A 72,089-nucleotide genomic window follows, 5' to 3' on the forward strand; every position below is an offset into this window, starting at 1 on the left:
GCTGGGTTCATTGCTTTTCATACTGTCTATAAATGATATTGTTAATGAAATTACAACTGGTGTGCAAATTCGGTTGTTCGCGGATGATGCAGTCTTGTTTCGGGATGTTTCGTGCTGTGCTGATCAGTGTGAACTTAATACCAATCTTACTAATATACTTGAATGGTGCAAGAACTGGGGAATGGTGCTGAACGCCGACAAAACACTGTATCTTCGCATAACACGAAAGAAAGTTTCGTACGACTATCAATATACACTAGGAACATCGCCGTTGAAACAAGTCACCAGTCATAAATACCTCGGTGTCACACTAACCAGCAATCTCTCGTGGAATTTACACATTGAGAATATTTGCTCATCTGCCTTTCGTAAGCTATGCTTCTTAAATCACAAACTCAGAAATTCCCCTTCTAACGTCAAGCTCCTCAGCTACTTTACTTTTATTCGACCTAAGCTCGAATATGCCTGTATAGTCTGGGACCCCTACACTAATCACAACATCCGTAAAATTGAAAGAATTCAGAGAAAAGCTGTAAAGTTTATTTACTCTAAATACTCACGTACTGACTCTCCCTCACAAATAATGCTTGCTAACAAAATCCCCAGCCTTGAATCCAGGAGAAAGTGCTTCCGTCTTGATTTCCTTTCTTCACTAAGTAAAGGTGCACTGTCCATTGACCCATCTCCGTTCTTGTCACCGTTACAAACAAGACCTACTTGGCACCACAACCCGAATGCTTTCGCCCCATATTTTGCTGCTACTGACACCTTCAAGTACTCTTTTTTACCGCGTACGATACAAAAGTGGAATGAATTACCCCCTGTATAAGTGCCTTGTTTGCTTGTATTGTTTGTATCTTTGCATTTTTTCTTCTTGTGCCCCCCCTGCTTGGACCTAACCATGGTCTGCAGTATGTATTAAATAAATAAGTAAATAAATAAATAATCAGTAGCAAATCTTTACTGGGTGGACGAAAACTAAATGTGGGCAAAGAAAATGCGACATGTTCTATGGTGAGTTCTCCACTTTTTTAAATCAATCCGATACTCAAATAATTGCACTGACAGCATTGTGATTGGTGAGTAGATGTTTCTTCAAGAGTGCGCACTATGCAATATTTAAAATTCTAGGATTTGATTGATTCCCGTTTGATGGGAGAAAGTGCTGCCAAGAAAAAGGTCGACCAAATAGCGATTCGTGATTTATTCGGACTGTACAACTGCTGAAGAGAACAACGCCTCTCGTTAGGTAATAGTGCACTAGAGGTTGTAAAAGACAATGACTGTTTAAGACAGGTAATAATCGCGGAGCGAAACCACGAGACTGAAGTAACAAGAAGAATAAGAATGGGGTGGAGAACATTGCGCAAGCACTCTCAAATCATGACGTATAAATTGCCACATTCCCTCAAAAAGAATGTATATCAAAGCTGCATCTTGCTGGTACTTAGCTGCGAAGAAGAAAACTGCAGACTTACAAAGAGGGTTCAGCTTAAATTGAGGACGACGCAGCGAGCGATAGAAAAGAAAATGATAGGTGCAACTTTAGGAGACATGAAGAGAGCACAGTGGATCAGGGAACAAATCGGGATTAAGGATATCATAGTTGGTATCAAGAAGAGCAAATGTACATGAGCCGGGCATGTAGCGCGTAGACAGGATGGCCGCTGGCCATTAGGAGAACTATCTGGATTCCCAGAAAAAGCTAAATGGTTACGGAGAGACAGAAAGTTAGGTGGGCAGATGAGTTCAAGAAGTTCGCGGGCATAAATTGGCAGCAGCAAACACAAGACCAGTTTGACTGGTAGAACATCGGAGAGGCCTTTGTCCTGCAGTGGAAGTAGTCAGGCTGAATATGATGATGTCGATGATGATGATGATCATAATCGGCCCAGCTCCCTCGTTAACAATGATATCTGTGCGCCGGCCGGCAATGCGACACGCGTGCTACCGTAGCAGACGACGCTGTTCAATCCCACTGTCTCAAAGCGTCTGCGTACGCGTGAGCTGCTTCCTGTGTGCCATTGCAGCGGTAGTCGCAGCACTATGCCAGGCCCTCCGAAATTTCCTCCAAGTACAAAACAGCCTGTACTTTGTAACACAGGGAATTAACCAAACGTTCCGTTATATACAACGGCTAGAATGGAATAATGCTACTCTCGTTTCTCAATATCTGTTATCGTCCCTCCAGACATTTAGGTGCGGCCTCGCACACATGCGCTTACTGACTAAGGACCTTCCTGATAATTGTTGAGCCTTTCGGCAGTATCGTGCGCACAACGCAAATATTTCAGATTCTTCTGGAACCAAAAAGACAGCTAGCAACAACTTGCAATATTTGACGGCACAGGCCGACGTGCGCCACCCACTTGCCAGTTGATTAATGGTTGAAGCTTTGTTCATCCGCGTAAGCGTGTATTGCCTTGACCCGCCGCGGTGGTCTAGTGGCTAAGGTACTCGGCTGCTGACCCGCAGGTCGCGGGTTCAATTCCCGGCTGCGGCGGCTGCATTTCCGATGGAGGCGGAAATGGCGCAGGCCCGTGTGCTTAGATTTGGGTGCACGTTAAAGAACCCCAGGTGGTCGAAATTTCCGGAGCCGTCCACTACGGCGTCTCTCATAATCATATGGTGGTTTTCGGACGTTAAACTCGCATATCAATCAAGCGTGTATTGTCTTAGTCTCACTTTCACTTCCCGCGCCACAAATTCGGACAATTAGAAAGTTTCTTTGACAGGCCGACTATTGCTTTCGTTGACGTCATGACCACGGGACACGTGGTAGAGTTGCTTCCCGGTTCATGTACCAAGCGGTCCCATGAAGTCGCAAACCAAGCCCACATCGTCAAGGGGCATTGACAACAACGCTACGCAGCAAGCCAGTCGTCGGCAATAAGGTCTCTCACCAGAGTACAGTTCGGGACCTTAAGCTATGCCGAATACGAAGGCCATGGCCTCGACAGCAGCAAAGATGACAGCCGCTGCGTCCCAGCACGCGGTTGTGATCTAGTAGCTAAGACAGCCACCAAGCTTTTGGGCATCAACGTGTGAGGAAGCACAAACGTAGTTTGAGTCGTAATGAGGCTGCGGCCTTCAAAACTGGGACATGAACCACAAGTTACGTTTCGCATACTTCACGCTGGAAGCCAGCGCTAGAATCTGGTTAGAGAACAGTGACTACACCCCAACAACCTGGGACATCGTCCACACCAGACTTGTCACAGCCTTCACATGCATCAGGTAAACGAATTGGCCACTGCTTTACTAGAAACCCGGGTCCAGCTCTAAAACAAAAATGTCGCAATTTTCAGCGAGATGGCACGACTCTTTGGTCACGTCAACCCCGACATGTCCCAGGAAAGAAAACTGGGGTTTCCCACGTGAGGACTAAAGGAGGACCTCTTTTCAGGGCTTATGCAAAACCAAATGGCGATCATTCGTGAACTTTTTTCAGAAGCAATGGCTATAGAGAATTCCCTGGGTATGTGCCCACGATATGTCAGCCCCTGCGATACGCAAGGCTAGGCTCAAATGCACCTACTATACTCGGACGATCTTCCCGAGACCACAACAACAGCAGTGTGCGAAGAGCTTCTTATTTTTATAAATGATATCTCCGACAATCTCTCTAGCCGTGTTCGATTGTATGCTGTCGATTGCTGCATTTACATTAACATTACCTCTGAAGCGGACAACGTTCAATTGCAGAATGACTTGAACTCCATAGTTTCTTGGTGTGATTCATGGAGAATGACACTAAATCTGTCGAAGTGTAAATTGGTGAGGTTTACGAACAAAAAACAGCCTCGGATTTCAAATTACGTCATGGCCGGGGCTACCTTGCCGGTTGAAACAGAATACAAATACCTAGGGGTCATTTTTTCTGCCAACCTATCTTGGAACGCTCATATTAATTACTTAATATTAAAGGCTAGTCGAGTGCTAAATTTTTTGAGGCGCAATTTCAGACAGGCACCAACTAAGTTGAAAGAAACACTATACATATTCAATATGCGTCCCATATTAGAATATGCCTGGAGTGCCTCGGACCCCTCAACAAAATCAAATATAGAAGCCCTGGAGCGCGTACAGGCACGCGCAGCACGCTTTGTGGCAAGCAATTATAACTTTACCATAAGATCAGCTGACATTCGTTCAGGATTGCAATGGCCTCTGTTAGCTGACCGGCGAAAATACCTACGACTGTCACTATTTTACAGCATATTCATGAACAAAACAGGCATCGACAAGGATCAGTATATAAGGCCACCTACCTATGTGTCACCCCGTACTGACCATTCTTTAAAACTGCGTGAATACACTTCCAGGATCAACGCATTCAAATACGCCTTTTTTCCAAGAACCACGCATGAGTGGAACGGCTTGCCAGAGGAAATTGTCTCTGCGCCCCCCTTATCTTTTGTTAAAAATTTGCACAATTTTTTGTTGAACTAATCATTACTGTACATTTCTGATGCGTTCCGTACTAATTATTTTCTTTTGTTTTTATTGCCCTGTGTTACCAATAGCACTCTTCTCCTTCAACGTTTGCTTTGTATTTGCAATTTTATGCCTTATTTATGACAGTGTTGTTTCACTTTGTTGTTTCACTTTGTTATGACCATGTTCTTTCAAACGATACAGCCTTTTATCCGCAACCATCTTTTTCGGTATATCGACTGTACTGTATTCTTTTGCTTGTTCTCCCCCCTGCAATAATGCCCGTAAGAGCAATTTAGGTACATGTATAAATAAATAAATAAAATCGAATGTTTCTCTCATGGCAACCGCAAGTTTCTTTCATCGCAGACATTGTCCGAGGAAAAATCCAGCTCCCTAGAGTCAGAGTAGCACCGCCCCGAAGTTATGAGATAAGCTGCTGCTGTCCGCTGTCCCATACCCACTTGTGGTCTTCGTCAAAATGCCACTCTCCCACATTTTTACCACCACGCACCACGTTTGACCTCATACCACTCACCAGCACGCCAACGGTATATGCTGAGAAAGACCGACGTATGGCGTGCACCTGACCACCGTCCACTATGCTATTATTGTGAAGAAGCCAGCCAAACGTACTGCCACCGTCATTACTCCGAGATCGGACAGCATGTCTGCGCCGTGAACACGCTGCGTCCACGACCATGTGAAGAGCCTTGTGACATTGTTCACTACGTAGCAGGAGCAAAACAGACACACCAAACTCCTGCTCAATCGCCGTCACCGGGGCTCTACGTCTCTCCTCAACCCCGCCTATGCGCTAGCCTGAGCTGGCGCCGGTCCCCTAGCACGTATCCGGAAAGCTAAGGGCAGCAATCGCTAGATGTGCGGTTGCTGAATGACGAAATACCGATGACCTTCTGCCACTGATGACGATGCCACAACGAAGTGTTTAGAGCAAGCCCAAGGCCACCCATACGACGAGGTATAGCCGCCAAAAGAAGACGTGACGACAACACCTAGATATAGCGGAGCAGGCCGACGAAGCCGTGGTTCAACGTCCCTACCTAACTGCAACGCAAGGCGACGAACAAGAGACGTGGATATTATCACCAATGGCACAGCGCCACCACTCTTGTAGACAATAGAACCAACGTTTGTGTCATCACTGGCCCCTGTTCAGTGGCAAGTAGAAGTAAAGCTGGACCACTTCGAATGTAGTAAAAGTACCCCCGACTACCTCAACAAATCGAGCGTCTTGTAAGGAGCGTCTGGACGCGATAGTGAACTCAAGGAGACTGGTTTATTATTCACAAACAAAACTATACCGTACAGCGTGGCCGGTAGTGCCATGATGACCATCGAGCGTTTCTGTGCCAAGCCAGGGCAGGCACAGAGGAGGTGCTCGAGGGTCTCATGATCGCCGTGACGGCTGCAGGCAGGGGAGGCACAGACACTCTTGCAATGGCGGTGGGAAGCAGTCCATACAAAGGCAGTCCATAGGCGCAGCTCGGTGGCACGGTCACTTCTGGTGAGGTGCGTCTCGGGAAATGGTTTAGATTTTCGTCTGTTGACAATCCTGGAGTCTGGATCAACCGTGAGGAGGAGCCATTTGATACGTGCCTGCGTGTATTTCTAGGCCACAATGGCCCCGGTGAGTGCAATGCCTGGCATGTGTGCGACCTTGGCAAGCGTGTCCGCCTTCATGTTACCTGCTATATCCACGTGGGATGGTAGCCAGTGGAAAAATACGGACGCCCCAGAAGCAGCCAGGGCGTGATACTTGGCTGCCAGGAGGCTCCCGGTCAATGCAGCACGTCGTGGGTTGGCGAGAATCTGGAGCGCCGCCTTGGTGTCACAAAGGGCAGCAACAGGCTGCATCGGGATGCTTCCTTGGAGGCGCAGAGTGTTGTCCTGTTAACTGCCATTCACATCCTTCTTTCTTTGAAGCCAAAACGCAAGACGCCTGAAGACACAAAATTCACTTGATGCTAGTTTGTAGCATGCAGCTTTTCTAAGCTGTTTCACTTTGTTGGGTTACGTGAGTATTGGAGAGATGAAATGGTGGTGTTTGGGATCTAGTGGTTCGTCGGCATAAATCCTTGGTGTTCAATGAGTCGGGTGAGTTGACTGGTGGCCGTGTAGCCTGCGGGAGTACTGCCTCCTGTGCTATGACTGCGGTAGTAAATGAATAGGAAGTGATGTCGCTCTCGCCGGCATTGTAATGGGGGAGTCCGCAAACTGCTTTTAACGCTTTGCTGAGGACGTGTCGATTTCGACAGAGTACCTGAACAACATTTGTCAGAACGGTGTTTGACGCTGGCACCAGCATATCTGGGACTTGCGCTTTTGATGGCCGTCAACCATTGTTCAGAACTTGTAGGACTTCTCACTTCTGTAGTAGAACCAGTGATCTTCTTGTTCTCTTTGCTCGAACCTGTTTTCGCACGTGCCTCGGAGGTGTGTTTGGAAGCAGGGTTTTGAGGCTTCACTTTAATAGCAGTTCTGCTGGTGACCGACTATGCACAAGAGGCCACACTCTGAAGTTTCATAGAGTTGAATAAGAATCATTTTTCCTTCGTCTTGTCCAAAATCAGCTTGACCACTTGCACGTTCTTCTCGGTGAGCCCAACGGATGTGGGGAAATGCAAAACTGAAACAGTATGCTTGAAGTTATTAGAATCCCTAACATATTTGAACTGTTTTGACGCAAACTGAGGGCTACATTCAGTGCGAAATTCTAGAGGTGGTACGTGTCTAGCAAAGATCCAACATAGTTTTCGAGTAACAGCTGCTGCTGACATGTCCCTCATGTCTTCGACTTCAGGAAAATTAGAAACGGCGTCATGGACAACCAAAAATTGCTTTTCACAATGTTGAAAGAGATATGAACTAACTGTAGCCCAAGGTAAGGATTCGGGGATGGTGTGCTAAGGAAGGGGCTGGTCACGTTTTTGATAAGAAAACTTTTTGCGTTCGTAACAACTGTAAATGAGGTGGGCACTATATTCGCGGACAACGTCTCTTGGCATCGAAGGAAAAAGTATAGGGGCCGAGCTTTAGCACACCTAATCTTGCACGAAGTAGTTTGGTTTGACGCGCGTCTCGCGCTAGATCCTAGCAATCAGCATCGCATTTCAAAGTAGAGGCCACTCGACTTTTGAGGCATGGGCAAAAGGCGCGACAGTTTCACGCGTTCGAAAACACTAACCGACGAGGAGAAAACTAAAGATTTGCAAGCATCTTCCTGATGTGCTTCGTGGTGTCTACAAAAGCTACATGTAGGAAACGAGGACACATTTCAGATACCCCACACTAAAGAAATACACCAGTTTGTGGGACTACATCATTTATTAGTATGATACAAGTGATTTCAATCTGTAGCCTTGACTTCATTGTCAAAAAATGTAGTGCGCGAGTACGTCTGCTTCAAAGCAGTCGTTTTGGCTAGTTAAAAATTGTTCATTGTGAAAGATAGAAGTGTTGTTCTCTTATTCAGTTTCTCTTACATACTGCACCCCACTTCTACCTTTCACTTATCTGTTGTCATTGCTGGCTAGCACTTTTATTCACGGATCCTCAATTAGCAATATTTTAACCAAAATGCCCTTGGTGCCTTTGTTGCAGCATCTCCATGTGCATTCCTTGAAGTATCACAACTTTGGTTCTGTTTAGAATTATTTCGTTGACTACAAAAAGGCCTCATATGTAGGGTTTTAGCAAACCCTCTATCGAAAATGAATACTGCAAGCTCAGTATCATGTCTTGCAGCAGTGCTCCCTGGCCATTCCTGCCTGCTGATGGGGATGGGTTGCTGGCTAAATACTTCTGGTAGGTGAGTCGACAGCATGAGCGTCGACATTTGTTGTGCTCTTGTCTAGGAGTTGTGATGGGATACTCGACAAGTTACCAGGAATATAAAATTTAGTGCCTGGAACAAACTGCGAATCATATTCATATTCAAGCTCATGAAGAAACAGGCAATTCAGATCAGGTGACAAGTCACCATTACTTTCTTTTAAAGAGCCAATAACGGGGTGTAATAAATTTTCTTATCATTATGTCTTCCAAAGGCATAATATTTATACTTTTAACAGCTAAATGTCATGCCCAATGCTTCCTTTTCAAATTTAGTGTACCGTCGCACAATTTGGGTGAGTCATTGCGACGCGTAGCCTACGGGACACCGATTACGCCAGTGTTTTTTACAAAAAGAATCACTCTGTGAGCAAAAGTAGACGCTTGCGTCACCAGATTCGTGAGAAACTCGGAGCTAAAAATGGCCAGAATGCTCTCACTCAAGCTCTTGAACTAGCGTCAACTCCAAAACTGCATTGTTTCTCATCTGGCTTCGCATGACCTCAGTGTGGGCTGACAACAGCCGACTAATTCTCGATCCAAAGAAGCACGGAACGACTTTTTTGTGTGTTTTTACAAATATTGGTTTATTATGCATTTTACGTGGTCGCGATTTGGCTTAATACTTTTGGATCTAGTTTAAGCGCTCAGGAAAGTGTTTTACACTTGTCCAAAAAGTACACTTTTACACGATCATATTAAGATCCACAGTCTGTGTCCTCGCTAGCGCTTTGTGCAATCGTTGTTCACGTTGTTTTTTCGCAAGAACCACATGCAATTACACCGTCGATAAAAAACGCGTTCCTGGGGGGTCAAATAATGTCTGGCTCATCTTACGCTGGAAAACTTCAAGCGCAGATAGTATACCAAACGGTGAGCTGAGATACTGATGTGGGATGTCTGGTCGACGAAGAACAAATATCAACATAAAAACGTAACTGCTTAGCTTATCTGTAATAACTGCGTCAACGCCAGCATACTGGCAGTATGCTCGTCTGAGGTAACAGAGCAGTCATAAAACACAGCTTTGCAGATCTTGTTGGCAGATCTGGCAGACAGTGTCGTCGCGAAGTAAAGCGTGCGTGCATGCTTCCCTCCGCGACGACGCTGTTGGCCAGCATATCTTTTTGAACACAAATGTTGTAGCCTGCAAGGAACTGGTGTAAGGCAGCGATGGTGCATCGGATCCGGGCAACAATGTCGGCGGGGTCTGTCGTCGTATTGCTGTGAGGCAGACCTGCCACAAATTCACTAGGGAGATACAAGCGTTCCTCGTAGGCGAGCTCTGCCTATGTAGCAAGAGTGTCCTGCTTGAAGGTCGCGAAGACCACGGATGACAGCTAGGATGGCCTTGAGCCAGGATGAATCTGGGTGGCACAAATGGCTGCCTTGAACTGTCGATAGTAACGCTCTATTAACCCTGCAGTACCACGCAGGTTTTGGCTAGCTGCCACACTTGAAAAGAAGTGAGTTTGATGGCTTGTGAGTGCGAGCCACAAGGGATGGAGAAGGGCTGAGCTCCTGACTTGGCTTGATGCGGTAGCTGGAAACCCGTATACGCTCAAGTCCCGAATAAAAGCTGAGACCACGGCACGGTCTAAACCGCCGCCATCTCACCTCGCGTTCCCATCTTACAGTGACCACGGACTACTGGTTCTGCACCGCGGCCACTGAGCTTCACGGCTATGTTCCAGCCAGCTCAATCCTTGCAGCCGCACTTTGACCCCCCTCTGCCACTGTTCCGCACCTCCGACATCGAGTCATGGTTCCAAGAGTTTGAGGCTGCCTAAGAGTTCAACATCTGGCGCCAAGGGTTTAACCTTGAAGTCCTGGAGTATGTTTTGCTACCCGACCTCAAGCGAAACCTCACCTATTTCTCTTGGAGCACCCGTTCATATTGATGCACTACAGGACGTCGTCCTACAGTTCTGCGGTGCTGAAAACAGCCAACGACAAGGGACTGTCCACTAAAAAAAAAATGTTTCTTCATCTAATGCTCATGAAGCCGTCTTTCTAGCGGTTCCCCTTCCTACCACAACCGACTCCGCTGACGTATTGCAGCGCAGCCTCCCAGAGAAGAGCATTTGATTGACCGGTTTGCGCTGTGGTACGTCGGTGAACACGACGACTTCAGCGCCTACTGACGTGGTGTGCGACACCTAAATCGGCACCACCTTTCACCTGTTCACTGACAACACGTGCGGCACCATAACCGAACCAGATGCCATCTCCCATGCCAAAACAAAGCAACCCTTAACATGGCAACGACTGCGGATGACGCTTCAGTTCAGCCTACCCGCAGGGCGCGGGTTCGAATCCCGGCTGCGGCGGCTGCATTTCTGATGGAGGCGGAAATGTTGTAGGCCCGTGTGCTCAGATTTGGGTGCACGTTAAAGAACCCCAGGTGGTCTAAATTTCCGGAGCCCTGCACTACGGCGTCTCTCATAATCATAGAGTGGTTTTGGGACGTTAAACCCCACATATCAATCAATCAGTTCAGCCTGCGGCGGAGTGGCCTGATCATGATCTACCAGCTACACAAGAATGTGGTTAGCATGCAGTCCCACACCCAAGTTCTCCTGTTCTCGCGGAACAACATGGTCCCGTATCCACATATGCGTCACTTCATGCCCTGGCACAGCTTGAGCCTTCTGCGATGCATGACTTGCTGCCGAACTCCTCTGAAGGTAGCTGGGAAGATCTTGAGCCAATTCAAAGCTCCCCACAAGTATTTCAACGATGGAGTCGTTACGACGAGTGCTGTTCAAATCCAGGCGACAGAGATGTGCGACTTAGGTAACATTCAGGTGCATCACGAGCTTCTGCCACTAAACCATCTATATCCTACGAGCCTGCCTGCCACTTTCTCTGCAGCCCGCAGGAGATTGCACTGCGCGTTGCAGAGCTTTTCTTCCGGCATGCAGTTCCAGGGGCAATCTGCCTGCGTGCTTATGCCAGCGTCAACGTCTCACCAACTTAGAAGTGTGGCAGCTTGGGCAAGTTGGCATAGCATGACGATAGTTACAGCGCGAGAACAAACCGACGACACCGAGACAAGGACGCGCTCGTGTCTTTCGTGTCCTTCTTGTCTCGGTGTCGTCGGTTTGTTCTCGCGCTATAACTATATTCTTACCAACGTTCGCGCCTGCGCCTATCTCGCGCGACTTGTGACGCCTGCCCACACGATCCGTCATCGAGCTCTGCATCGCAATCACTGAGCCGTCTTTTCAGTGGTGACCGATGGTGTCGTTGATGCCCGTTGCCACAAGTGCATCAACGTGTTGCGTCACTGCTGCCTGCAACAACTGTTCGGCGCGCACCTCGTCCGCTCCACGGTTCCCAGTGTCGCCCACCGGAACTTTCAGATGTCGAACTTTTTTCACGGTGACGACTTGCTCTTCCCCACGGAAAATCCATGGACTGTCGCTGATGCACATTGTATCTGTCTCTTTTGGTTTTCCTTTTGTAAACCTTTTTGAAATCGAGCAAACCATTAGGGGGAGCCACGCCAGTTTTGGCAAGCTGTCGTTCAATAGAAGAAGTGAGCCACGTGGCTCGAAAGCCACGAGAAATCAAGAACGGCTGAGCTCCTGGCCGCGCTGGACGCAGCGGCTGGAAACCCGTCTACGCTCGCATCCCCAATAAATTCTGAGACCACGGCACGTCTCTAGCGCCAGCGGCCCGTCTCATGATCCTCAACTCTTTGTTGGCGCAGAGCTGGAAACTCGAGGACCAGAAGCATCCAAAACCGAGAGTTAGTCTGAGGATCCTGAAAAGGCTGACTCCAACTGTCGTTTTTGGTTAGTGGTTACACCCCTAAAGGCGCCGAAACTAGCAATCTTGATGGCTAAGAAGGCCAAGGCGACGTCATCCGAGGTGATTTCTTTGAGAGGCCGTGCCTCAAGCGATTGAGTGTACCAGTCAATGGTGGTGTGGCAGTACCAGAAGAGTCCAGCCAAGCGAACGGGTTCTATGATGTTGACTTGGACATTTCGGAACAGTCCAGAGGGCTGAGGGAATGTTCCAAGTGGAAACATGACGTGATTGGTGATTTTAGCGCGATGGCAGTGAATGCAAGAGCGCGACAACGAGTGACAGTCCAGCTGCATGGAGGGACAGATGGCAGTCAGCCACGAGGCGAGTGGAGGCGCGTAGGTCGAAATCGCTATTGTAGTGGAGCTAATAGAAAGGACCATGGCGATGGCATACGGGTACATAGGGCTGCTTCGTGCCCCGCCGCAGTGGTCTAGTGGCTAAGGTACTTGGCTGCTAACCCGCAGGTCACGGGTTAGAATCCAGGCTGCGGCGGCTGCATTTCCGATGAAGGCGGATGTGTTTTAGGCCCGTGTGCTCAGATTTTGATGCACGTTAAAGAACTTCGGGTGGTCGAAATTTCCAAAGCCTTACACTACGGCGTCTCTCATAAGTTTATGTTGGTTTCGCTACAATAAACCCCACATATCAATCAGGGCTGCTTCATCCTGTTGACGTGTCGCAATAAATTGTGAGGACTGACCCTGGGTTGTGGACGTCCTGTAACTGGAGGAAGAATGTGCCCTTGAGAAGTTTCTGCAGTTAGGTGCCCGTAGTTCCAGCCTCAGCGGCCAAGTTTGCCGTTATCTGGTGGCTACACGTAAGAGTGACGTTGACCACGTCGTCTTTCTCGCTTGCATGTTTCTTTGGTGTCGGTGGTGATCTGTGCAAGGAACGAATATTGGTTTTGCACAATAGGCGGGAGTTTGTCATTGCATTGAAAGAAGGCATAAGTGAGAGGATTTTGGTCGGTATAGATAGCGCTGTTCTGTGCTTCGAGAATATTCCCACTATTGATCAACGAGTTTCTGTGGCTCATACTCATTTTGGGCGAAGAAGAAGAGAACATTTTTGTTGCTCTGGTTCAGGTGACCCACTGGCTGTAGGTCTTGTTTTGCTCGTGACACTACAGGTGGAGGTGCTGGGTAGGTGTATTTCGGCTGTGTCGGCCATCTTGGAGGCAGCTACATCTCGCAGAGCAAGAAGCAGCTGCCATCTACTTGAGTTACTCCTTGAATTTGGTCCATTGGCATCGACACCCAGAAAATTGCAACTCCGATGACAAGTTGAGTGGTCCAAACCAGCGATGCCCTTGGTTCCTTCTCGTGCATGCTTTTCATGTGCCACAGACACCAAAGCTGTTTCATGGGGACATCTTCGAGGATGTTGATGACTGGCTCCACCACTTTGATCGGGCTACCAGTATCAATAAATGGGATGATGTTCGACAGCTGCACCGAGTTTAGATCTACTTGGAAGATTCCGCGAAGACGTGGTACGAGAACCACGAGGACTCCTTCGAAACCTGGCAAAAGAGTCCTCCGTGACGCCAGCTGCGTGACGCCTATCGAAACACCGAGAGGGAGAAGACAGCTGAACAAGCCATATCCTGCAGAAACCAGTGGCCGAACGAACAAGAATCCGTGTTTGCCGAGGACATGCTTCCGCTCTTCAGGCGCGCGAACCCTGCCACGCCGGAAGAAAAGTAGGTGCGGAATTTGATGTGCGGAGTAAAAAACAGCTTTTCGCTGGGCTCAAGTGCAATCCACCGACGACAGTTACCGAGATCTTCAGTGAGGCAACCACGATAGAACGTACTCTGCAGCAGCGGTCGCACTATACGAATGCCAGATCCTGGCCACGGCATGCTCTATCGGCTCTGATGGTGAGAGACAGGCTCTCGTAGACTTCATTCGAAGTATCGTTCGGGATGAACTGCGACAGCTTCAGTCAGTGGGTTCCCATCCACCTCTGTCAGCCCTCGCAGATGTAATCAGACAAGACGTCTGGCAGGCCATCACAACCCTGGCCCCAGTTGCACTACTGAATTCTGAGGCCACAGTCTTGACATACGCACCGGCATTGCGATCCCCTGTGCCACCGGCTACAGATCCTGCTATGCGGCCAAGGTACCAGGCTATGCAACCATTCCAGGGCACTACTTCGATAAACAATTGTATCGGGCCAGTTGGTAAAGATCCATCTTGCTAGGAAGCGCAGCCACTATTACAAAGAACACACAACACAAGCGCTTAACTTGGGACCTCGTCTTAACGTCTCTTTCACATATTCAGGAAGAACGACGTCATCCGTGGTGTGAATATTGTTGTCCTCAGCAGGTTTCTTTGGTTGGCGCTTGGACCTGAGCTGCGACAGTATTGCTGACGAAAGGCGTTCCGTTCCGCAGGTCATAAGGCCTCCCAATTCACGCCAATTTTTCTTCTTCTGGTTTGTTGAGCCGCCTGCCATGTAGACATCAACCGTCTGTAAGCCATGGGAACCGGATTGCCAGGATCCTGCGTTCGGAGTGTCACAGGCAGATAGGCCTCTACCGAGATATTCTGCGCAATCATGTCTACATGGAAGGCGGCTCAACAAACGAGAAGAAGAAAAAATGGCGTGAATTGGGAGGCCTTATGGCCTGCGAAACGGAACGCCTTTGGTCAACAATACTGTCGCAGCTCAGGTCTAAGCGCCAACCGAAGAAACCTGCTGAGGATAACATCATTCACACCATGGATGACGTCGTTCTTCCTGAATTTGTGAAAGAGACGTTAAGACGAGGTCCCAAGTTAAGCGCTTGTGTTGTGTGTTCTTTGTAATAGTGGCTGCGTTTCCTAGCAAGATGCACTACTTCGAGCCCGCCTCTCGGCTCAAGGTTTCCGAGCACAACCTCCTATCAGCCGTCTGCCTCAAGACAATGTAGTAGCAAGGCAAGCACGTAGCGCACCTCGGATAACTGTCCACTCCGCTATCACTACGGCGAAAAGGGTCACGTATACTGGAACTGTCAATACCGGCAACTAGGTCTCCACGGCTTCCACCCTGATGCTCAATCGCCACGCTACGGTGAGAGCCCCGGCGAAATTGAAGCCTATTTCACGGGCCAGCAAACTCCTTCGAATATTCAGCATCACCAGTCGAGATCACCATCGCCTCACCAGTCTGCGTCACTCAGTTTGCCCTCATCGTCTTCCGCTCCTTTCAGAAGCCAGTCACCAAGTCGCCACAGGGGAAACTAGGAACGGCGACTTCTGGGGGTGAAGTCGTGGACCGCCTAGCTGTAAAAGACCATCCTTGGACGCAAACACCCGAAGAAGACTATTCTGGTTTTACAGTGTTCTCCGACAGCAGAAAGGTCGTTTTTGGCAAAATTACCGTTTTCGTCGACAATCATGCTGTGAACGGCCTCGTATACACAGGCGCCGACTATTCTGTTATGATCGCCACACTAGTGTCTGAACTGAGGAAGGTTACCACACTATGGCAAGGACCCCAGTTGTGCACGGCAGGTGGCAATCTGGTGATGGCTACTGGTATGCGCACGCACGCATTCGAATACGTACGTCGACATTTGCGGGTTCTTTTCTCGTATTGCGCGCGTGCTCGCGGCCAATCATTCAAGTAATAGACTTCCTTCGGGAATACGGCACCGTCATCGACCTTCGTGAATTCTTTGTGTCGTTCGAAAATCCTTTTTGCGCTGAAAGTGACAGTACGCGATTCTGGAAAAGATCGCTCCGTGTTACTGACAATTCTCTGACTCTCCCACCTCGAAGCAGCTTCTTTGCCAAAGCAGAATTTGGACAGGACGTGTTTGACGCTGCAATTACAGAGACCAATTTGTCTCTCCTTATTGAAAGACAAGTCAGTGTTGGCCGAGGAGTAATTCAGCCTAGCAACAGGCATGTTCACCTGCTGTTCACTAACTTCAGTGATGAGTATCACCAACTATAGAGACACACTGTCATTGCATATTTTGAAGAACTTGCCGACGCAGAAGGTTCATCCACGTTAGTTTCATTTCCATCGAATAATCACCCTAATGAGGCCTTCGCGAGCACTCTCGACGTAAATGAGAGACTACCTTCGTCTCAACGAGAAAGCCTTTTGCGTTTACTCGGCTCATTTCAAGACTGCTTAGCCACTACGTCAAAGGTTAAACAGACACCACTTGCTCAGCACCGTATCATCACGGAAACCACCGAGAGACCCATCCGACAACACGCCTATAGGGTGTCGCAAAAAGAGCAAGACGCTATACGTAACCAAGTCCAGCAGATGCTTCAGGACGACGTCATCCAGCCATCAACCAGTCCCTGGGCTTCGCCAGCTGTGCTAGTAAAGAAGAAGGACGGTACGTTGCGTTTTTGCGTTGATTACCGGAAACTGAACAAGATCACCAAAAAGGACGTTTATCCTCTACCCTGGATAGATAACTCGTTGGACCGTATACGCAACGCTAAATATTTTTCTTTCATGGATTTACGTAGCGGCTACTGGCAAATCGCAGTGGATCAGCGCGACCGCGAAAAGACGGCTTCAAAACTGCATACGGCCTGAACGAGTTTAAAGTGTTGCCTTTCGGTCTATGCTCAGAACAAGGTACTTTTCAAAGAATGATGGATACGGTTCTCACGGGGTTCAAATGGCAATCATGTTTTGCTTACCTTCGCGACGTCGTGGTCTTTGCCGACACGTTTGAACAACACGTCCAACTTCATGAGACATTTTTTCAGGCAATCAGAACAGTGGGGCTTTCTCTCAAACCCGAGAAATGCCATTTAAGATGCGAATAACTGAAGTGCCTTGGTCACGCTGTGACCCACCATGCTGGCATCCACCAGATCCGGAAGAAACCTGTGCCGTTGCCGCCTTTCCGGCGCCCACAGACAAGCGCGACCTACGCCGATTTCTGGGGCTACTTGCGTAATACAGGCGCTTTGTCAAAACTTTTTCGAATATTGCTGAACCCCTCAACAAACTTGCAAAAGACGGCGTCTCATTTGTTTAGAGTCCCGATTAGTTCCATACATTCAACACCCTCCGGAACCTTCTCCAGGCTCCACCTGTACTGGGTCATTTTGCCTAAAGCGTCAACACGGAATTACACACTCACGCCAGCAACATTAGGCTAGGAGCGATAATAATTCAGTGGCATATTGGCGTAGAGCGCATGATCGCTTATGCGAGCAGAACGTTATCCCCAGCAGAGAAAAAAAAAACAATTTTTCAACCGAAAAGGAATGCCTCGGTGTTGTCTGGGCCATAACAAAGTTTCGGCCAAACATGTAAGGCCGCCCATTCAGGCCAGTTAGCGACCACAATTTCCTTTATTGGCTGGCGAATCTCAAAGATCCCTCAGATCATCTAGCACGATGTAGTCTTTGGCTAAAATATTTTGATGTGACCATCGTCCACAAATCTAGGCGAAAACACACCGACACCGACTGTCTCTCCGTGCACCGGTAGAAAATGTCAACAGTGACCTTGAAGACAACGGCACTTTTCTTTCTGCCGTATCAGCCACCAGCTCGGCTAAGCTACAGCATCTTGACTCGGAGCTCATCCCGCTCATTGACTACCTGGAAGGGCGCGATTCCCACCCTCCTCAAAGTTTTGCACGCTCGCTATCGTTATTTTGTTTCTGCAATGAAGTGCTTTATAAAAAGAACTTTTATCTTACACAAGCTATGTTTCTGGTTGCTGCGCCAACTACGCTTCCTGGTGACATTTTACGTGCGTGTCATGATGAGGCATCGTCCGGACACCTCGGCTATACGTGCACGCTGCAACGGATTCAACACTCCTACTACTGGCCACGTCTCGCAAAGACTGTAAAGCATTACGTTCGCACATGTCGCGACTGTCAGCGACGTAAGGTTCCACCGTTACGACCAGCGGGACTACTGCAACCAATAGGCCCACCAAAAGCGCCCTTTCATCAGATCGGCATGGACTTGCTGGGGTCATTCCCCACGTCTTCGTCTGAAAACCAGTGGATTGTGGTCCATATTGACTACTTAACACGCTGTTAAACAAAGGCACTTCCAAAAGCCACCACAGCAGACGTCGTCCACTCTTTCGTTAACAGCATCGTCTTACGCCATGGTGCGCCAGCAGTCGTCATAACTGATCGTGGGACAGGTTACACCGCTGAGATGCTGCAAGAAGTCTTGCGATTAGGTGGTACGGAACATCGTAAAACAAAGGCTTACCACCCACAAACAAACGGGCTGACTGAACGACTCAATAAGACAATTGCAGACAACTGTTAATGTATGTAGACAGCGATCACAAGAACAGGGACACCATCCTTTCTTACATAACTTTTGCTTATAACACTGCTGTTCAAGAAAGTACCGGTTTCACACCTTTTCGCTTTTTCCACGGTCGCGAGGTAATGACGATGCTTGACGCCATGCTCCTGGCCGACACCTTAGGAATATACCACACCAATGCCGCAAAGTTCGCGCAAAGCGCAGAAGAGGCCCGCCAACTTGCTCGTTACCGTATTCAATATCACCAAACAGCAACCGCACGCCGCTACAATCTTCGTCATGATGACGTCAATTTCAAGCCTGTTGAATAAGTGTGTGTGGACACTTATCCGACAGTGTGGCCGTTTAGAAAAGATTCTTCTCCGCTACCTGGGCCCTTACAAAGTCGTACGACGTCTCAGCGACGTTACCTACGAGGCTCTCCTATAAGGGACTTCCAAACATTCCTGTTGCCTCCCACAAACTGAAGTCATTCGCGTTGCACGGCTCAAACCACACTTTTCGCGCTGTGAATCACCTGGTAAAGTGACTGACTTTAATGGTACATTTGCAGCTTTTTTGGTTTCGTCTTTTCTTTACGTTCTTTCCTTCTGCCGAATACGTAGTAGCAGTGCTCACAGTTTCGTTGGTGTATTTAGCCTTCGAACGGGTCACCTTAGAAGCTACGACTTTCCTGGAAAAGAATGCCAAAGATGAGGCGTTGTCCACTCATTGCGTCAGGGCGTTGCCGCCGGCGATACCAGAGGCGTCAGTGAAAAGTCCTAAAAAAGTATCAGGCGTTGGAGGGGAGAGAAGCGCGGTGGTACGGAGAGCAGTCTTACATTCTTCGAAAATTCGCTCTAAAGTTGGCGCCAACGTGACGAGTTGTTTTTTTTTTCGTAAACCAGCCAAGGCACCATGAAAGAGCGCCGATAGTCAGAGGCGGGCTGTAAGAAACGTCTGTAAATGTTCAGCATGCCGAGGGAACGGTGAAGGTTCTTAGTGGTGGAGGGTTGAGGCTACATCTGCAATTCAGATATGTGTTCAGACAAGGAGCGAGGTTCCTCTTACCAAACTACGTGGCCGAGAAAGTGATCTGTGAAAGCACCGAGCATGTTTTCTTGGTGTTGATGAGCACACTGCGGTTGTTGAGGTATTGAACAAGAGATGAAGGTGCCCGTAGTCGTCTTCCCTGTCACGTGAAAAAAATATGTATCCAAGACAGACCTAGCAAAAGTCGATGCCATGGACGACTTTGTAGATGAAGCGTTAAAAGGTTTGTCCTACGTTACCAAGGTCAAAGTTTATGAACGGAAACTGGGACAAGCCAAACGAATGCATTATTGTAGTTTTGCAGACGTAATCCGGATTGTCGCGTATCTGCGTGTAGGCCTTCAGCAAGTCCAGCATGGAGAATACGTGGCAGCCGTGAATGCGACGGCCAAAGCCTTGTATGTGGTGCTCTGGATACCTGTGCGGGACAGTGCGCGCGCTGCGGGCGTGATAGTTCTCACTTGGTCACCAGCCATCCGACAAGGTGAAGTGGCAAGGCACATAGGCCGTCAGAGTGACGGACAATGCCTTCTCAGAACATGCTTTGAAACTCTGTCTTGACTATGCGCAGGCGGTTTGGGGCACGGTGACGGGCAAGACAGAAATCAGGGGGCCGCTAGTGTCTGGGTGTAGGGAATAGTGCTGTGGTGCACTTTGCATGGCAGCCCGCAGGGAAACGTCAAGCCAGCAAATTTGGCGTGCATAGCGTGGTATTGCGACTAATCGTTCAGACTGAGCATTTTGATGCTTGGCTGTTGGGCGGTCGTCCGCAGGCTTGGTGTGGCGTCGATGAGGGTCATTGCGGCAGTCCTGAAGGAGGTTACTTTGAGGGAAAATGTCGCAGCCGATGATCGGCTCGGTGACAACGGCGACGACAAAATTCTAGTGAAGGTCGCGGCGTATAGGTTCTTGAGCTGGATATGCAGGCACAGCAAGCCGCACGTCTTGAAGACCAGATCGCCACGCTGAGCTCGAAAGATGCCAGCGGACAAGGACCCTCAAGGTGGGATCACGGGTAGCAGCAAATGTCAGAACCACTACCGACAAAGAGCCGCTGCTCTGTGACAAGGTCGTTGAGGAAGATGCGACAGCCACAAGGTTGGTAGCTTGCTAACATGCCACAGAGCTGCCGTTCACCTTTACTGTCGGGCTGAAAAGAGCAGGGTGGTCAACATTGTGAGCCTCTGTCCACGGGCCGTGTTCGTAGTAACAACGAACATGCACATCAGGTTGTTGTGATGAGGTGAGGATTGGTCGGTCAATGATTGGAGAGTGCAAGGTTGGGCTTATTTCAGGTGTTACACAAGGTGTCGTTGAGTGAAGCTGAGTCATCTCATGATGCCATCAATGTGCTTCGTGAGCCTCAAGGTGTTCAGTGGTACACCGACAGCCTGAATAATGGACGATCACTGTGGCAAAGAGACATTGATGACGCAATAAGTGATCTCGGCAAGTTGGTCCAGGGGTAGCTTTAGCTCAGCTTGCATGATAGGATGGGCGTGAGGTGGAGTCTCTGAAGCTACAGTGTTCGCAGGAAAAGATCGAGGGTTTTGATAATGCCTGCAAAGGCACGCATGTCGCGGAGCAGCTGCGATGGTTTTCATTCAAGTAGTTTTGCAGGTTGATGTTCTCGCCCTTTTTAGTCTTCCGAGGGTAACAGACGGTGAATGAGTTCCGTCTTGAGGTATTTCATAGGCTGGCTTTTAGTGAATAAGCAAGGACGTTTCGGATCTTATTAGTGTAGCAGCTGTCAATGTGGACGACTACGCAGTCGTAGTGGGCCTTCTCTATCGTGACGTGCGCTAGGCAGAACTGGGTCTCGATTTGGGTGAACAATACATCGGATCAGCCACCCCAAAGTGGAAGATGCTTGACAGTTATCCGCCATGCATCAAGGTAGGCAACGGCTACGGTAGCAGCGGTAGCTGCGTTGACAGCGACCGCCGGAACGAAGCTTTGGGCGGCGTGGCCTAAGCGGGGTGGTGCGGAGTCAACAGGTGAGCGCTGTTCAGTCGAAACGCGCTTCTGCTGAAAAATCTGTTGCCGAGCCTGCATTCGCTGTTCAAGTCGTTCTATTTGCTGGCACTGAACGGAAAGGGCTTCAGAGTCAGGCATGGTGGTGTGATTTGTTCGGCTTCCAGGTCCCCACATTTAGAATGCTTAATCGTCCAAGGACGCATCGGAAGATGAAAATATAACTGTCTATTGGATATATAGGAAAATTGTCTGGTAGAGCCTACTGACGCTACGATCGTCAGGGGTAACAAAGCAATTATGAAACACTGCTTGGCAGCTTGTGTTTTTTAACGATCAGTCGCGACGGTGAAGCTGTGGTGGCGCTGCCCTTTATCGAAAGCGTGTAGCAGCAAGTAACCATGTCAAGCCGGGCTAACCAGTGATGAGATGGAGGCGGTACATGGTTTAGAGCAGTGGTCCCTACACCGAAAACGTCGGAACGGTGAAAAGTGTGTCCAGATTTCTGTCTCTCTATCTAGAGGAACTTGGTGAAAACCACTGTTGGCATCAAGACTGCTGAAATACTTCACTTTCACTAAGCTCACCCTCGATTTCTACTCGGTAAAGCAATGTTAGTGTTCCCGTTTCAGTGTGTTAGTACATGCTCGCAGGTCCATTCTAACTCTTTTGCCTCTATTTTCTTCCTCTAAGTAACAAAGGGGCTTACCCCTTGGTTATTGATGGTTATTCTACTGATGGCTATTCTACTTCCTAGGAGATGCTAGCGGCATATCTTTAGTCAAGCTCCTGATTGAGTGGCTCGCTGCTTGCATAAGGCACGCATTGGGTTGGCTGTATTACAAACATAGCGTTTTTCCGAAGCAACATTTCGAGCCCGCGCTGCGTTCCACCATTTTAGTGAATAGCCTCAGGCAAGTATGGTTCAGGCTTACATACCTGTCGCTGTAGTCCACCGCATTAACCCTGCCGACAAGACAAACTTTTCATAAGCCTTCAGGCCCAAGATAAATTGCATATTTTCTATGATAAACTCCGAGCAGTACACGCCACTTCTTCAACTGCACGGTGAGGCAAACTTTTCCAGAGTATCGTAATTTGCCACTGCGATAATGAAGCAACACGCTGCTTGGGGACTAAGGCTGCTGCTTGGTACTGAGCCTGTTGGATGCAAACTGGCTACGGTGACACAAATAACAGTGAACATGGCAGTACGTTAGCCTGCGCTTCGGTATGCATCTTACGCTGCAGCTACTGGTCTCCAATGCCCATTTTTACAGCCCATTTGCGCCTTTATCAGCAGATGTTTGCTTGTCCATACAACAGGCGGCGAAGTCATTGGGCTTCATGCAATTGTTGCGCATTTTTTCGTAAGCACAGCAAGATAAAAAACACGCGTGCGCGGGTCAACAAGTCTATATTCGAAAAATATTTTCTGAAACTGGGGCACACATCCGCATAATCTGCAATGAGGTTACGCATCTTGCCATTACCAACATTCCTGCTGATTATGTTCGCGGAAGACGCTCTTTGTGAGCGTTCACAGCGCAATTTTCACTCTTTCACCAGTGAAGTGCTTCATGCCAAGGAAAATTAGGTCCTCCGCGTTCAGCAGCCTTTCGCCTTCGACCAAGCAACGCGATGTAGTGCCACAATCAAGAAAATTCGGCACAGAGCAGAGCAAAAGTTTCTCGTTGACTCTTAAGCGCAGTCGTCTGTGTGTTCGACCAGTGTTGCCAGCACACAGAGCATTTAATGAAGTTGCCATTACGCGGAAGCCCGACATATGGCGCTCTTCGGATCAGCGACTTCTATGTTGCAATTGTGAAGAGCCAAAGCACATTTACGTTTTTCATTCTTATCAATCAGCTGAATCTCGCGGAATTTCCACCCACAGTTTTGCGACAGCTGCACACTCATTTATGATGACCGGTCTGGTCGGCAGGGGGGTTCGTTTACCATCTATACGCACTTACCATCTCCCACTCGTTTTAGATGCGAAGCATGTTATGGACGAGCTTGATCTGGTGGCGTGCGTGCTCCACTGAGCATGTCCATCTCCTTTCCTCTCCTCTCTTCTCCTATGCTTTTGCTGTCTCGCCTCACAACGCCGACGCAGGGAGCGAGTATATTGATTGAAAAAACCGACTACTCTCGCTGCACAACCTTTCCTTTGCCAAATTGTAAATATAAACACTGCATCAAAGTTGTGACGGTAAAAATTTTTTTGTGCATCACAATCTTGCTGGAAAAAACAGCAGATTTCACATCCCGTGGGACCAAATAATATGCGAAGAACGAATGAGGAAATTTGATAAGTCGCGTCGTTATGAACATAACGATACGAGTGGGACTTAACTTATGCCGTACATGACTTCCATGGAATATTTATTTTGTTTGGATCTGTCATTTACCTTCGTAGTCTATTGACGTCACGTGATACCAAATTTAGTACCACGTGACGTGATATGAAGAGCCAGCGAAACGGCCGCAAGCACGCTATGAGCTTAGCATGTAGTCAAGTTTTACATTTCACGCATCTCATGAATATCATGTTTGGACGTGTCATTTACATTCATCGTCCATCTGTGACAAGCGGCACCGAGTTTGGTATATGTCGATCTAGCGAAATGGCCACGAGCACGCTATGAGCGTAGCATGTAGTCATGTTTTACATGACAAGCATACCAAGGTTATCAGGTTTCGACGTGTCATTTGCCTTCGTGGTTAATTTACATCACGTAATACCAAATTTCGTATAGGTCGAGCTAGCGAAACGGCCGCGAGCATAGCTTGAGAGTAGCATGCAGTCATAATTTACATATGACACGCATATCTTGATTACTATATTTGGCCATCGTATTTACCTTCGTCATCTCTTCGCGTTACCCGATATCGAATTCGTTTTATGTGCCGTTAGTGAAACGACCACGAGCGAACCGTCAGCATGGCATCAGTGACCATAAGCGTGCTATGACTAGTCATAATATAAAATTTATGACATGCATGTCATGACTATGACCTAGGAGTGTGTCACATGTTTCCCATGCTGTCATGAATACTATATCAGTTTTTCAAAATGTCAAGTGAACGTAACCACCGTAAGAGCAGCAAGACCATAAAATGTAAATCAAGACAATCATAATACGAAAGTGAGGATTTTCATGTTATCACTAGTCAATTATGTGCGTCGTATAAGTCATGTTATGACATATCAATTTTGGTATTGATACCATTGTCGAGATGACCATGAGAGCTAAAGTCGAAGACGGCTAGATCGTTCGATAGATAGACAGATAGACAGATAGGCATTCAGGCAGAAAGATAGATAGATAGATAGATCGATAGATAGATAGATAGATAGATAGATAGATAAATAGATAAATAGGTAGATAGACAGATAAATAGATAGATAGATAAATAGATAGATAGATAGATGGATAGATCGATCGATAGATAGATAGATAGATAGATAGATAGATAGATAGACAGACAAACAGACAGACAGATACGCACGAAGTGATCGAAGTTCACTAAGTAATGCTTCGCCTTTAAAAACTATGGACCATCTCATCAAAAAGAAACTTGATGGATTGCGATGCAGCAAGGGTACGCACGACATTGGCCCTGTTTAAATGGTCATGGCCGTTGAATAAAAAACAAAGTTCCGCCTGCTGCGTGGCGTGGCCGTCGATTTGTTAGCGCGTCCGGGTAGAGTTGACTGTTTAAGCCGTTTTTTTTCCAAGGAGGGCGCTGATTCTCCACCTGTCAAAGCAGACAGCACTTCGTTTTTCATTGTGGGTGCGTGAGGCTTTGTGTGTGACGATGTGCTTTTAAATGCCAAGAATTTCTTAGAGAAGTTCGGCGATTTTGAGTCTATCTGTCTATTTATCTATGTAGCCACTTACGCTGAAAGTCACCTAAGTTCACTCAGAAATGTTTTCGATATAAAAATTCGCTGCATGCGTGTTAACTATTAGCGGACTGCGAGTCTATGTGTCCAACAGAAGTCATCTGTTTTGAATTTCTAACTAGCAGCGATGGGCGTGTTTCAGTAGTAAACACCTGTCCATCACTGCGTGATTTGCGCCTTCCAAGGTTTTTTTTTGGGTGCAATGCAGCAATGAGCGCCAGCATTAACGCCACAACAGTGTAAGCGTGAACGCGTGCTGCTTCACATCTACACAAGGTTGCCTTCAGCGGGAGATGGTGCAATTTTTAATCATCAAGCCACCGTAGTTTCGCTGAAACCACTAGTTGCTGGTCTGCCAGTGCGCAGCGGGGTAACTGCAAGCTGCGACATCTCTGGTTGCAAGTCGTCGAGTTGCCGAAAATCCTTCATTCTTGCCAAAACAAGTGAGTGACGACAGTGAAGATTCCATCAAAACAACCGTGACTATCTACTTTGCTGTGACGATTGATGAGTTTGAACTGACGGTCTTAGCCGATACTGCTGCAGACATTTGTGTAGCAAGTGAAGAACTCCCAGACAAATTAAAAAAAGTCACAACAAAATTAATGGTCTCTTTTATTCGAAACGCTGCAGTCGAGATTGTAGCAAGCACAGTAACCTGTACAGCTAGATATAATCTCGCTTTTAGTTTTTATAGCCACACATTTATTACGTGTTATTTTGGTTGGGGTCGTATAGGGTGTGTTACTGGCAGAACCTGCGTCGGTAGGGAGCAGTGAATAAAAACACTGCCATGCGAGAGAGGGACGACTGACTAGACCTGGCTTACCTAGCCTTTTTATTATTTATTCCCAAACTAGTGTGGGGCGCTAGCAATTATATATAACATGCCCCTCGCCCCCTCTTTTACGCGTTATTGTGAGAGACACCAACACACAACCAACGTTCAGTTTTGGAATCTGGCCGGTAGGCATACGTGTGTGTCAGTACGCATCACTCACGCCGACTTTGGCTCGGATGCCCCTGGCTGGCTGGCAGAGGAAAAATCACCAACACATGAAGCTCGTAAATGGCCAGTGGTTGCTTCAAACTCTCACAGGGTGTACAATGTTTTTAGTCGTGGCCTTAGATGAACCTGGCTACGCACAAGTATTGCTCCATCTTGTGGTCTGCCCACTGTAGCGCCTTGGTTGGGAAGGAACTCGCGAGATAACTGCCTTTTGCCAGGTGTTTTTGTCTTGGCCATACTGGTTGATGCATCTCCAATGTTTTTCTTTTTTTTTAACCAGCAAAAAAATTTTATTGAGACTTCACGTCCCGTTGTGTGTGAAAGCCCGAAGGCCGGTCAACACAAAACCAATGAAAGTCGCTGGACCAGCCCAGCTAGGAGTAAAAAAAAGTTCTACTGGCCACCACGGAGCCGGAGGACAAGGTGGAGGGTCGATTCCTTCTGAATGTTGTAATCGGAGAGAGTGCGGCCGTCCTCCAACTGCTTGCCTGCAAAGATGAGACGCTGTTGGTCTGGTGGAATGCCCTCCTTGTCCTGGATTTTAGCCTTCACATTTTTGATGGTGTCGCTGGGCTCGACCTCCAGGGTTATGGTCTTGCCGGTGAGGGTCTTAACGAAGATTTGCATGCCTCCGCGCAGCCGGAGGACGAGGTGAAGGGTAGACTCCTTTTGAATGTTGTCGTCCGAGAGGGTGCGGCCGTCTTCGAGCTGCTTGCCGGCGAAAATAAGACGCTGCTGGTCCGGAGGAATGCCTTCTTTGTCCTGAATTTTGGCCTTCACCGTTTCGGAAGTAAATTTTGGCCTTCACGTTTTCGGGAGTAAATGAGTACTCCTGTCTCCATGCTTGTGCAACGCTTTCTGTCTGCATTTAAGCATCTCATGGTATGACTCATTGGATTAGTGTAGTGTCAAGTTTTCTGGTGATGTTGGTATAAACGTTCCTAATTTCTTATCCTAATAACTCAGCAGTGAAGTGTGCGGATACAATTGGGGTGGCCCGGTATTTCAGGAAAAGCAGAGACCAATCCTTGTCATTCCTGCATGATTCGATCAGCACGGACTTGATTGTCTGTATTGTTTTCTCCAGCTCTTCATTGGACCCGGCATTAAGTGGTGATGATGGTTCATGCACAATCTTTCGTTGTTGCTAAAATTACTTGAATGCTTACGAGTCAAATAGTGCTCCTTGATCTGAAATCAGCACTTCACGGATTCAAAAGCGTGCGAAAATGTCCTTCACAATCGTAATAGTTGAAGATGCTGCCGTCGTTTTCTCACGTTTCACTTCAACATGTTTTTGAAAAGTAGTCAACAACGAGGATGTATGTGTTGCCTTAGCAGTGAAAGAAATCAACGGCCAATTGTGGCCGCGGTCGCGCTGGCACTTCTTCGTGAAATAAAGGTTGATTAGGGTTAGACTTCTGGTTTGAATGAAATATATCACACCCAGAGACAAGGTTGACAATGTCCTTTTTTAGTGAAGGCCTTTCGGCGCTCTAGTTTGCCAATTACTTACAAGCTACCATGTCACGATGTGCTTGGTGCAGTTTTTCCGGAACCTCAGCTTGAAAAGCTTCCGCAATCACAAGGCGAAGCCTACAGTCAATAGAGCCTTCTGTGATGAAGAGTTCACTCCTTATGTGTAAGTATGCTTTTGCTACTGGGTGGACATCAGAAAGATGTTCTGGCCATCCACATTAAATGTACTTGCTCAGTTGCAGCAAAGTTGGATCTCAATCTGTTGCCTCTTAAAATTCCTTCAGTTTGATTGGCGACGCTTGAACCAGGTTGACACTGTAGCGGCCGGAAATGTCGGCTGCCGGAGGCAGCGAGAAAGGAGACGTGAAGCAGGTTTGGAGTTGCAGGGCAAGACTGTTTATTTTCACTCCGTGCGAGTGACGAGAGCTCCCCTCGACGAGGGAGAGAATGAGGCACCCCCGCGTTCTTCTACAAGAAAGAGGAAAAGGGGGCCACCGAGCGAGCAGGCGTAGCATGCCGCCGGTCTAATCCCCGGAGCCGGCCCCGACAACACGTTGTTCCCCGAACACGGAGGAGGAGGAGCTGGCGCCGCGAGTAGGCGCGCTGTCGACGGCCGGCTGCAGACGGGATAGAAAAGAATGCGGTGGTGCTTAGCAGCTTCCGCTACAAAGGCTCCCCCCCTAGATTGCGGAGCTTTTAAAGAAGGACAGCAGTTACGGGCTGAATAGTGAAAGGTCACAGTCCAATGGTTAGCACTGAAATCGTACGTGAGAGGCTGCTTGAATGGAAACTTCAATATGAGCAGGCTTGGCGCGGTCAACGGCGACGACTTCTCGTTTCCCCCGCACGTCGATTGCGATGGTTTTGTTAGTACGTCCCAAAACTTTGAATGGGCCATCGTACGGCGGAGTAAGGGGCGGCTTCGTTGCGTCGTGTCGCACGAACACATGGGTAGCAGAGTCCATGTCAGGAAAAGTGAAAACTTTCCTGTTGCGGGCGATGCGAGGTGCTGTTGGCCTGAGTTGCGCGAGCCATGCGCGCAGCTTCTCGATGTGATCGGAGGCTGTTGGGGCGGAAGGTGTCTGGTCAGAGAAGAATTCTCCCGGGAGGCGCACTGTTGAGCCGTAGACCATTTCCGCTGCGCTGAAGCCGAGGTCTTCCTTCACCGTTGAGCGTAGGCCAAGAAGAACGAGCGGGAGCTTCTGCACCCAGTGCTGGCGGTCGAGTTTCGCTGCCAGTGCGGCTTTGAGTTGCCGGTGGAAGCGCTCAACCATTCCGTTGCTGGCGGGGTGGTAGGCGGTTGTATGCTGCAGCTTCGTGCCGAGGAGCGTTGAAAGTGCGGAAAAGAGGTTGCTCTGGAATTGCCGTCCCCGGTCAGTTGTTATGCGGGCGGGGCAGCCAAAGCGGGACACCCATGTTTGAATGAAGGCCTGCGCGACGGTCTCAGCTGATATGTCCGCAATTGGTATAGCTTCGGGCCACCGGCTGTACCTGTCGATGCATGTGAGCAGGTACCTAAATCCTTGGCAGGGCGGTAGTGGTCCCACGAGGTCAAGGTGAACGTGGTCAAACCGCGACTCAGGAGTCCGAAATTCCTGTAGTGCAGCCCGATTGTGGCGAGTCACTTTCACTTGCTGACACGTTTCACATGTCCGAGCCCATCGTCGCACGTCCGCGTTGACTCCGGGCCAAACGAAGCGTTGCGTTATCAGCCGCTGGGTGGCACGGACACCTGGGTGGCTGATGGAGTGGAAAGTGTTGAATACCACTCGGCGAAAGTTCAGTGGGACAAAAGGTCGTGGTGCTGCCTGGGAGGTATCGCAGGTTATCGTGCTCTGGACGTAGGGAAGTGCAACCTCCGAGAGCACGAGTGAAGATCCCCCTCCCTTCAGTCTTGTCAACTCGGGGTCGTCCCGCTGAGCTGCGGCCATAGCTTCGAAGTCCAGGACTTCTGTGCTGGAAGCATTGACGCGAGACAAGGCGTCAGCTGCTTCGTTTTCGACCCCGGGAACGTGGCGGATGTCTGTAGAAAACTCGGAGATGAATGAGAGCTGACGGATCTCTCGTTCTGAGTAGGAGGAACTGTTGTTTTTGAATACGTAGGTGAGGGGCTTGTGGTCTGTCAAGATGTAGAACTCACGGCCTTCGAGGAAGTAGCGGAAATGCTTAATGGAACAATATATTGCGAGCATCTCCCTTCCAAAAGTGCTGTACCGTGCTTCTGCAGGCTTCAGACGTTTCGAAAAGAAGCCCAGTGGCTTCCACTGGGCGCCCTCCTGTTGCTGCAGCACTGCTCCGACCGATGTGGAGGAAGCGTCCACCATGAGGCGTGTAGGAGCTTCAGGCCGTGGATGAATGAGAAGGGTAGCCGCGGCTAGCTCGTCCTTAGCTTTCTGGAAAGCGTTCTGGTGTTCGTCAGACCAACAAAATTCTGGTGCCTTTTGGTCGTCTCGGCGCAGCAGGTCGGTCAATGGCTGGAGCACTCGAGCACAAGACGGAATGAAGCGCCGGTGGAAGTTTAAGAGCCCGAGGAACTCCCTCAGCTTGCGAAAAGATGTTGGAGCTGGAAACTTCTTGACGGATTCCACCCTCGATTCCAATGGCATAATGCCTTCAGCAGTGATGTGGTGGCCGAGGAAGTTGAGCGCCTCTACTCCAAACACGCACTTTTGAGGTTTCAACACCAGACCGTGCTCATCCAAACGCTGAAAGAGCTGGCGGAGGTGCTCTTCGTGCTCCGCAGGCGTTCTGCTGGCCACCAAAATGTCATCCAGGTAGACAAAGATGAAAGGAAGACCCCGGGTGACCTCATCCATGAACCTTTGAAAGGTCTGTGCGGCATTTTTCAAGCCGTAGGGCATGCGGACAAACTCAAACAGGCCGAACGGAGTTGTTATGGCTGTTTTTGGTATGTCCTGCGGTTCGACGGGGATTTGGTGGTATGCCGCTACAAGGTCGATCTTGCTGTATATTTTCGTACCTGCCAGCCGCGCGCTGAAATCGTGAATGTGTGGCAGAGGATACTGGTCCGGCGTTGTCGATGCGTTCAAGGCTCTGTAATCACCACACGGGCGCCAATCGTCGTCCTTAGGCACCATGTGTAGCGGCGATGAATAGTTACTAGACGAAGGGCGAACAATTCCCAGCTGCAGCATATGCTCGAACTCCCTGCGTGCAGCTTGAAGCCTTTTGCTGGACAGCCGTCGTGGCCGGGCGGTGACTGGCGGCCCGGTGGTGACGATGTGGTGAGTCACGTTATGTTTCACCGGCTGTTCCGTGTTGCGGGGCTTGGTGAGCGAGGGGAATTCGGCCAGGACGTGGTGGTAGGCTGATACTGGCTGGAAGGCGCAGATGCCAGATGAGCAGATGTTTGACTCCAAACCACGTACTTTGAGGGATGTGTTGTTATCCTTGAGGCAACGGTCACGTACGCTCACATCCAGGTTGAAGTGGCTGAGAAAATCTGCTCCGAGTATGGCGAAATTAACATCCGCCACCACGAAGACCCAGCGAAACAGGCGCCTGAGTCCGACGTCTATTGTCAGCGAGCGGAAGCCGTACGTAGCGATGGCAGTGTTGTTCACTGCCTGCAGCGACGATGTGTTCTTGCTACGTCGGCGATCCTCGGGGGTTGCCGGGACAATAGAGATTTCGGCTCCCGTGTCGACTAGCAGGCGCGAGTTGCTTACGCGGTCGACTACGAAAAACAGGCGGCTGGGTGGAGGGCCGATGTCGTAAGCCGCCGTTAACGACTGGCCGGAGCGTTTCCCGGAAACGAGCAAGGTTGAGTGCAGCGGCTAGCACCCGTGCCGAAACGACGGTGGTACCAGCAAACTCCGTCCTGTGTATCTCGTGCATGGCTTCTCTGGGAAGAGCTTGGGTGTCTTGAAGGAGATCGGTTGCGTCGTTGCTCGTCCTGTTGGGGAGCGCCAGATAGCACAAGTTTATGCATGGTCTCGGTGAGGTGTTGCAGTTTCTCCTCAAGGCGCGACAGTCGATCTGGTTGCTCATGTGTTCTTGCAGCAGCTATGGGCGCAAAGGTTGGAGTTGAGTATTCCGTGATGCGATCGGCAAGTTGCGCTAGTCGATCAAGGGACGTCTCATTTGAACCCGCGAGAACCACGCGCACCGACTGGGGGAGCCGTTGCAGGAAAAGTTCACGAAGAAGTGGGAGCTGGCCGTCCTGACGGGCGTGCACACCGAGTAGTTGCCGCATACGGTGCAGCAGTTGGGAAGGTCGTTGGTCGCCCAGCTCTTCGCGACACAAGAGCTGCTGCAGTCTGCTTTCTTCAGGCGCCTCGAGGCGGTCCAGCACCGTCTTTTTGAGGGTGTCATATTCTTCTTGCGCGGGGGGTGAAACCAAAATGTCGTCGATAGCGTCGGCGATTTCGGGGGGCAGGGCTGCGACGACGTGAAGGTATTTTGTCGACTGCGAGGTGATGTGCCGGAGTTGAAAACGGGCCTCCACTTGGCTGAACCAAACTCTTGGATTTTTCGGCCAAAAATTTGGTAGCTTCAGTTCTGTGGCGATGACCGCAGGCGTGGAGGCAGCAGCGTTGTCGTCGGAGCTCATCGCGGCGTGTTCGTTGAAGCGTTCGGGTCACCAATTTTGTAGCGGCCGGAAATGTCGGCTGCCGGAGGCAGCGAGAAAGGAGACGTGAAGCAGGTTTGGAGTTGCAGGGCAAGACTGTTTATTTCCACTCCGTGCGAGTGACGAGAGCTCCCCTCGACGAGGGAGAGAATGAGGCACCCCCGCGTTCTTCTACAAGAAAGAGGAAAAGGGGGCCACCGAGCGAGCAGGCGTAGCATGCCGCCGGTCTAATCCCCGGAGCCGGCCCCGACAACACGTTGTTCCCCGAACACGGAGGAGGAGGAGCTGGCGCCGCGAGTAGGCGCGCTGTCGACGGCCGGCTGCAGACGGGATAGAAAAGAATGCGGTGGTGCTTAGCAGCTTCCGCTACAACACCATTAGTCCTGGGTCTCTGTCTGTAGTTTAAATCTTAGAGTGAAGATCCGGGAACCATGACAGTGCATCGGCTACAGACAGCAGTTTTCCTGGTACATACACAAGTTTGAGGCTGTAGCACTGAAGGCGGAGCATGAGCCTTTGAAATCTAGGTGACATGTTATTGAGATCCTTATTTCGCAGTCTTACTAGTGGCTTCTGGTCAGTTTCTACTGTCACAGATCAGCCAAAAGTGTAGTAGTGAAAACGCCCACATGCAAACACAACTGCAAGGATTTCTTTTTTGATTTGAGCATAGCGGCAGTGTGGCGCTGTGAATGCCGCTGAGGCACATGCAATCGGTCTGCTTTTCCGCAACAGAACTGGTCCCGTGCCATATGAGCTGACATCTGTAAAAATAGTCATGAGCCTATGTTGATCACAATTACACCACAGTGGTGCTGTTAAGAGTTTCTCTTTAATGAGATTGAAGGTATCAGTATGCTGACTTGTCTAGTGCCATGCCACATCTGTCTTTATAAACTCACGTAATGGGCTGCTTGGTGCTGAAAAGTAAGAAATGAACTTTGTCAAATATGTAAACCTTTGCTAAAGGTCTCTGTAGCTGTGACTTGTCGGTCGGTACAGCCATGGCTTCAATTGATTTGACTTTTTCAGTATCTCGAACTAGCCCCCCTGACGAAAGCTTATGTCGTAAATACATGATGGCAGAAATTTTCAACTTGAGTTTTGCTTTGTTGAGCGTCAAACTATTAGTTCTTGCAACTGCCAGTACTGTTACAAGGTGAGCTATGTGTTCTACTGGAGTGCTAGAAGGGACCAGAATGTCATCGAAATATGGCTTCACTATGACTTGGCCCTGAAAAACTGGTGAATTGGCCTAATGAAAAAGACTTGGAGCTGGGGCAAGCCCAAAGGGTGTGCTAAGAAAACAGTATCGGCCCATGCGTGTGGTGAAAGTACACAGTCTTGAACTTGCCTCATCCATGGTCAGTGGCGAGAATTCATTTTTGGCATGAAGAATGGAGGACACTGCACAGCCATTTAGGCTTCAAAAGAACTCCTCCGGGAAAATTAATAGGTAGTGGTGCCTCTTGAGAGTAGCATTAAAGTTTCGACGTTCCAGACGTACACGCATATTCTCATCTTTTTTTATTGCCAACACAATCGGGTGTTCCCACTCGCAATGCTCAGTCACTGTGACAATCACGCCATTATGCTACGATCTTTTGAGCTTCCTTTTCACTTTACGCTTGAGTGCACATGGTATTCTGCGAGGAGCACAAATTGTTGAGGCGGCATCATTACGAAGGTGAATGCTGTACAGTCCTGGCAGTTGGACGATACAGTCAAAAATATCTGAGAACTCATCAAGCACTTCTTCATACTGCTTTTGAGGCAGAGGTCTTGGTGAACTCGTTGCGGCATCAAGAAACCTCGCACGGCAGAGCAATTCCTAAGCTGTACAAGCAGTGGCCGCAGTGTTGGCTTTAGTGGCTCTTTCACCAACAGAAATCCGAGTTGGCGCAACTTGTTGTTTACTGCAGACGTAAGTTCACAATCAGAGTCTATCGGAAGCTGTTGCCCACTGTAGCTAGAGACTTTTGCTGTTGCTGGCTTTGTTACCGATCTGCACGTCACTGAGTGAAAATCTGTTGCAGAATTATGTTAACATCTGACCCAGTGTCTAACTTGATTGTCACTTCATGCCCATTCACACTAACAGTCTCCGTTCAGTCAGCTGTGTGGACATCAACACTGCATAGAGTCTAGCAGCCCAAGTGTAATTCCTCCTGCGAGTCTTGCTGTGGAATGCATGTCAAGCAACGCAAATAGCGGTCGGCGCGCTACTGGGTGCTGACGCGGCTGATCGCATAGATGCGCGAAATGGCCCAGTTTTCTGCAGTTGTAGCTCGTCGTGCCGTAAGCTGGACATTGTCGAGGGATATGCGAGGTTCCAAAGCGAGAACACTTACAATTAGGACTTTCAGATGAACTATGCGGCTGCGACGGTTTGTTCGCACTTATCGGGGACGCTTTGTTTTAGGGTGCTTTTCTGCTTGTGGATGGCAATAACTTCTGGCTTTTGGTCACACGTTGCAACTTGCTGTATGTACCTCTGCGAAATTTCTGCGGCCTTTGCATGCAGAGGTGATTTTATCGAGTGTTACTTCGTGCTTCCGCAATAATCGTTCGCGGAGAAGCGAGTCCCGTAAGCCAACCACCATACCGTCGCCAATGAGTCTTTCGCGTTTGTCACCGAAGTCCCATTTTTCTGCCTGTCGACAAATTTCAGTTACGAAATCCTCTATGGACTAACCTGGTTTTTGAACCATTGACTTGAAGAGGGCTGCCGCCTGTATTACGTTTTTGTACAGGCAATAAATCTCAAACCTGCCTAGCATGTATATTACCAGGTCTGCATCATCAGTGCCTGCGGCAGAGTCCCCCGGAAACGTCTGTGTGATGCGCCGTGCTTGCGGTCCCAGAACGTGAAGCAGCAGTGCCTTCCTCGTTGTCTTAGACTTCGTATCGTATTCGCAGGCTACGTCGTATACGGGGTATAATTCCCGTCATTCCTCCTATGCGGTTGACGGGTCATCTCCCGGCTGCAAATGCGGAGGTGGCTGAATGTAGGCGGTGGTCATGCTTGATGATAGAGGGCGATAATTGAATTTAAACTTTTGAATCCATAATATGCTGACTGGGGTCGTACAGACTGTGTTACTCGTGTAAGTTGAGACCGCACGGAGTCGTGAAAAAAAAAAACACTGCCACGCGAAAGAGGGATGACTGGTTAGGCCTGGCTTACCAAGCCTTTTTATTATTCTTAAACAAGCGGAGGGGGTGCTAGATGCTGAACATAACAATACAGAAAGCTACAATTTTTAGATACTAGCAGTGAATATAGGAGATATTTAGCGTGAAGCAAATTAAGGAAACAGGAAGGAATAGGTTGACAAGACAAAGGACTCTTCATTGTTCATCTATCCTTCCCTGTTTCAGTTTTTGGCCTCACGGTATAGAAGTTCTTTCGAGTGCATCACCACTCAGCTCACATTTCAACTCTCGTCGACTTGATTTCTTGAAGGTGCCTTTACACTAGAGAGCCGTGACACCAATTTTCGTCCACAGACTGTCTTTAGGAGTGTGCTTTCTCTTGTGGTCAGCCTGTGTACCCTGCAAAAACACCAACAGTATGCCGACGGTGTCTTTAAGACTCCGTCCGTGCTTTGTCGCCTTCACAGTCTTTCGTTTGGCAATTCTGTAGCCACAGTGGAGGCACACACAGCAACACTGGCTAAACTTGCACACCTGTACCTCATTTTCAGCAATTCTTCGCGCTCTGTCATTGTCCCTCTCCGGCTAGCGGTGCTGTCCCGCCACAATTTTTTGTAACCAAGGACGGGGGTGGTGCACACAATATGCAAGCGGAGAAAAAATTTCTGCTGGGTGCTCTAGATTCTTATTCAGACACCGCGGGAGCCTTAGAGAGGGCATCGTAAACCCCCAAGGATTGCTCACTTCGTGATCCTTTGAAGCAAAGATATGTGAGAAATTTTCGCTCAGCCGCTGATCTGCCGAAGACACACGCCGACGACAGGTCTGAAGATGCGTTTTGCTGGTGTTTGCAGTCTCTCATCGTGTTACACTGCGATAAAGTGCTGTCTTTTGAGGCGTCGTCATCGGCCTAGTGTGACCACAGGTTCTGGCGACTTCGACGGTGGGTGACTCGTCGGCCGATGGTGTGCGTCTGCCTCGTGCTTCGTTTGGGGTCAAGTCAGTGTCGTGTATTTGTAGTGTAAACGGTTCTTAAAAGAAAACGCGGCAGTAGTCAACATACGTGACAAAGGAACTACATTGGGCGATGGCGTACCCATGACTCATCACGCTGATCAAGGACCCAAATTTTTACGTGTGGTTCGCAATGGCGTTTGTGTTCTGTCACTCTCATGAAATCTTCTTTCTGTTCGTTTTGACATGCAGTGTACACAGGTGCCATTGCCGAAAACTACATTTCTTTTTTTTTGCCAAAGCATTGTAATCTCTCGTGGTATCGCCTGCTTGGTGCACGGGCTTGCAGAGGTGCTCCTGACCAACTGCACAAATCAGTGCCAGCAAAACAGCAAATACACCGCTGGGGACCACGAAAAGGTGCCTCGAGACCCCACGAATACTCCTACGACTATCTTGCTATGCATGGGGAAGCAAGGGCTCGTTCACCACCGCATCTACCACCAGTGGATTGCGGTATGAGTTTAAAACAAACTAATGAAGCAGTGTGAACTGTTTAAGTATATTATCGCAAACCACTGAAAAAATTATATTTAAACAACAGAGTGCAGCATGATTTAAAAAATTGCGGTTCTACTAAGCCACAACTGTTATTTCGAATTCATACATTTGCAAAACTTTATTAGTACAGGTCAAGTTGAAGCACTTTTTTCGTATTTGAGTAAGGTATTCGCCCGAGTAGTTCATCACAAGCTTACTCGAAAACTCAGCCCCGCCATGGTGGTTTTGTGGCTAAGGTTCTCGGCTGCTGATACGCAGGTCGCGGTATCGACTCCCGATGGTGGCGGTAGCATTATCGACGGAGCCAAAATTGATGTTGGCCCGTTTGCTCAGAATTGTGTGCACAGTAAAGAACCCCAATTGGTTGAAAATGCCTGAGTCCTTCACTACGGCGTCCCTCATTATACTATGCTGGTTTTGGAACGTTGAACCCCACATATCAATCAATATTCAAAAACTTCCAACTTACAGTCATCAAAACATTGTAATTTTTCGGTTAGTGACCTATCTTCCAGATGAGGTGCAGTTTGTTGCCAATGAAAGTATCAACCTGAACTAGCTACCAGTAACATGCGCTGTATCTAGAAAAACACCCTGAGTCCATTGTTGTTTCTTCTCTCTATAAATGATATTGTCTCCTTTGTTACACCAGGTACACAGACTGTTTCAAGATGATTGTGTTTTATTATGAGAAATAGCTGAAGTGCATGATAAAACCTACCTTGAAATTGGTATGAACCACATACAATTATAGTGTGACAGGCCATGGTTGGCTTTAAAAGGCCACTCACCAGGTTTGAAAATTTTGAGCTGACAAGCCAAATGCGTAGACGAGGCGTTTATTATCACGTCTGCCGAAATTCGCAACGCTACGCGCCGCGGAAATGGGTTGAATTTTGAGATGAAAGCTACTCCCCTCCCCTCTGCCAGCGCTGGCATAGAGAATGAGGGCATGACGTGGGCGTAGGAATGGCCTTACGTACACGGCAATGCGGTGACGTTGTTCTACGTATACGACTCTGCTCTGACGTTGTCAACCGTATACCACATGACACGGCAAAATTTGTTTAACACAACATGCGTAGTTTGTGTATTTGTTGCCTAAGGAGATGAATAAAACTTGAAATAAATAATGAGACGCAATAAAAAATTGTGCGCATTTTTCTCACATTTTCCCCGTGAAATGCTACGAGATGTGGGGCTAATGTATCAGCCTTTTGCATGCGTTCGGGTCCCCGCGGTCAGCGCATTGAGCAGACGTCCGCCGTGGAACGCTCCTATGCGTTCGCACACTCATTGTGCTCATCAACTCTACCGCGTCTAAGCCAACGTTTCCAATCAATCCCGCAGAAACAGGCAGAAGACCACAAAATAAACGCTGGTCAACAAAGCAAGCTCTCTGAAAGTTGTCGCCGACTATAATAGCTGACCGAGGTGAATGGACGCTCTTAATGTCGGCTCCCTTCTCATAGAATGATTTGGCAGCGAATACAGCCAGGCACCGCTCGGACGTATATACAATCTGATTCTTCTCGTCACCGAGAATCTGAAGAGACAATGTTCTAAGGTGGTTGATCATTTTTCGAGATTTTACGACCGAAAACCAGCCGCCACCAAGCAGCGTCAACTATTACTACGACCGGCACTCCGCGTCGACTGGGGCAGCCTCACGTTAGCCAGGCCACGGCGTTCGCGCCATACAGGCCGTAATCATCAATATTGAAGGTATCGCAGCAGAATGAAGACGCCACTCAACGGGAAGAAGAAGACGTCACCCAACAGGAAGATGACACAGGCAACGGGTTGACAGAAGTTCGAAACAGAAAACGTGCGAAGAAAGGTAGCCAGGAACGCCGTGGTAGCCCTAGCCCTACCCGCACGCCTAGAACGCGCGGTGCAAATCTGATATCCCGGATAACCAGAGCCAGCAAAATGTTAACACTGCCGACAGGCGACTTCAAGATAGTTATAAGGCCAAGAGGAGGACTGCAGCTATCCAAGCTCAGCTTAACGGAGCTAGACAAAGATGTGTATGAAGCGGCCGAGATCCCTTATGAAGAAAGAGAGACGGACACGATTTGTCCGAACAATTTTCAGAACATCTTGGTCGTAAGCACCCCAAACCAAGACCATGCAGACAATTACGAAGGCATCAAGCACATAAAAGCCAACGACAAGTTGTATGAGGTGGGAGCATACGAGAAGGCCCCGGAACTCACTGCCAAAGGTTCAATCAAAGGAGTTCCTTTGAACGAAATCCCACGGGACATCACCGCAGCTATTATTACAGCCCGAAATCCTACGGTGATCGCAGCGAAACGTCTTGGGAACACCACGACAGTGATAGTCCTCTTTGACGGCAGCAGAGTCCCGACGCACTTTATGTACAGAGGAGTCCTCACACGCTGTTCACTATACAGGAAACAAGTTGACTTTTGCAAGCAATGCAACAGACTTGGGCACAGGAGTGACATGTGTTGGAGGCCAAACGACAAGCTATGTGCGGGTTGTGGAACGCCTGATCCAAGCGAGGACCACCACTGTCAGCCACGATGTCAGCTGTGCGGCAAGCATAATCCCACGGCTGACAAACTATGCAAGGCCAAGTTCAAGACACCCTACATCGTAAAACAACGCCAGTGGTTCCGACAACTTCAAGAGACGCTCGAGGAGAACTACCCCCCTACCACCAAGCTAACCGAACGCGGGAGGTCCAAATTGCGGACTAAGGCAACGCCTGAGTCCAGATCAAGGTCCTGGTCCTGCGCAGCGCCCCGCGGCCACATCGCCCAGTCTCCGGGACCGAGAAGGCGCACTACATCCTGTTCCAGATCCCGGTTGAAGCCAAAGGGTGGCAATGGCCATCAAGGTAACTCGGCATTTATGGTGAGCTGGTCAGAAGTGGCTAAAAGGACACGCCCTGAGCCTTCAAGGGAGACTGCGCATAATGCCAGTGATATAGGGGAGCTGGAAAAAGAAAACGCTGAGCTTAGAGAATGGATATCACAACTTACTCGGGAAGTTCAAAGTCTTAAAAACTGCACAAATAGAACTTCTAGTCAAATGCGTTCCGCGGCCCAAGAGCGCCTCGAAGAAATGCCAGATAACCGAATGGACGAGGACAGCACCCGCTACCTCTTAAAAGAAAAGCTCAGATGCCTAATGACAAAACTACGGCGCAAACCTCGAACATTAATGAAACATTGTCCGAAATACAGAAAGTAGTTAAGGAACAGGCAGAGCCAACCAACAACCTCTCGCTTGCAATATCCATGATCGTGAATAGACTAGATAAAATCGAAGCTAACGTAGCTAATCTCAACCCTAGGTCACCTCCGATACTTCAAGCTACCAACCTTCCGATGAGCACTGATGGCAATTCACACTTATCTCAGGGCACTACATCAGTGGCTATATCAACCAATTTCATGAGGCCTGCCTCCTTTCACTCTCGTCCCTCTTCGATAGCCAACTGAAATTAGGGAAGCCCAGAAAAAGGGACTTAATTATTTGGCAGTGGAATTGCAGGAGCTATGAGGAGAACAGAGCAGTCCTGCAACAACACCTTAGAGACAGGACCAAACCGGATGTTCTAATTTTGCAGGAAACCCATCGTTTAGCTAAACTACCGGGATATCAGGCGATCGGCCCCTCAACAGGGGATTTTAGAACACTAACCACTCTAGCAATCTGCCACGACACCCACATCACAGAAATTGAGCATATACTCGTACAACTTGCCCCTGCAAGGACAAAATCTCCGAGCATATTTATTCTGAATTTGTACAGCAATCCCACACGCATACGACAACACTTCCTTCTTCTCTTTAAGAAGGCCGTAGATATAGCGGGACCCAATGCACTCGTCATAGGTGGAGACTTTAATGCTCCACACAGTGCTTGGGGATACGGATACACAAGAGCGAAAGGAAAAACGCTATTGCAGGATATTCAAGAAACATGCTTAACTCTCATCACTGACCCCGACTCCCCTACGCGTATGGGAACTGGTCTTGCAAGAGACACCACTCCACCCTTAACGTTAGTTCGTAACGCGGGGACCGCTAAATGGAAAAACACATTCGATGATTTGGGGAGTGATCATCGAATATTAAAAATCAGGATAGAAACCATGGCTGCCGCAAAAATTCAGAGACAGATTAGATGGACTGACTGGGATAAGTTTCGGAAAGTCAAAAACGCGAAAAAACAAGACCCTATCAGCAATATGGAAGATTGGATCAAAGATGTCAATAACGACGTCAGCGAGGCAACTAGAAGTATCACTTCAAGTTCACCCCTAGAGCAGATTGACAGTCGTCTCGCACACATGTGAGAGGCCAAGCAATCACTGCAGAATAGATGGCGGGGACAGAGGCACAACAGGCCTTTGCGCAAGCGCATAGCCAAGCTGAACAAACAGATTGAAGAACATTGTAAGCAGCTAAGCAAACAGCAATGGGACCACGTTTGCAATAGTCTTGATGGCCAAATGAATACTGGTAAGACATGGCACATGCTTAAACACTTGCTAGACCCAGATAACACCAAATCAGCACACAAGCAAACCTTGCGTAAACTAGTGCACCGGTATAACGGCAGTGAGGAGGACTTTATCGCTGAGGCTAGCAACACGTACATTCCCGCCATGCCTGTCATAGAGTACGGACCATATTCCGGATGCCCGAACGAGCTCTTAGATGAGGAGTTTACGGTGGCTGAAATCAGGGCTGCGCTACAGAAGCTAAACACCAAATGTGCACCGGGACCAGATGGGATCACTAACAGAACACTACGGAACCTTGACGACCAAGTCATAGAGGACATCACGCAATATATTAACTAGTGCTGGACCAAGGGCACTATACCAAAAAGTGGAAAAAAGCTAGAGTAATCGTCATCCCCAAGCCCGGGAAACCCCCCGATCTATCGAATTTACGCCCCATATCACTTATGTCTTGTGCTGGGAGGCTGTTGGAACACGCTTTTCTAGACAAAATAAACACTTCTCTTGAGAAGAACGAAATCTACCCAGCTTCTATGTTGGGGTTCCACACACGGCTCTCCAAGCAAGACGCCATGCTGCAAATTAAGCAGCAGATTCCAGACATTAAAACAAGAGCTACCCAGGCGATCTTAGGATTAGACCTTAAAAAAGCCTTCGACACAGCATCGCATACGGCTATCTTACATCAGATCTGCCGATTAAGCTTAGGATCAAGAGCGTATAACTATGTCAAGGACTTTCTAACAGACAGAACGGCATCCATCGTAATGGGAGAACTGAGATCTGAAGAAAGGCTCATGGGCAGTGCTGGTACCCCGCAGGGTTCGGTCATATCGCCAATGCTGTTTATTCTCATGAACTTGAACTTTGAACTTTATTTCGCATCTATACATTGTACAGATAACAGGGACACAGACAAAAAGCCACATTACGGCTTGTCGAGGTCTGTGCCCCTTTTCTTTCGCAACAAACAGTTGGCGGGCAAGATCAAAAATGCAATGCAAGAACAGATTCATGTACACACACGCACAGTAAGAAATAGAGATAATTTAAAACACTTGCATCCGAAAACAATGAACAAATTTATATACAAAGTTTGAAACGCGTCGCTATACACCTTCAACACAAAAATACACAAAAATACATAGTAAACATATGAGCATAAGAAGTATTAACTAATGAATATACAAAAGTTCAAAAACGTTTCGCCTTGTACTTTTAACATAAAATGCATGTTCATTTAAAACACAATAGCGAATGAGATGTATGATCGGCACAACCAGATCCTTCGGGAGGGGAAATATGGCAGTTAATGAAGAGAGTTTAGCAAAGATAGAAAGGCATGACGTAGTATTTGTTTTCCATAATTTGTTCTACAATGTGGAACATGCCAGGTTTCTTTGTGACGTGTACTGAACGTGCTTGAATTTAATGTGAGCCTTGACAATTGCTCTAGAAAACCCATGCTATTCTTTCTTTTATTAAAAACCGTTTTTGCAAAATTGTATTGTACACTGCCTTTAATGGTATGATATTTAACTGGTCAAAAATAGGGTCCGTGTGTGCATCGAATGGAGCATTTAAAATCGTTCGAACGGCTTTCTTTTGCAAAAGGAATAAAATGTTGATGTTTGAGCTGGTTGTGTTGCCCCATACGAGATGACAATAATTGATATGTGATAGAAAAAGAGAATTATAAAGTAAGAGCTTCCCTTTCAATGGCAGCAAGAGGCGTAATCTTACTAGTATACCTGTGACTCGAGCAAGCTTATTGGCAATAGTGTTGACATGTTCATTCCATAACATGTTTTCCTGAAAAATGACGCCTAAACTTTTGACTAAAGGTACTACTTCTATCTCGGAAGTTCCTATCTGGAGACATCCATGGACTACTTGTTTTTTATTCTTTGGTTAAAAAAGCACGCCTTTCGTTTTGGCAACAATAATAGTTAGCGAGTTTGATAAACTCAATTTGTTTATTTGTTCTAGAGTATCATTGGCAGTGCTGATGAGTTCGGCAACGTTTCTAGAAGTGATAAATAAACTAGTGTCGTCCGCATAGATAACAAATCGCGCCGTAGTCTTAATATTCGTTAAATCATTTATATAAATTTTAAACAATAGTGGTCCAAGTATGCTCCCTTGCGGGACCCCAGCACGTATCGGTAAATTTTTTGGGGGAGTCAATTTCCTATAATGATAGGACTCCCAGCGCGGCTGAACTCAATATACGGAATACATCATTCTATATATGCAGATGATATCACCATCTGGGCGTGTGAAGGTAGTGACGGAGAGATAGAGCAGAGACTACAGGAGGCCGTCACCACTATTGAGGAGTATCTTGAAGGTACTGGCCTCGAGTGCTCGCCAGATAAATCCGAACTCCTCCTCTATCGCCCCACGCTTAAAGGCAGACCACTCAAGGGATACAACCGGGACCGTGCTTACGAAGAGATCCAAAGTCACACTAAAACGGCAGGACTATTCCTATTGTGCGACTCATCAGAGTCCTTGGACTCATCATCGAGTCTAAGGGTACAAACGGGGAAACCGTCAAGAGGTTAGTAACCAAAGTCACCAACGCAATACGGCTAATCAAAAGAGTCACCAACAAACACCAAGGCATGAAATAAGCTAACGTCATCAGGCTTATTTATTCATTCGCCATAAGTCACAATATATAGGTAGCGGCATATCTAAACTGGTATACAGCCCAAAAACTCAAAATCAACGCACTCATACGAAAGGCGAACAAACAAGCTTTGGGCCTTCCAGATAGCACCAGCAACGAAAAACTGTTTCTACTGGGCTTACATAACACTTTAGAGGAGCTGATAGAAGCGCAACAGATTGCCCAATTGGAGAGACTAGCCAGCACGCGCATAGGACGGTGTATCCTTGAAAAGTTGGGGATAAATTACCATAGGCAACAAGAAAGTAAAGCGTCGGTTCCAAAGGTAATCAGAGAAAAGATCCAGGTCCCCAATCTGCCCAAAAATATGTACCCCGAATTTAATTAGGGCAGAAGAGAAAGCCGCCCTAGAACTCTACGTAAGGCCTACGGCAGAGACAAGGAGGCGTTGTTCGTAGACGCAGCGGAGTACCCTAGTCACAAATCCTACGTTGCGGCCTTAATAAACACCGACCGCAAATGCGTAAACGCGTGCTCCATACGCTCGGGTAATTCAGAAATAGCGGAATAGGTGGCTATTGCACAGGCCATAATTTCCCAAAAGTGTCGGTATGTCATCAGCGACTCGCAGCCGGCAATCCGTAACTATGCACGAGGAAGAATATCTCCCGAGGCAGCCAACATACTCCTCCGCAAGGCAAATCTCATATCATCCGAGGAATTCGAAGAAAGGTATATTATATTGTTTCCAGCCCACACCCCGTGTGCGTCCATCATTCCCAACCTCAACGAGGAGGCTCTCCGCGTAGTGCGAGGTCTCACTTACCGCACTCGCAACGGAGCTTCACTTGAGGTACTGGGAGGAGATGAGTGGTGGGAGAGGGACAGAATGTTTAGGTTCTGCGACATTATCCCAATCTACCAAACGTCGAGGCACAGATTTCCACCACCTAGCTCCACATTAGACAGATCTCAGGAGGTTGTCCGGAGGCGACTTCAAACTAGAACATATCCCAACCCGAAGCACCTAAATCGCATCTACCCCGAACTATACCCACATGACTCGTGTAAACTATGTTGCATGAGACGCGCCACCCTAGAGCATATGTTACGGGATTGCACACAGATACAGGACGCCAATGCAGTCTCCCCAGAACAGCTTGGGGCGTGGTTGAGAGCCGCGCTGATCAGCTCAGATCGGACAGATCAAATATGGGCCATCCAGCGAGCACGGGAGGCGGCTGAGAGACAGGATCTCTCCCCCGTCCCTGGCGTGGCTTAGGCTCACGCCTCAATCCGCTGGTTAAATAAAGTTTGCTCACTCACTCAACAAAGCAACGCCGCTCGCGTGCACGGAGCTGTGCATGTTCGGGCACGTCATGCACACGTCATCTCTTGGTCAGATGCTGGAGAGGGTGGGTGAAGAGAATTGCCTTGCGAAGGCTACGCAGAGGAGCGCCAAGGGTTTCAAGCTCGCTTCTTTTCACCCTCGTTTTGCGCCACTTCGAAAAACCTGTTTTCTCCGCTCGTAATGAACCGATTCGAACAATTTTTGTGGCAAAACGTTCCTCATCGGACACCCAGCCACTTCCACTGTCTAACTAAAATTCAGTATGGGGCCAGGTGAGTGCTCTTTAAATGACGAGAAAGCAGTCTTTGCATAACAAGCAAGAAAAAGCCACTGAAATATAATTACACATTTGCGCTTTCCCTATAAGAGACGTTGAAAATTGAAAATACCTAAGGAATTCATTGTGAAACACACATATTAGCAGCAATTATTCCTGTGCTTTCGGCAGGTTTTGCTAACTGAAACGCAACCTTATTAATTGATATCCCAGCAATAAATTATCTAGTTGTATGATATTGCCACTATTGATGAAGGAGCCGCTGTGGCTCATACCCGTTTTGGGCTACGAAGAAGAGAACGTTTTCGTTGCTCTGGTTCGGGTGAACTCCTGGCTGCAGGTCTTGTTTTTGCTTGCGACATTACCGGTGGAGGTGCTGGGTACGTGTACTTCGGCTGTGTCGGCCATCATGGAGACGGCTGCATCTCCCAGAGCAAGAAGCAGCCGCCGCCTGCGTGGGTTACCCCCTGAATTCGGTCCCTTGACATCGACACCCAGAAAGATGGCAACTCCGATGACAAGCCAGGCAATCCAAACCAGCGATGCCCATGGTTCTCTTCTCACCCATGTTTTTCATGCGCCACAGACACCAAAGCCGTTCCATGGAGATATCTTCGAGGATGTTGATCACTGGCTCGACCACTTTGATCCGGTTGCCTGTATCAACGAATGGGACGATGTTCGCAAGCTGCGCCGAGTTTACTTTTACTTGGAGGATTCTGCGAAGACGTGGTACGAGAACCACGAGGGCTCTTTTGCAACCTGGCAAAAGTTTAGCCGTCAGCTCCGTGACGCCTTTCGGAACACCGAGAGGAAGGAGAGGGCTGAACAAGCCATATCCTGCCGAAACCAGCGGCCAAACGAACGAGTATCCATGTTTGTCGAGGACATGCTTCAGCTCTTCAAGCGCACGTACCCTTCCATGCCCGAGGAAAAGAAGGTGAGGCATTTGATGCGCGGAGTAAAAAGAACAGCTTTTCGCTGGGCTCGAGCACAATCCGCCAACGACCGTCGCCCAGTTCATCAGTGAGGCGACCACTATGGAACGTACGCTGCAGCAGCGGTCATCACAATACGAACGTGAGATCCCGGTGACCGCATGCTCTATCGGCTCTGACAGCGAGAGACAGGCCCTCGCAGACTTCATTCGAAATATTGTTCGGGACGAACTGCGACAGCTTCAGGCAGTGGGATCCCATCAACCTGTGTCTGCCCTCGCGAATGTAATCAGAGAAGAAGTCCGGCAGGCCGTCACACCCCTGACCCCAATCACACCACCGATTCTCGAGGCGCCAGTCCTGACATACGCAGCGGCATTGCGATCCCCTGCGCCACCGGCTACAGATCCTGCTATGCGGCCCAGGTACCAGGCTATGCAGTCATTCTACGCCACTGCTTCGAGCCCGCCTCACGGGTCAAGGTTCCCGAGCACACCCACCTATCTGCAGTCTACCTCAAGACAAAGTGGTAGCAAGGCAAGCACGTTGCGCACCTCGGATAACCGTCCACTCTGCTATCACTGCGGTGAAGCGGGTCACGTATACAGGAACTGTCAATACCGGCAACTAGGTCTCCGCGGCTTCTACCCTGATGCTCGATGCCCGCGCTACGGTGAGCACCCCCGCGAAACCGAAGCCTATCTCACGGGCCAGCGAATACCTTCGACTGTTCAGCACCACCAGTCGAGATCACCGTCGCCTCGCCAGTCTACATCACCCAGTTTGCCCTCATCGTCTTCCGCTCCTTTCAGGAGCCGGTCACCAAGTCCACGCAGGGGAAACTAGGAACGGCGACTTCAGGGGGTGAAGTCACGACCCGGCGAACTGTAAAAGACCCTCATTCGACGCAACGACCAGACGAGGACCATTCCGGTTTTGCAGTGTTTTCTAATAGCAGAAAAAATCATTTCTGCCGAAATCGCCGTCTTCGTCGACAATCATGCTGTCAACGCCCTCGTCGACACCGGCGCCGACTATTCCGTAATGAGCGCCGCACTGGCATCTGAACTGAGGAAGGTTACCACACCATGGCAAGGACCCCAGTTGCGCACGGCAGGGGGCCATCTGGTGATGTCTAGTGGCTAAGGTACTCGGCTGCTGACCCACAGGGCGCGGGTTCGAATCCCGGCTGCGGCGGCTGCATTTCCGATGGAGGCGGAAATGTTGTAGGCCCGTGTGCTCAGATTTGGGTGCACGTTAAAGAACCCCTGGTGGTCTAAATTTCCGGAGCCCTCCACTACGGCGTCTCTCATAATCATATAGTGCTTTTGGGACGTTAAACCCCACATATCAATCAATCATCTGGTGATGCCCACCGGTATGTGCACGGCACGCACTCGTATACGTACGTCGACATTTGCAGGCTCTTTCCTCGTATTGCGCGTGTGCTCCCGGCCAGTCATTCTAGGAATGGCCTTCCTTCGTGAATACGGCGCCGTCATCGACCTCCGTGAATTACTTGTGTCGTTCGAGGATCATTTTTGCGCTGCAACTGACAGTACAGAATTTCGGAAAAGAGCACTTCGTGTTACCGACGATTCTCTGACTCTCCCACCTCGAAGCAGCCTCTTCGTCGAAGTAGAATTGGGACAGGACATGTCTGACGCGGTAATTGCAGAGGCCAATTTGTCTCTCCTTATTTCACGACAAATCTATGTTGCCCTAGGAATCATTCAGCCTAGCAATAGGCATGTTCACCTGCTAGTCATGAACTTCAGCGACAGAATCGCCACCTAACGAGAAACACTGCCATTGCATATTGTGAAGAACTTGCCGATGCCAATGGTTTGCCCACGTTAGCTTTATTTTCATCGAATAGCCACCCTTACGAAGCGTTCGCGAGCACTCTCGACGTAAACGAGAGACTACCTTCGTCTTAACGAGAAAGCCTTTTGCGTTTACTCGGCTCATTTCAAGACTGCTTTGCCACTACGTCAAAGGTTACACAGACACCACTTGTTCAGCACCGTATCATCACGGAAATCACCGAGAGACCCATCCGACAACACGCCTATAGGGTGTCGCGAAAAGAGCAAGACGCTATACATAAACAAGTCCAGCAGATGGTTCAGGACGACGTCTTCCAGTAATCAACCAGTCCCTGGGCTTCGCCAGTTGTGCTAGTAAAGAAGAAGGACGGTACGTTGCGTTTTTGCGTTGACTACCGGAAACTGAACAAGGTCAGCAAAAAGGACGTTTATCCTCTACCCCGGATAGATGACTCATTGGACCGTATACGCAACGCTAAATATTTTTCTTTCATGGATTTACGTAGCGGCTACTGGCAAATCGCAGTGGATTAGCGCGACCGCGAAAAGACGGCGTTTATTACTCCCGACGGCCTGTACGAGTTTAAAGTGTTGCCTTTCGGTCTATGCTCAGCACCAGCTACTTTCCAAAGAATGATGGATACGTTTCTCACAGGGCTCAAATGGCAATCATGTCTTGTTTACCTTGATGACGTCGTGGTCTTTGCAGACACGTTTGAACAACACGTCCAACGCCTTCATGCAGTACTTCAGGCAATCAGAAAAGCGGGGATTTCTCTCAAACCCGAGAAATGTCAGTTTGGATATGAAGAACTGAAGTTCCTTGGTCACGTTGTGAGCCATGCCGGCATCCGCCCAGATCCGGATTAAACCCGTGCTGTTGCCGCCTTTCCTGTGCCCACAAATAAGCGCGACCTACGCCGATTTCTGGGGCTCTGTGCGTATTACAGGCGCTTTGTCAAAACTTTTCGAAGATTGCTGAACCCCTCAACAAGCTTACAAAAGACGGTGTCTCGTTTGTTCGGGGTCCTGATAAGTGTCTTGCGTTCGACACCCTCTGAAACCTCCTCCAGGCTCCGCCTGTACTGGGTCATTTTGACGAAAGCGCTGACACGGAATTACACACTGACGCCAGCAACATTGGATTAGGAGTGGTATTAGTTCAGTGGCATAATGGCGTAAAGCGCGTGATCGCTTATGCGAGCAGAACGTTATCCCCAGCGGAGAAAAACTATTCTGCAACCGAGAAGGAATGCCTCGCTGTTGTCTGGGCGATAACAAAGTTCCGCTCATATTTGTATGGCCACCCATTCAGAGTAGTTAGCGATCACCATTCCCTTTGTTGGCTCACAAATCTCAAAGATCCCTCAGGTCGTCTAGCACGATAGAGCCTTCGGCTACAAGATTTAGATGTGACCATTGTCCACAAATCTGGGCGGAAACATACCGACGCCGACTGTCTCTCACGTGCACCGGTCGAAAATGCCAACACTGACCTTGAAGACGACGACACTTTCGTTCTGCCGTATCAGCAGCCCGCTTGGCTGAGCAACAGCGTCACAACTCGGAGCTCATTCCGCTTATTGACTACCTAGAAGGACGCAATTCCCACCCTCCTCAAAGCCTCGCACGCTCGCTATCCTCCTTTTGTTTCAGCGATGGAGTGCTTTACAAAAAGAACTTTCATCCTACACAAGCTATGTATCTGCTTGTTGCGCCAACTACGCTTCGTGGTGACATTTTACGTGCGTGTCATGATGAGCCATCGTCCGGACACTTCGGCTATACGCGCACGCTGCAACGGATTCAACGCTCCTACTACTGGCCACGTCTCGCAAAGACTGTAAAGCATTACGTTCGCACATGTCGCGACTGTCAGCGACGTAAGGTTCCACCTTTACGACCAGCGGGACTACTGCAACCAATAGGCCCACCAAAAGCGCCCTTTTGATCAGATCGGCATGGACTTGCTGGGGTCATTCCCGACACGTCTTTGTCTGGAAACCGGTGGATTGTGGTCGCTACTGACTACTTAACACGCTACTGTGAAACGAAGGCGCTTCCAAAAGCAACCGCAGCAGATGTCGCCCAATTTTTTGTGAACAGCATCGTCTTACGTCACGGTGCTCCAGCTGTCGTCATAACTGATCGTGGGACAGCTTTCACCGCGGAGATGCTGCAGGAAGTCTTGCGGTTAATTGGCACGGAACATCGTAAAACAACGGCTTACCACCCGCAAGCAAACGGGCTGACTGAACGACTGAATAAGACAATTGCAGACATGCTGTCAATGTATGTGGACATCAATCACAAGAACCGGGACGCCATACTTCCCTACGTAACTTTTGCGTATAATACTGCTGTTCAAGAAAGTACCGGTTTCACACCTTTTCGCTTAGTCCACGGTCGCGAGGTCACGACGATGCTCGACGCGATACTCCTGCCCGACAACTTAGGAATATACCGCACCGATTCCGCCAAATTCGCGCAGTGTGCAGAAGAGGCCCGTCAAATTGCTCTTCACCGTATTCAACATTACCAAACCGCAGACGCACACCTCTACAATCTTCGTCAACGTGAAGGTATTTTCAAGCCCGGTGATGAAGTCTGGGTGTGGACACCTATCCGACAACGTGGCCGTTCAGAAAAGCTTTTTCGCCGCTACTTCGGCCCTTACAAGGTCGTACGACGTCTCAGCGACGTCACATACGAGGTTCTCTCAGAAGGCACTTCGAGACGTTCCCGTTTCACCCCGCGAACTGAAGTCGTTCACGTTTCAGGGCTGAAACCATACTTTTCGCGCTGTGAATCGCCAGTGAGTGACTGAATTTATTCGTCTCTCCCTTACATTCTTTCCTATTTTTTTTATTTCTCATTTAACTCTTGGCTCCACAACCAACTATGTTATTTGGCCTTACGCCATTCATTTTGCTTGCATGGTAATTTTCATCTCATCTTCTTTTTTTTTGCCTTCATGTACAGCATCGAGACGATGCTTCTTAGAAGAGGGGGTAATGCCACTGTTGATGAACGAGCCGCTGTGGCTCATACCCGTTTTGGGCTACGAAGAAGAAGATAATGTTTTCTTTGCTCTGGTTCGTGTGAACTCCTGGCTACAGGTCTTCTTTTTGCTCGCGACAATATTCATTCGATTAGAGTGTGCTTGTAGGACACTAGAAACCGTAACAAAGTAATGAAGAGAAACCAGAGAGAAACTGCCCTGCTTATTTACCGATTCCTTCACGCAGGTCATGAGAGAAATTGACAATGCGCTCCTCAAAACCTGCCGCCAGGTGATTCGCCTAAATTTTCTACAATCAATAATTAATCATAAATTATCAATCAACCTGGAGTCACCTGACCAGGAGCCGTAGGCGCGATGATCACACACGTGCATAAACCTCTCATTTCACAAGTACAGGCACTTAAAATGATTTCTTCTTTCCTAGCTTCGTGTAGGAGTAGAACTGCATGAATGAACCTTGCGGAATCAGCTGGCTACCTATGTCTTATTTTCATATCGCCGTATTCTTTCTACTCCTGGCATCTTCTCACTCATACCTTGGTATTATTGTATTTATATCTTGGTTTGAGCATGCAATTGTTGCCTACATAATCACGCCATTTCTGCATTACAATTGACGTTTTGTATAATATTTGGCCTAACTCTATTCATATTTTGTAGTAGACTTCCATTTCGTATATAAAATAGGTGCCCTTCCTACAAAAGCAAAATTGTGGCTTGCAGTATGATATTGCTACGTGCATGTATATTGATATTCTAGGGGGCGACGCGCTCTTCTTTTCCGTAACGATATTATTAGAGTAAAATAAAAAAAAGCTTACTTAAAGATGCATTCTCATGAAGCTGGTCAACGAGTTCAAGAAGCGCATCTTCTTGACGTCACGAGTGAGTCAAACGGCTCCGACTCAACACCGTATTATTACGAAAGCAACAGAAATACTAACTTGACAGAACCCTTGTCTTGTCAGTCAGAAATAACGTTTTGTAATACAGTAGCAGATAAAGGAGATGCTAGAGGATGATGCAATGAAATGACCAAAAAGGCCTTAGGTATCGCCAGGGGTACTTGCGAGAAAGAAAAATTGAAGGTTGCCTTTGTGTATCGGTTAAAGTACGGTGAACAGCGTAGCGAGTAAAGACGTTAATTCATTGCCACGGATCAACTACTTTTTGTACAGGCATGCTATTTCTAGTCCATGGAACCTGAAAGTGGATACTGATAAAAAGTAGTACACGAGCGCGACCTACAAAATGCCGCATTCCTGATGCCAGACGTGCTTTAATAATACAAGTTCCAACCCCTCAGTATATGCTTGGCCCCAGTCACATTTCAAAGGCTCATAGATGCCGTTTTGTCAGGCATAAATTGCAAAAAATGCTTTGTGTACATCGACGACATAATTGTTGTTTGGCGGCACATTCGAAGAACACTAAAGATGGCAGCTGTCTGTTCTCCAGGCAATATGGTCTACAGGATCCACACTAAAAGTTGAAAAATGCCACTTTGGCTTTGAAGGACTCTGATTCTTGGAACATATGGTCTGTTACGAAGGGGCTTGACCTCACCAAGATAAAATTGCAGCCACCGAAAATTTTCAAAGCTTGCTGATAAGAAGGCACTCAGGTGTGTTCGCTTCCGCTGTGCATACCAGGGGCTATATTGCGATTTTTGCGCCTATCACTTCTAAACTCATCCGCCCCTACTGAAAAGTTCCGTACGAAATCTTACGGAAAATATATGGACTCCGTAACATTTCCTTATGCTACATACAGAAAACATATGGAGTTTTATGGAAATATACGGAAGTTGTATGGCATTTACGGAAAGCTTCTTATGGAGTATATGGAAGGATAAGGAAATGGTATGGCGTATACGGAAGGCTTTTTATGGAGTATACAGAAAGATAAGGAAAATGTATGGCATATCTGGAAAGCTTTTTATGGAGTATATGGAAGGATAGGGAAGTTTTATGGCGTGGATGGAGTGAGTTTTATGGAAAATATGGAAAGATAAGGAAACTTATGAAGCATACGGAGAGTTCATTATGGAAGATATGGGAGGATAAGGAAAGTGTATGGAGTGTACAGAAGCTTTCATAAGGAAAATACAGAATGTAAGGTCTTACGGAAATGTACAAATTTTGTAAGGTGCTTACGAAAATGTGCAATAGTGTATGAAAGGAATGTGGATTGTTGCAAAATTGTGGAAACTGTCCAGTTGTTGTCACATTTTCAGCAGGAAATCCGAGCTCTATAAAGTTATAAGTGAATGCACAGTGACATATATAGTACAAAAGAATAACGCAGGCTAGTCTGTGTTGTCAGTCACCACTGTTCGCCCTTTTCCAGAATGAATACAACTTCTGCAGATGACCAGGTGCTAAAGTCTGTCACACGGAAAATGTGTCATTCACAAGGAATGACAATAACTGTCATTTTACTTGCATGCTGTCACACGAAAACAAATCAAGCAAGAAAAGCATAACTTCAAGGGCTCGTTTTTTGGTAGCAACAATAATAATGAGAACTAAATTCAATGTGAATGAACTTGTCAATATTAATGAAACTGTTCTCATTCACATTGGCAAAGAGAAATGTCATTTTAAAATATCGACCATGAGCTTGGCTCTCCTGAGCACCGACAAAAGAAATGAAAATCTATGAAAACTAATTGCATGTAGCCTAAAATAATTTTTTTTGATAGTATATGCGCTCCTACAAGATAAATACAGCTATACACAACTTGCCACAGCTTCACGACAGAAACGAGGTAGGGGCAGAGGGAGTGGTCAGAAAAATAATTAAGTATGAGAGCACAACTGATATGTACGGACACATAATGGTGCTTATCATTGATGCACGGATGGTCGTGTATAGAGCTGGGTCGTTTTGAGATCTTCAAAAGCATTGTTTCAGACCACCATGCAGATTACGCTTCAATTGTAGTGCTACATAAGACACAACTTATGGGCCAGCTGTAATAAATAAGAAGATTATAGGTTAAACAAATGCTTTAAAATATATCATATCATGGCTGCATGGACGCATACAAGCTCTGTAAAGCGCAATAAAGTGAGGACGCATGAGCTTCTCTTGATGCTTCAGTTCTACATAGATGCTTCAACTGGGCTGCAAAGAAATTTAACCAATGTCTGTGTGTGCAACATTGTCCATTTTAAACTATGTATATGTATATATAAAATTCCTACTGCGGGCTAAGCTACGTAGCACTCCATAACTCTTCCTTTTATTAAGGGCAATATTTTTCAAACAATCAACATTATTCATTTTCTGTCTCATGACTTCGTGCCCGCAATTCATTGTTTGGCTCGATCACAATTGTGCAGCCCTTATTTTGGAGGAATCAAAAAAACATCAACCAAAATATATTTTGGAACTGCTTCTGGGTGATATTGCCTTCCCTTAACTGCCACAGCTTGAGATGAGTCATATAGCAAGTCTCGCGCATACCTAGGGCCTACCCTTGAAGAAACTGGTCCGGCTGTGAAATGCTCAGTTTTTTCTCAAATAAACTTTTTGGCTTGAGTTTTCTCAGTTGTGGAGTCCCTTCACAATCAAGCAGACCCAATGTTTCCCTTAGTCCTTAATTTTGTTATATTATGAAATAAATAAAAAAATAATAACGAAAATAAAAATACTAATAACTGTTGCGCAAAAAACACAGCCCCCTATACGTACTTGAACGCAATATTGCTTTTATTTTGTTTTATAACCTAAGGCATTAGAAAAATAGCAGTACAAAAAAACGGTGAAAAAAAATTTAGATTTCGCGGGACTCGAACCTGCGCCACTTAGTCGTGCTCGCGCTTGTGAGCTGAGTGCGTTAACTTGCTAAGCTATTCGCGCAGAACAGTGCCCTTGAGTTTAAGTTATGTATATAAATTTGCTTTTCACACGCTATGTGTTGGCATATTTATGCACGATATGCGATCGTATCTATTGTTGTGTGCATATGTTTTGTGATTGTATATACGTCACATGCTTTTCGCATCTCTTTCAACTATAGATTGCTGCCCCGCCGCGGATAAAAACAAGTATTTTTACACCCACACACAAGCTTGAGCAGTTAAAGATTGTTTCCCGGGGCTCTCTTGCAATTGAGTCGGCCACCACAGGGATTTAGAGTGATACGCCATTAATCCCTGCATCTAGCTGTATTCCACTTAATAGCTCTATCGCTTGGTGACAAATCTAGCGCGGGGCACGACGTTATTGCGCACGACCATGCCTTGCGTAGTGGCGACATCAGCTGATTGCGCCGGCCCGCTTGCTTCGATTTGCTTCAGAGCAAAGAAATGTCATACCTTGAAAGATTGCGTACTGCACTACGTCAAAAAGTTACTGCTTTGTAGCCATCCTATTATTCATTGAGAATTGATAACCCTGATATCACTACTGTAGAGCTTTGCGTCGGCGACACGCACCGAACGTGTAACCGCACTACGTCTGTCGTAGAAGCAGTAGGAGGCTGTCGTCTGCTAGAACAAAAACAAAACAAAAACCTGCGAAAATATTCATAAGTTGTAACTTGTTTTTTGAAAAACCGTTTATCACTTTTAAAGTTATTTTGCCAGATAACACACATTTTTTTTCAGTTTATAGCAGCGACAGATGTTTTTTTTTCCTCACACAGATATCCAAGTCAAATCCATTCACAGCTAAAGCCACATGTTGTTTGTCTTTGTCTCCGTGGGTATGCTCTCTCCTGTGTTCGCGCTGCTACACACGAGAGCACGAAATGTTAAATTTACGTAAGGAAGCGCCGTTCCTCGTTCGTGTGATGTGCTAAGATTGCGCCCTATTCCCACGGTTGTTCGAGTGCGGATCAAGTGCGAGTCGTCCAAGGAATCGGCGGGTTGGGCGGGTGCTCGAAGGACTCCGAGGTGACGGCTGACGCCTGTGGTTGCTTCCCTCAGGACAGTGTGAAAGAAACTAAAGGTAAGGGGGACACTTTTTTATGTAGACCAAGTATGCCACTCAGTGCAAGTGTGTGTTGCGGCACTCGAACGAGGCGTCGTGAAACGGCAACCTTACGCGCCTTTGCGAGTGCGGTTGCCGATTCGCTTTGACAACGCTAACGCTAGCATAGCCATGGCGCATCGGCGCGGCTTTACTGGAGCTAATTCGAGACAACTGCGGCAACATGCATGTGTATGGTGATCGATTTTTTCATATGTGCATTGTAGTGAGGAAGACGCACACGGCGCTTGCTACGTTGTTGATTAAACGAAGCCTGCAGTGCCATTTGATGGAAAGCAGCATTTTGTTTACGTTCGTGGGCGATACAATTTGTAACTTGGCTCGATTCACCTAGCCAACCGCCTAAGTGGGTTGATTAGCATACGTTCGCGGTAGAGCGTTATTATGCCCCTAAACAGTGGCGTGTGCTTGTTAAAAGATATAGTGTGTGTGCCTAGTGTAGAGAGAGAGGTGTTCGTGCAATCTGAATATGTACCTGCAAGACGCTTTTGCTTGTAACTAATAATGTACCGGCCAGCACCTACATTGTACGCCTGACTTTGAAGAAAACTTGCATGCACAATGTGAGATTTTGTAATCTGCTAGAGTTGCTTTTTATAAAATAATACACTGCCAGCATGTTCAAAATATGTTTCGCTGCTGTGTGGCAGGGGTGCGGTTATCACGCTGTGGTGTAGTGGCTGATGCAAGCACTTATAGTTTTGATGCGTTAATATTTCTCATCTAACTCATCAGGTGTTTGGCTGTTTCAGCACAAACAATGCCAAGAGAGAAGGAAGACTGGTAATGACAAGAACAGTGCCGCCTTTTGTTTGCAGGAGAATACCCATGTTGGTGTATTTATTGTGACAGCCTTTCTGTGTTGCTTTTTTGCCCAATTTATGCAACACAGTTGTCAGCAATATGAGAGAGAACACTGAAATTAGCTTTTAAAGATCATGGTGACTAAATGCCTAGTAATTCACAGCACAAAGTAAGAATAAAAGACATCAGTATGATCAATGTGGACGAGTACAGTCTTGCATCTAAAAAATATATTGTGCAAAATGTTGCCTAAGTGTGACGTCACTTCGAGCGCCGTGCCAGCCATTCCCTCCCTCTGTGCAAGGGCTGGTTGGCAAGGAAGTTGTTTGTGACGTTCCTGATAGACCACTGAGATGTATGCGATTCTAAACCTGTAGCCTAATATATACGTAATCTTTTGCGCAGTTACATCGCTGCATCTGACACCTACAACTTATTTGCATATTTACATTGCTCCCTTAGGACCTAACACACAAACTTGTTGTTTGCATTGTCACTTCATGAATATCGAGCGGTAAAGGTACTGAGTATATGTGAAACAAGAATCTCTGCTTATTACATGAAGACATATGAGGCCTTCGATAAAACGAGCTATACCTTTATTGGGCTTGCGTACTCGTCGGGGCGATTCATACATGCAGCTTCAGCAAATGGTATCTTCCAGCCCGGTGACCATGCAATTTTTTTCTGCACACAGCGCAAACACCCAGATGTACCCACTCGCAGATGGTCGCGTCAAGTGCATATTTACCTTGACTAAAATGTCGAATCAAGTTTTTCATCGACCGGTCCCTGCCATGAGTGCTAACGTCTTCGCAAACAAGACACATTGTTATTGACACTGCACACACCACACACAATATTCTCAGTTGAACCAATATTCTCAATAGCTTTCAATGCACACTACATGCCGCAATCAACAGTGCACATTTTTGAAGACTATGCCACTGTTCCTCGCACAGGCCACCACGTGTGTTCACTTCTTCAAGATAAACAGACAGCGTGGCAAATATTTTCCCACACAGCTAGATGTTTGCTGACACATACTACAGCTAATGTCGACATTGTATCGTGAAGTGTAAGCTTTGAAAAATTAAAACTTGCCCCAAACACCGCACGACTCTACCGGGCTGAGCCACCAGCGGGAGTGTTTTTCCAGCCACACCTTTTACATGTGCCAGTGACATCATGCTGTGACGTGCCTCGGTAGGGGCCTATCGCTGCATACTTTACGTGAATGAGAGTCCTGTTAGTGAAAGCAGGCATTGTTGATTTCGTAACTTGTTCATTCCCAACTGGACCTTCATTTGCACGAGTTGTCTGACTGATATTCAGGCAAACTTTTTGTGCAATAAATTATAGAGTTGGCAGTCTGTGCTTGCTCCATGCTGTTGTTACTGGTGTTTCTTGTTGTTACTTTGCACTGCTCATTACTGCTAACCTATAGAAACTAGCCTATCTTGCTGCTGTTTTGAACAAGATGCAGCTGGCAAGTGCGATAGTGTTCATAACTCTAAATTCTCAAGCAAAAATTATCGTTTCATGTTCAGTTAGTTGCATTCATATCAGTACATTATAAGAAATCATTGCTTAAACATTAATCCATGTTCCTTCACATAATGCTCGCAAATTTTATATCAAATTGAATGGTGTTTATAAAAAACATGGGTTTTAGCTAAACTTCATGCTCTTTTCTTGAACAGCTAACAAAACGCTATTGGATGCTTACTTGCCATGAATTGGACTGTGTTTGAAATACATTGCAATTTTTCACCGGACCGCCAGTACACTTTACATTGGGGGAACAATTATTAACCATGGATTGATTAATTAAGAACGAAAAGAAAGAAGCGGCAGGCCGGGATACTTGATATTGGTATCCGTTTTGCTACCCAGCGCATTATCATGCCAACTTCCTATAGAGTGCTTATGCGTCTTGCATGTGTGTCTTTAAACCAAGAACTTTGGGTAGAACTATATTTATCTTACAAATGTTTGCAGGACTGTGGACGCTGTAGGGCTGCTTAGGAATGGTGGAATCCCTGGACATGTGTTCAACCTTGCTGCTTCAGCTCCTTGGTGTTTTCACGGCATCTTTACAGATGTGTTGGGTGAGTAAAGCAAGCAGGTTTCAACACAAGGAAAAGTATAATATGGCAGCACTTCTTGTGCGTGCCTTACATCCCAAGTATATCAAATATTTATCTTGCACGTTGTGGCCTGTAATTATTAAAGAGACACTTCTTTTTGCTTTATATTTGAGTCTTGGTGCTTCGACAGCAATGTATTTGTGTTTGACAGCAAGTGTTCTTGAACAAATAACTGATCTCATTAATGACAAAACACCCTTCATACTTGGTCCTTAGGATAAACTAGCACATACCAGTAGCAGATTCAATTATTCATTTTTGCTGGGATGATAATGGGCAAGTAGCAAAAGCAAGTTCAGATTGGAGTGGTCGGTGACGTCTGTTTAGGCTCTGCCATATTGCTTTGCAACCAGAGTTACTTGTGGCCACATATACACATGACGTGCATTCTAAATGAGATTACCATATCACATTTCGCTGCATCTCAATGTGTGCCAAACAAATGGAGATATCATTAGCTTGCCACTATAAAGGGATACTAAACCAACACAAGGTTGGAATTTAGTCGTGGTGTTGCAGCTGTGTATGACTCTACAATAGATGCATAGCCGTGACATTTTGTCTATATGTTGTCGCAATAGTAATGCTACACAAATTGTACGATACAAAAGAGGTTCTCGCTTATTTCGCTTTTTTTCGCAATGCTTCTTTCTTATCTCTTCTTGCCATGTGCTCCTCACTGTACAAGGAGCAAGAGTAGTGGGCACACAAACACGTATTTAAAAAAAAATGTTGTAAGGTGAGCACTGAGAAGCTGAACACTTCCGAAAGGCTTAAAGAGGTAAAGGTATTGCTTCTAGCTACTTTTTGGGCACCCACAGCTAGTGCTGCTGCAGTTAAAAATTGAGTTAAATGTTAAAAATTAATTGGAGGTGGTTTGGCACCCATAATTGCAGTTACATACAGAACTAGTTTTCAATGCGTAAGCAAAATCTGTTCACTCTAAATCAATCCTAATGATATCTGAAATTCAGGAAATATTCACAGAAAAGCTCAGGAAAAGGCTAAGTGGTTGCCCCTTGAACGTGAAGGAGATACCCTTCTTCTAAAAGGTCAATAGACAGTCTAGAAGTCTCGATATTACATGCACTATAAAATATTCTGGTGTGGTGCTTTTCATGCATGTTATAATGAGAGGGGTTTTAATAGAACTATTGTCACTTTGCCCTGCATTGCTGAAATTGTTAACATAGTTATAATACATGAATCACTTTATTCTATTTGATTTTATGCAAATGGTTTACTTACCCAGTTGGTTTAACTTAATTTGGATAAGAGCATAAATGCTCTAAACTTTTTTTTATTATACAGCAGGTTTATTTTTAAAATACGCGACCCTTGATGTGAACACAGTTGGTGGCGTGCTTGATTATTCCTTCACTATCACCACTCTAACTACACCTGCTACAGTGCATAGTGTGACAAAAGTAATGGTACTTAACATTACTGGCAGCATACACTTTTATGTCTCAAAATGTGTTAAAAAGCCTGGTAAAAGTGTGTGTACGTTTTTTTCGCTCCAACTAAATATTCTGGTCTACTCAAAATAGCTTCCGCTCTTTTAAGGTCCTCAAACTATTAGGTGTTCAAAAGAAGTATCAATGCCATATGCTTTCTTTGTCAGCCTACTCACCACTCTAATAATGAGAATTAACCGACCACATTACCCAGTAAAATATAGGGATGTTATAAAAAGTAATGTCAATTCAATTGTCAAGAAACGTTGCCAAGTTACGTTTTTGTTCACTTTTCTTTTCACAGTTTTGTTAAAGTTACTTTTGATAACATCCTTTATAGTTTGTTTGGCATTATTTTTGGCTAGTTCTCATTATAATGTGTTCAACAAAGACAACAAACCCTTAAATTTATAGTTCTTTTCTTTACTCATGAATCTGAAACAGTGAATCTCAGTAATCTTAGTGGTGTGTGACTTGTTTTTTTTTTGATCAGTTGTGCATGTGTTCAAGTACATGCATTTAGGTGGGAGGGTGAACCATTGCCACCTCCTGTGACTAGCAGATTTTTTGAGAACTGAAAGATGCATAATGCTGCCAAACAAGTATAGGGATATTGGAAGTAATCGTAACGTAATTGCAATCGTAATGTAATTGCCAGTAGGCAAAAAAAAAGGTGTCCCACACTCGCCATAATGGTAACAAGCAGCGCTGACTGACTCTTCCATGTATAAATGCACATATATACTATACAAAACGGAAAAGGGATAGCCGCCATGGTAGCTCAGTTGATAGAGCATCGGACATGTTATTCGAAGTTCGCAGGCTCGGTCCCTGTACAGGGCAGGTTATCTTTTTTTTCCTGCTACTTTTCTTTCTTCACAATTACAACACTTCTATTCTTCTTGAAGACTTTCTGGTGTAAAAAAGGTACCTTATAATCTGAAGAGGCAAACAGAATGTGCCAGTGCACGAGTTAGCTCTTGTAGTGGTTACAAGTAAGATATATTTTGAAGAATAAATCATTCTGCCACTTGCCTAAAGAATGGCTACAGGACATGGCACTGGATGCACTTTGTTATTTTTGAATCAAGCTATCTTGTATTCTATTTTCATAAATTACATGGGATACACATGACGGTATCACACACTTTAATGCCACAAAGATTATGCAGCGAACAATGTTATAAATGCGAAATTGCATAAGGATAAGGTGAAAACTGCACCCTCAACGAGAATGTACAGGGAGCACAGGGTGCAGGCGTCATTCCTTCTGCCCGTGCTTTTCAAGTGCGAGCTGTTTTTACCTCGTTCTGACCAACTAACTAAATTGAGATGTGTTGTTATAGTGCAAGAGGATGCTCCAGGGGAAACTAGGTTTGTCTCAAACTCTGTGTGTGTCTTTCAATATATATGGTGCCCGGTTCAAGAGTTCATGCAGACCAGGTCGTGTAAAACAGGACCGTGTAAAATGGACCGTGTAAATAAAATAAAATGAACCATGTAAATAAACAGGATCGTGTAAAATGTCGTTTTCGTGTGCAACTGTAGTTGTGGTTGTGCTGAATGACCTTTCTTTATATACACTACATAACAAACTTGCTCCTTTAGAGTCGAGTGCATCTTCGGATCGATTGTAAAAGTTGGCATATGCGAGGCCTTAAGTTTTACAAGAAATTCCTCAGTGTGCCTCGAGGAAATGTGTGTTCAGCGAAAATTTGCATATCATTATATACAACTCTTAAAGCCTCGTCTACAACTTTGTGCAGGTTGACCTTGAGCAGAAAACGAGGAGCGGCAGCAGCCCCCAGCAAAGAGCAAGCACCCTCCAAGCTCCCAAAGCTCTCTTCGACAGGAACATCATGGTCACTGTGAGGCATTGAAAAACATTGCAAGGAGTGCCTTATCAGTACACTGTGCTGCTCTTTCATCGCAGAAGACGAAGTTGACCACTCCAGAGGAACTTCACGCTGTGTATTGTGAGTGCTTCAGTGGTTTTGTTTTTGTCCAGCCAGCAGTTAAGAAATCATGTGTCAGATTCAGCCGGGGTGGCTAGAGGGAGTCGGGCAGGCATGTTTGGACATTTGTCTAGCCAAGTTGTGTCAATTTTCGCACTGGTCCTGTTGGAGTTACTGCCACAATCACAGAAGCTACGTTACCTCTCTAAATGTACAGATGTGTCGGGGAAGATTAGCTTCATTAGGTTTTTCTATAACTGATAGCTGCCAACATTCTTCATTATATAGGAGTTTTGTTCCTCACTTATGGATGTAAAGTCCTCCACAGAAAAAATGCAACACGTCTACTTCCAGAAGGCTCCAAGGCCCTTCTTGTAGGTTTTTTCGGCTTGTATCATAAGCACCTCATTTGGGTGTACATGAACATTTTATAAACATGTACAGCGAAAAATTTGGGTGGCCGGTCGTTTTGTCGTTATCATGTTCCTCGCAGTATTCTTAAGCATGTTGTGCATTACGTTGTCAATCTGGTTCATGTGCATACAAGACATTACGAAGTTTGAGGCTACAGTATAAAAAGCCTGGAAGCAAGCTATCAATAATTTTTTAACAGAGTTGCTTCATCTCATACATGATACATCACTAAACTTTCGTGCGTATTTATCAATGTAAGCTGGTCTTAGTGTTATCCAAAATGAAGATGTGAGTCGACAGATGGAAACATCTAATGGGGTAATCAGGGTGAACAGTGGAAGTGCCTCAGACAGGCTGGCCGATGTTGCGATAGGAGGACCTATTTTTTAGAAGTCACCTTGTCAACCTTGGCGTGTTAGTTTAAATGGGGTCAGTAAAGACATCATCTTTTGGTGTAGGCGTGTGTGCCTGTTGGAAATGTTTGTCTGAAAAAAAAAACCTGTAACGCAGAAGAGTGCAGCCCTTGCTTCTTTTCAAGTTAGGTTGAACTGATACAAAGTGTTCTCCTGTCGGAAGTTGAGGGTAAGGGAAGCAAAAAAAAGATAAATGATAGAAAAGAAGAAAAAAGAAGAAAAGGGGGTGCAAAGAGAAACAACTTTTATTGAAACGGCAAGTGTTAGAGGAGTTGACTCCCCTCCCTTAGATGGTAGGGGGTGCAAAGTAAAAGTAATGCTACACTGCTCCTACTTTGCATACCCTTCTTCTTCTTTTTTTCCCTTGTTTCCTTTTTCACCTTTTTTGTTACATTTGCATTGTCCCATCTAGTGCATGAATCGATGACACATGGCTTTGCTATAGCAAAGATGCCTATGTGGTGTTGGATTGAACATTGCATTGTACTTCATTCAGTTAATTACAGACTGATCAGTCTTGCTATAAGTGCTTCCTGTCTATCACCACACATGTTCAAATGAAAAGTTTGTGCTTGGCTCTTAGTATGCTGGTATATAGCTTGTGTCTTGGACTACTCAAAATGAATGTTATTTTGCTGCTGTTCATGGTAATGAATTGATCCAACATGAAAATATCTTGCCTTGCGAACTTTGTCGGACTTGCCTTTCTTTTTCTTTCCTATGCAGGCATTGTATGTGAGGGAGGCAGTAACAGAGAGGTGATAGCTGGAGCTTTGGAAGAACAAATGCTGGCAGTGAAGCAATTACACATCAAACATCCCAGCCATTTTGCCAACTGTTCTAAATGTGTTTTGAAAAAAAAATGTTGTGCTTGGTTACTGTATTGAAAACAGCAAAATGCTAAAATATATCGCAGAGAACAAAATATTAGGCCACGTTGGTGCCTTCTGGACTTCCCAGGATGTCGTCTGGGTGTTGTTTGTAAAAAGTAAAAAGTGTTTCAAAAATACTGCCTCTTCTACACCAAATTCGGTCTAGGTATTAAGTAAAGATGATTGTGTGTAGTGCATGAAGCTCAGTAATAGTAGTGCAATTTTTTGCCACATCAAAAGCAAGGAAGCAGTTCTCTTTATATGGCAAGTTATATGATTACACTTTGTCTTAAAGTAAAAATAAATTTTTGAAGTTTTGGTATGATGGCTGTTTTCTGCATTTGATATACGACAGCTTCCGTTCCGAAGCTCTCCATGGCCCTCAATAGGAGACTTCGAAAATCATTTTCCTCATTTAAACAAAAATTGTAATGATAACACTTGCCATATAACAAGAACTGTTTATTTGCTTTCAACTTACACATAAAAGTAATTTTCAATTAGACAAGCAAACAGCTCAAGTTGCATCTCAATGTGGACAAAAACGATTATATAGTGATATTTGTAATCTGGACCTAACATTATTTTTTTTCGTGAAATATAACTTCTGTGCAGTGAGTATTTGTGGCTCAAGTATTCATACAAAGTGCAGTATTGCCATACAAGAAATGCAAACGATAAACAGTTTGGCTGAATTCTTCAAAGCCTATGTAGCGGAAAAATTGCACTAATGTTACTCGGCTTCAAATACTTTAAGAAGCACCTTTACTTAATATGTAGATCAAATTTGATATGGCAAGAAAAAGCGGTACTTTGAAATTTTTCTCACAAATAACACCCGCACGACATTCTGCGAAATTCTGAAGATACCCACGTGACCACTACTTTTTTCTCTTCAAAACATTTCTGCAAATAGCTATTTTCAGAAGAGTAAATTACCATCATTTTTAAACTATACATCTGTGATGGTCGCCAGGCAGTATGGTTTGTATGTTTGGTGTAGAATAGCCCAGTGCGAAAAACAACAAATGTCTGAGCATTCTTTGACGCTCGGGCAATTTCGAAAGAATTTGTTTGTTAGCAGCAATTCAGTTAAGCCCTCGTCTTTATGCTTAGGCCCAGAAACAAAACACAAGTAACCAAAGTAGTCCTAAGAGTCATGCAGTCTCGCTGTTCCAAGGCTCCTGGAGCCTAATTTAGTACAAGCTTCACCATTTTTTAAAAATTCAGATTCAACAAACAGGTTTTGGAGGCACAGTGCATTTTCAGCTAACTTGTTTCACACCAGTTACTTTGATAAAAAGCGGGAAGTAGAGGTAAAAATACCATTTTAAAGGCATTGTAGGTAATAACAAAAAGGACTGCTTTCTTTTTTTGTGTGGTGCTTTGCCTGAACGCTGTGATTTTGTGGTATAGTTCATTGTCTAGTGAACATAGGCCTTAAAAACTAACATTAGCCATGTTGAGGTCGATTTCTTGGTTATAGTCATAGTAGCCATAGTAAAAATATATGACTTCAAACTTGATTGTTCTTTTGAAGATGTTTTCTTGCATAATGATATTTCAGAGTCTTAGTCAATTTTGTTATAAGAAAACGTGATGTGATAATAGGGTCACTTTTTGTAGAGTCGTTCAGTTCTACCCTACCTTTTATATTCCTAATAGAGTAGTTACTTTCAATATCGGTATTTAAAATGGAATGAGCATGCTGTATGTAGTAAGGTGTAAGGACTTACATATAGCACATGCACCCAACTTTTCTGTTGGCAGTTTATTTCTGTTATTTTTAATTTATATGTGGGGTTTCACGTCCGAAAACCACGATATGATTATGAGAGACGCCGTAGTGGAGGGCACTAGAAACTTCGACCACTTGGGGTTGTTTAACGTACACCCAAATCTGAGCACACGTGCCTACAGCATTTCTGCCTCCATCGGAAATGGAGTCGGGATTTGATACCGCGACCTGCGGGTCAGCAGCCGAATTTCTGGTACTCTTGCTCCCCTATATGTGTGCAGTTCGCTTATAGTTATCTGGCTTGCACAGATTTTTAATGGCACCTGCCTTGTCCTGCTTGCTTTCATGGTGATTTTAACCTTCATAAGTTGCATAGGTTTAACTCTCAAAATTATTCAAGATGCCAATTTTGTGCACAAACTGTATAGTATAAAGGCAGCAGTTGTACCTGCACACACTATTAAATGTACATTGAGAGCTTTTACTTGCAGTTTCTAAAGTTTTACTGTGCAGTAAGCATTTAAATCATAATTTCATAAGGACATATAATTCGATTATCTCTACCATTGTAAATCGTAACAACCTAGTTATTTTCACTGTGATAAGTATGCTGTTTTCTTTGATGTGGCAGAACTAATTTATACACTCATTCCTTCTATTATTCACATATACATAACATGAAGGATTGTGTGCCTTACTTTTTCAGTTTCATTCTGTGTGTTATATTTCTTGTGCATGTGAACTAATGTGCTAACATGTGTCTCTGACATTATTTGTACCAATTATTTTCATTTCCAGGTGCCTATGAAGGACACATAAGTTCTATGGCAGTGACCCTCCAAATTTACAGTGGTGCCGGAGCCTCAAGCAGCATTTCGCCGATCTCCACAAGGCGTTCATGTGACAAACACAGCGTCACACTTTCTCAGTGCTATGAATATTATTTATGTGTAAACATTTCGTTCTAAAATTGCTGTTACATTGTGTTTTGTGCCACCATCCTGTGGCTTAGGTGGAGCTCGTGAAATCACGGTGTAGTCACCTCATTTGTGTACCATCAACACTGCAATGTCACCATTCGAGCTGGAGCATACAGACAAATAAAAAATATATTGATTTTAGCAGGGCTGGTGTGTATAATAATGCTTCTCTATTGATAATAATAACATTATAAGTTCTTTAGATCTTGCATAGAACACTGCATTAATGTGTTGCAATGTAACCACCATTTATGATCGCTAGCATGTTAATTTAGTAGTTTTGTAATGTATTTTATTTGAAAGGTAATTTTGCTTCCGCATCACGACACTTAAAAAGATGCCGATGATTCGATCCTTCATTAAGTAGCTTCTTAACACATGTTTCTTTCAAACCTTTGTTTACTCATCAAGGCTGTTTCAGATAGCAAACATATTTCACCTTCATGCAACATATTAAGAATGAAATATTCATATATATTTCTACACAGTACTTGCTTTTGCAAACAACGTGAATGGCCAATTGCTTTTACTCGAGATCTAGGATGACCATTTGATCTTTGCAAGATGCAGCAGATAGATGCATGGTTTCTGCATTATGCTGATTTGCGTAAGCTGCTTATCGGTTAATTTAGCACGATATGGCGCTTTCTGTAAGCGGCGGATGTCCGCATCTTTTCGCATGATATGGCGCTTTCCATAAGCTGCGGATGTTCGCATCTTTCCGCATGATGCGGCTTTCCGTAGTCCAATAATTGCGTATGTACGAATCCGTATATGCGGAACGTTTCAGTAGGGGCCTCACTAGGGAAACTGTTGAGTTTTATGGGGCAAAGGGCAAGCGTCGCTCAATGAGTTGCGGCAGCATGTACAAACACCACTCGTTCTTGCGGACTTTTACTAAGATATCGCCACGTGTGTTTAGAAAAGATGCGGACCTAACCTAATCACTTTCTTTATCCGCTATTTGTGTGGGTGGCACGTAATCCGCTTTTTGTGTGTTGGAGTGTATCCGCAAGCCATCTTGATGCCCGGATGTGCTGCACGATACCGGATTGATAAAGGATCGGCACACCCACCAGCGAGGATTCGGTCAGCCACCGTTCGGGCACACTGGCTTTGCCATCTTTCTTTTCGCTGTCACCGAGCAGTGTTTCTTTAATTTGCTTTCGGGCTCAAGTCAGCCCCAATAAAGTACTTTAGGTTTTATTGCCACCGAGGTCTGCCTTTCTGCTCGTCTGTGCACCGGCCAGCTCAATGTCACCTACATGACATTTGGTGGAGGTGCTGATGTTTAGTACACCCCCTTCGAACCGTGATCCAAGCCCAAGTACCTCTGGAGCGAGCGCCCGACACGGATGAGGTCACCAGAGAAGACAAGACAGACCCAACCCGCAGTAGCCGCCACCTAAAATGGCTACCAGCTGAATGGGACCGCTTCAACCCACCAGTCTTCGTCTGAACCACCGGTCAACGTCACCAATGGAGGCCACCAGCGCACCTACTCCGGTCGTCATCCAGCAGCCTCGCCAACCACCATTGTTTTGTGGCTCCGCTTGCGAGGATGTACAAGACTGGCTGGAGCGTTACGAGGAGGTCGTAGCCTTGAACATGTGGTCCGACGAAGATAAACTTCAAAATGTTTTCGTCGCACTCGAAGATTCCGCTAGCACCTGATACGAGAACCAGGAACCTCACTTGACAACATAGGATACCTTCAAGAGGCAGGCATCGAAAACATTCCGAAGTATCCTCTGCGAAGAGCAGGCTGACGCCTTTCTCCGAACTCGCCAGCAGCACCTTAACGAGGCCGTAACCATCTTTGCCGAGGAAATGCAAAAGCTATTCCGGCCCATTGATGCGAACATGACTGAAGACAAGAAGCTTCAGTACCTTATGAGGGCCGTCAAGGAGCAACTTTTTGTGGCTCTAATTCGCAACCCCCCGAAGACCATCGTAGATTGGGTTAGTGAGGCCGCCGCCATCGGGAGGACGCTCGGGCTACGCGCAAAGCCGTACGACCGCAACTACCACGCTTCACCGCCAGACAGCATTGATCAACGTAGTGCCACCGCTGAGTCACTTCGAGACATCATTCGCGCCATCGTTCGCGATGAGCTGCGCAGTCTGCTACCGAATGCACAACCAGCAACCTCATCACTCGCTGACGTCCAGCGGGACGAGGTACAGCAAGCGCTCGCGACAATTGGTACCGCCGAAACAGCCTCACCCACACCGCCACCTATACAGGAGCCAGGAGTTCACACCTACGCCACCGCTTTGAAATCCCACTCAAGACCAACCGGCGGGCGACGAGAAACCTACGCGCCACAACATCGCATGCAAGCTGGTCCACCACAGCCACGCGCGCGGCAGCCCCCCCGTTCAGCTACGTACCCGCCAATGGCATCACGTAAGACTGACGTCTGGAGAACCCCAGATCAAAGACCGCTTTGTTTCCACTGCGGTGAGGCCGATAACCTACTGCGATACTGTCCTTGTCACCAGATGGGCCTTCGCGGATACGACATCAACGGCCCACCACCCATTCCCGGCCAGCGACCCCGAGATATTGAGGCATACCTACGAGAAGCCGAAGACTCCGCCACCCGCCGCTTCAGGTCTCCATCCCCCACCTCTCATCGCTCGCCATCGCCCTATAGCGGGAACTCGAAAGGCAGATAACCCAGTCTCCATACGGGAAACTAACGCTAGCGACGTCAGGAGGTGACTCCGCTCTCGAGCGAAGACCGGAAAACCCTCCAGCAACCCCGACGTAACCAGATGACTCGACGCAAACCGCCGCTCCGACAAAATCCGACACTACGACGATCCGACTGGACTCCGCAGAGCTTCCTCGAGATGCTTCCACCCGGCGCAGCCGTGACCGCGCGAAACGACACACTGCACAGTCGGTGACCAATCGAAATCGGAGCCGGACATCAAACGCCAATTTGCAGGTCACCCTCGACGGACGTCCAGTGGCCGCACTGGTCGACACCGGGGCCGACTGCTCCGTCGTTAGCGGGCGATTTGCTAATCGACCTAAGAAAGTGAAAACCATGTGGGACGGCCCGCAAATACGCACAGCAGAAGGCCACCCGACCACGCCTACCGGACGATGCACAGCACGAGTGCCTGTTGATGGCCACAGCTACACTGTGAGCTTCATCATTATACAGGAATGCTCTCGCGACGTGATCCTAGGGATTGACTTTCTGAACGAAAACGGCACAGTAATCGACCTCCTGGCAAAAACCGTAACACTGACAACACATTCCGCAGCAGTACAGAAAAATCGTCACCGCGCCCCATTCACCATCCTCGACGACCAAGTAAGCATCCCACAAAATACAAGTGTCATGGCACTCGTGGAAACCGAGGCGTTATCAAGTGATGATGTGATCGTGAAAGAGAACGTGCAGCTGCTTCTCGACCGCCACGTCTGCGTCGCACGTGGGGTTGTCCAGCGACGTCAGGGCAGAGCAGCTGTGCTTATCACCAATTTCAGCGCGGAGCACAAGCACCTCAACAAGGGCACAACGCTCGCTTTCTTGGAAGACTTAGCTGAAGTTAGCGATGCACTAGCTCTCTCCGACTCATCCCAAGAAACGCCGTCGATAGCTACTAATGAGGCAAACTTCGACATCAACCCTGACCTGCAACAAGAAAAGCAGGAGAAGCTACGTCGCATCCTCTTGGATTACAGCGAATGTTTCGCAATGTCAGAAAAGATCCGATAAACGCCGTTAACGAAGCATCGCATAATTACAGGCGAATCGGTGCGTCCTATCTGCCAAAGTCCCTACCGCATCTCAGCGCGGGAACGCGACGTAATCAAGAGACAAGTGGAAAAAATGCTCCGCGACGACATTATACAGCCCTCGAAGAGCCCGTGGTCTTCACCAGTGGTGCTGGTGAGAAAGAAGGACGGTACCTTACGGTTCTGCATTGATTATTGCCGCCTAAACAGCGTCACCAAGAAAGACGTCTACCCGCTTCCGAAGATCGATGATACTTTAGGCCGACTCTGCGGCGCCAGGTATTTTTCGTCGATGGACTTCAGGAGCGGCTACTGGCAGATAGAGATGGACGAGAGGGACCGTGAGAAGACCGCCTTTATTACGCCGGATGGACTTTACGAGTTTAAGGTCATGCCGTTCGGCCTATGCTCAGCACCGGCGACATTTCAGCGTGTCATGGACACGGTGCTGGCCGGGCTGAAAAGGCATACATGCCTCGTCTACCTCGACGACGTCATCGTTTTTGCACCCACCTTCGACGAACATCTTCACAGACTGCAGACCGTACTAGAGGCGATCAAGGCGTCGGGACTCACTCTGAAACCGCAGGAATGCCATTTTTCTTACGAAGAGCTCCTCTTTCTCGCACACGTGGTCAGTCGCGAAGGAGTCCGCCCCGGTCTCAGCAAGACGGCAGCCATTGAAAATTTTCCCACACCAGCTGACAAGAAAGCTGTCCGTAGATTCTTGGGCCTCTGCGCGTATTACAGGCGTTTTGTGGGAGATTTCTCACGGATCGCCGAGCCCCTCACACGTCTTACGAAGGCCGACGTGCAGTTCTCGTGGCAGAAGCCTCAGGTGGACGCTTTTTGTGAACTTCAGAGACGCTTGCAGTCACCGCCAATACTGGGTCACTTCGACGAAAGCACCGACAACGAGGTCCACACA

The 72,089-nt window shown here is 47.0% G+C and overlaps 1 protein-coding gene across 1 annotated transcript; it reads right to left on the bottom strand.

Moving 5' to 3' along the window:
• Positions 1-26,648: 26,648 nt before the first annotated feature.
• Positions 26,649-27,098, bottom strand: RpL40 (ribosomal protein L40). Its single transcript, XM_037420901.2, has one exon. The coding sequence runs from the start codon at positions 26,939-26,941 to the stop codon at positions 26,708-26,710; it is 234 nt and encodes a 77-aa protein (XP_037276798.2). The 5' UTR covers positions 26,942-27,098; the 3' UTR covers positions 26,649-26,707.
• Positions 27,099-72,089: the final 44,991 nt, after the last annotated feature.

Source organism: Rhipicephalus microplus, chromosome 2 (genome assembly GCF_043290135.1).
Source record: "Rhipicephalus microplus isolate Deutch F79 chromosome 2, USDA_Rmic, whole genome shotgun sequence".
NCBI lineage: Eukaryota > Metazoa > Arthropoda > Arachnida > Ixodida > Ixodidae > Rhipicephalus > Rhipicephalus microplus.

What these genes read in the sequence shown, in the direction of transcription:
- RpL40 (XM_037420901.2), bottom strand. Translation starts at nt 26,941, where the DNA reads ATGCAAATCTTCGTTAAGACCCTCACCGGCAAGACCATAACCCTGGAG.